At 45.1% G+C, this 65,856-nt stretch overlaps 1 protein-coding gene and 1 long non-coding RNA gene across 2 annotated transcripts; both read right to left on the bottom strand.

The window, feature by feature from the left end:
- Window positions 1-29,818: 29,818 nt before the first annotated feature.
- LOC124416117 lies at window positions 29,819-42,841 on the bottom strand. Its single transcript, XR_006930754.1, has 3 exons — window positions 42,706-42,841; window positions 37,070-37,073; window positions 29,819-29,831 (listed from the first exon to the last, which is right to left on the bottom strand). It is a non-coding gene; the product is annotated as an uncharacterized LOC124416117 (long non-coding RNA).
- Window positions 42,842-43,041: 200 nt separating this feature from the next.
- Window positions 43,042-45,694, bottom strand: LOC124416116 (segmentation protein Runt-like). The gene is made up of 4 exons (XM_046897001.1): window positions 45,252-45,694; window positions 45,038-45,151; window positions 44,196-44,303; window positions 43,042-43,789 (listed from the first exon to the last, which is right to left on the bottom strand). Exons 1-4 carry the CDS (start codon window positions 45,571-45,573, stop codon window positions 43,392-43,394), a joined length of 942 nt encoding a protein of 313 aa, XP_046752957.1. The 5' UTR covers window positions 45,574-45,694; the 3' UTR covers window positions 43,042-43,391.
- Window positions 45,695-65,856: the final 20,162 nt, after the last annotated feature.

Below are 65,856 nucleotides of genomic sequence, written 5' to 3'. Positions count from 1 at the left end.
GATGATAATACTGTCGTACCAATCATGAGACAATCGGTTTGTCGATGGGTTCGTTATAAGTACCGCGATTATAGAGCCATACGTATACCTGTAAGCTCGCTCCTTAAATTGTGGTCAGAACGAGTAAGTAGAGACCGATCGCAATGGTCAGACTAAGTAATTCAGCGACTACCGCTTGTCGATCCTGCAACTGAAGGAGTTAACAATTAGGTACCAATCACCTGTCGATGATCCAAGCAGAAGTTGGAGTCACGAATGGATGACGCGTACGACAAAATGATCGCAGTTAAGGCTCCAGGCGAAGCTGGTGGCTGACCATTTTACCCCACAGCCCTCGAAGTGGATTCAGTGGGTCTTTGTAACAGTTAAACAAAATTCCATCTGTTATCAGAGTCGTTCCCACGGTGACAATCGCTGTTGATTCCTCGTACGGCGCGCGATAGCTCGAATCGTTCCTATCTTCGTCGAGTCGAACGGGGAAAAGCGAGATGTAACAATTGTAGGCGCGTGTGGTGAAGACTACATAGAGGCTAGTTGGAAGAGCGGAAAAACAACCAAGTGCAATAAAACGTCGTATCAAAGATAATAGGGGATGGGAAAAAAAACTTTCAACCTTTATTGGACTCACAATCAGAAAACGTCACGCGTTATTAGGTAGTACGTAAACGTACTTCCTCGTGGGCGAAGGGCTCCCAGTATTCGGCGGCACGATCTAAGACACAGAGAAATAACAGAGAGAATAGAGCGATAGCGCGGTGACGAAAGAGCGAGAGGGAGAGGGAGAGGAAGAGGGAGAAAGAGAGAGAGAGAGAAAGGTCCTCTCGCTCCGCAAGCTCAGGGCAACGCGTAACAAGTGTCCGATGACGTCAGAGACTCCTGCTTACCGGAGGCGGGGCCTCCATCGGGGGAGGGCTCTCGACGCTGATGACCGCCTCGCCCCACCCCCGACGATTTCAGCGCTCGCCTCCTCTAGTCTTGTGAAAAAAACTCACCGCTACCTACTTCGACGCTTGAAAGACGCGGCCAGCAAGTAGAGACGCTGGGTTTCGCTGCTTGGGCCAAACTTACGTCGACAAGCCTTTCCATCAGCAGAGCCGAGCGCCTATTCTTCTTCCTAAACGGGTGAACAGCCTCATCCTGCAAGCTTTGACGTTGCAAGCTTTGACGTCTGGTCGAAGCTGGTGAGCTACCCTGGTCGAGAGAGGCACGAAAAAATCATTGCAAAAGTGCTCACCCAAGGAAATAGAATTAGCGTCGCCTTCCGCTGGACGTGCAATTAGCAAACGATAAGATATAATGCTGCCTCGAGAGGCGCATGCAGTATGAACATGAGTGGCAAAACGGTTTGAGGATAAACTCCGTCGTACATTTGGTACGTTGGATGGCAAAGTCGTTCGTACCTTCAAGTACAATAATAAAGATATAAAGCTTGGCGGTGCGATCAGCTGAGTTCCTTTTCGTATCGTATGTACGAGATCCAAAGTGTATAACGTGGTCTGATTCCAACGGGTATCAAATTCACTCCTCATACCACCGTCTCACTCATTGTCAGAACATTTGACAGTGAAATTCTAACTTTACTTCGCTCTTACGTATAGGTACAACGTGCTCGGATCAACAGGAATGAAATTACCTCTGCACGTATTTTATTATATATACGTACTGTAGATTTCTTTCGAATTGATTATATGGGTACTCACGTGGGACTCGCTTCCGTTGGAGATTTCAAGTGTTCTGTATAGGTACGGTTGGAAAAAAATGTCTTGGCAGATTCGTTTATATGTTGTACGACGATATGTTTAGTCAAGTTTTTCCAACAGTGCAGTCTTCGTGCGATGCTGCAGCTGATTCGAGGCAGATATTTCGTTTGTTGAAGTTATTATACATCGTGCACCTTCATCGTCAGTCATCCAACTTGGGACTGACTCACTTATGACAGAAAAACAAATACTGAACATGAAAGTCGAGGTACAATAATTCATTTATAACCATCGAATGAGAAATCAGAATTTCAAGTCTACTAGATCGGGTGCAGACGTTCGGTTTTCCGGGTAAGCGATCCACGCCTTCCGTGTAGCATCGAATCGTCAGGCTCTCCAGACTAACTTGTCGTTAGCTGGTAGGAACTGCTCTTTTCCTGGGAGTAGGTAAGCCGAGCCCGAGGGAAGCCGGGTAAGAATTGAGGTGGCCCGAAGCTTCCGCGATCGAGTCGCGAAGATGTTAAGCTTATAAGTATAAGGTATAATAGGTGAAGGATGTGGAGGTATAAGGTAAGCGGAAAGACTTCTCCGAGGTCGGGACGTTTGACTGCGGGGAAGGATCGTCGGGGATTTTTGAGGTCGACTCGGTCGCGTTTTGAGGTTTGGCCTGCAGAGTCGGAGGTGCAACGTTTTTGAGGTTTGGGTCAGGCGTCGAGGACGACTCGCGTCCGCGGCAGGGTGTCGCTGGTCTCCAGCTGCGGTAAGGAAGCTTGTCGAGTCGCCGTTTCGGTCGATCGAGGTGTACCGCCGTCGAGGGACTCGACTTGACCAACGACGCCTGTTATAATGCTCCGCATTTTGAGGTCTGCTCTGAGGTTGCTACCGTTTATTGCACTGTGGTTGGGATGGACTGCATGGGCGCAGGGAAACCTCGCGGCTTTTAGTCTGGCCACATATATTGAAGACGTCGTCGAAGCTGGCGTAGAATCTCGAGTCGCGTGTTTCCGAGCCGCAGATGTGGCGAAACTGCCGAGTGTACAAGTATGAATGAACGAACAATGGTCGATGGGCTGGACGACCGGCTCCGGAGATGGTTTGATTACGACTTCGATAAGCCATGCATCTTAGTCCCGTCTAACGACGTCTTGGCCGCCCCCGACTCACCGCAGCTGATACCTACGAGTCGTAATCTCCTTGGAAAGCCATCAATCATTTTCTATTGATGGGGCTGCAGACGTTTTGCGGTTGTTAGGGTTGCCTTGGACTTTTCGAAGCTGTTACACCGGTAATCGGCTCTGGTTTCAGCTGCATCGCTTGATGTTACGCGGTCTGTAACGGAGGAACGTGCAGTGCCATGCTTTATGCATGTATTATCGCAACGAGTAATTATGAAAACTTCCGGTCCCTCGCCTCCGGAAATGTTTCCGGATAAATGATATCGATTCTAGAATCGTTGAAATATGGTCGATGTAAGGAAATGTATACAGAACATACAACCTCAGACCGTTTTTCTGCGGTATTTTTCATCCTATGGTGTTTCCAGGGACGTGTCTATCTTGCTGGGTTTTTACTCCGGTTACACTTCCTGTGGTAACTATTTTACACGATGCTTGTGGAAACTGATTCTAGTCAGATCTTAATGACAATGAATTACAGGGTTAAATTTAGTCAATATTCTCAAATATTGGAGCATTGAACTGGGCTTGAATCTGTATAAGATAATATCCTATCTTTGCATGCTTGGAAAGTTTGACCTGCATCTCGATGAACTTCGATTAGTCTATCCATTTGAAATTTAGATGTCTTTCCCAACTACACATTTGCTCTTCAATTTCATTGCTTCACGCATCCGCAACGATATCAGAAGTATTCGATTCGACTTTTCAGTCGTTGAACTCACGCACTGCATAAATTTCTTCCATAAGGAAATTTAGGTATTCTATAAGGTATACCAACGATGGTATCAAAGTGTCATGTAAAGTAAGATGTTTGCATTTAATCCTTTACCCTTCACTGAATTTAGGGAGAAAAAGGCAATCGGATTTAAACTGTATAAGATCTCATTTAATATAATACGAATAACAGCACAACTGATGCTATGTAATACAATATATTGCAGGCTAATAATAGAAAGTAAGAAAATAAGTGTAATTGAAAATGAAAAATAATAAAGTATGAATTTTTCAAACCAAAGAAAGAACCTGAAGCTACGCGAAATAATAGAAAATTTAATCCTTCGTACATTTATGAAGTTTGCATACTTTATCAGAAGGTCGCTAGAAAGTTATGACTTGTATTGCAATATCTGAATATGTGCCAGTTACATGTATAAAGTTAATTGATAACAGCAATGATTCATGGTGTAATAATTTTTGTATATGTTTGTATATCTGGGCGAAAAAGCATTAGAATAAGAAAACCTATGTATAGCAGTGGAAGTCTATACTTTGTAACATTCACTTGTAAGAATAAACCAAATAAATTACTACTACTATGAAGTGAGAATTTTTAAAGAAATTAAGAAATCATCGTCTCAGCATGATAGTTATACGACTCGTTGCAATACTTATACTTTTTTTTACTGCACGATCACGACGTTTCGAGTCTAATAATATAATTAAATAGAGTCTCACAAGTAAGAAGCTGCTAAAGGTTATAATTGGCACGCAAGAAGCTTGAACTACGTCATAATAAATTGCTGTGAGTTTCATTTTACAGTTTCTCCGAGAACAGGCTAGTACCTACCGTAGATGAATGGTCGAGTTTTTTTGTCGCGGACGTCTCCTCCGGAAGGTCTTATCTAAAATAGGAAAATATAGCGAAGCAGAAATTTCTCGATGAAAATTCTTATCGCAAACTCCTAGGACGATTTGAACCTCATCGCAATCAGTGCGTGTCTGCCTATCGAGTTAATTGCCGGCCGCGTCGATATCTTCGAGATTCGTTTCGCCCGAGGATTAGGATTAGGCCGAAGTTTCGCAGATTCGGCGGCGGTCAGGGGTCAGTCTAATACGCGGTAGAAGCGAGCTCGTCGCGAGCTAATTGGTCGGTGATGTCCATTCCGTCGCTAAGAACGGTCTCGCAGGGCTCGCGCTTCCTTCGAGCACCGGGCAAATCCACCGTCTGAGTAAGGCTCGACTAATGAGCCATAAATAAGGGACATATACGCCGGCCAACCGATCCACGAATTCGTGAGCGCGAGCCACACTTGCGCTGACCCTTGTAATTAAAATCCCTTCCTAAATCAGGACTAGACCCCGATTAGACAGCCACCCTCGCCGGACTAAGCTCAAATCTCAACCCTTACGCGGGCCCTTTAACCTTTTGACCCTTGCTTATACTTAAACACTAGGTCGAGCGTCTCCTGCTGCAGCCAGATTTTCAGTGTCTGACCCTTCGCGTAAGGTTTTTTTCTTACCCGCTCAATTTGATGTTCAAGAGTCTCTTGCCCGGCATGCAGGATGTCTGCTGGAATTACCGCGGTAGGGGTCGAGGATGTTATTCCCTGGATACAATATTCCTGTTGCACTTTTCGTCTCAAAATTTCATGATTTTTTTCCAATTACACATTGTTACTCAAGGTTTCCTGGTTGACGGAATCAATTGTAAGATATTCGGAATGTGGTTGTATATTGTAGTATTTTTACGGTGTTTTTAGAATCTGAAACGTTGATTTTAATTGTAAATCGTCGATTTATGTTAGAGTAATAAGCTAAAGCTGCTGCTTCGTAATCGAATTATAAACATGTTTTTTCGATTTCAAACTTTCAGGTTTTGCTATTTTGCAATCAAGTACTTTTGACGAAACCGTAGTGGAATATAATTTTGATTATTCAAAAAACAAGACTGCAACAATTTGGTCGAGATAAATCATTGTTAGTAATTATCCGCGTTATACTTACATTATACTAAACTCGAAAAATCAATTTACTCTGAAACATGACACTCGCGATTAATTTATATTCAAACAAAAAAGTTTTTCTCACCGTACACGGATGTGATAAAAAGTGATACGCGTTACTAAACGACGCTGGATCAGCTGCATGCGTTGAAACGACGAACGCATTCTCGCCCTCTGATTTATTTAATAATTCGAAATTCTAATCTAATTTCGTACCGCAGCTGGGCGTCTACGACGTCCTTACAATCCCCCGAAACGTCCTCCCCAAGGGTCCTAGATCCTGCAGAGTGGTCGGTTGGCTCCGTCTGATTATTTGGTCGGTTACACCACTTTAGGACTCTCGTCAAATTTCCTCTCAAAATTTGGGATACCTTAACTGGGAAATACTCGGAAATTTAAGTAACATGTCTCCACGTATAACCTGCCACGATATTATACACACAGGCTGAAATACTCGTGATGCATATATACTGATGCCTGTTAATAAGCTTAATAAACCCTTTGTGCAACCATCCCGCCTGCCGTCCACCCCAACCTTCGCTGTAACTCGAGAGATACCAACAGGGATGGGCTCGTCCTTTCACCGCGTGTTGGTTCGGAAAATCAAACTTCAAAAACAGTTTGAATTGTTTGTAATTAATGTACAATGCTACGGATAAAATTCTCGTCAAATTTATGTCATTATTTCCGATACCCATGATCGCAATGGTCCTAGGCATGTGGGTAGAATAATAAGCTGGTCATACTTCTTCGTTGATATGAAAATACGTAATTCGTTTCGTACCTACTTACGTCTTGGTTTCGCAACGATGACGATGTGGGATCGGATTTATTTTCCAGGGAATCTTTGTCGCCGCTACTGCCTCCCTGTGGCGTTTACCAAACGGGGGATGGTAAGCTCGGAGTGAGAAGGTCCAGCTTTTGGAGGTACATCAACGGGATTACAATCTACGAATGTACATAAGCCGTCGCTTGCTTTCCCATTCCTCGATTCTCTGCCCTTTGTCCAGCGTGTTTTTCGTGCACTGTGAAATTATATGCTATTTGTACCGTTTCTAAAATAATCGGTATAACTTAGCGGAGTATAATTCTGCCCGTCTGGCTTTAATATTTTCAGAGTTAACTCTGTGCGAATGATAGTGACGAGGTAGAGAATGTAAGCGCTAATCATGCTTGATTGTCGATGGTATTTTGCAAAGTTGAAATGTAATATACGCTGTATGGATAAACAGCATTACGATACATTCGCTGTATAAAATAATATTCAAGAAACTAGTTTGGAACTTCTCGGAACATGATCGATCCTCTAATTTAATTTGTCGTGTTTCCTATCTATTGGAAATTCTCTATAAAATTATTGCAGCCTTTGGTATGTACTTTTACTATTATGCCATGGAATTAATATACTCTTGATAAAACGATTGATATGAGAATATAAAAAACGAGTTACAAACTGACTGAGAGATAGAATATGTAGGCCTTATTTATTTACTAAGTAATTGCGCAGCTTTTAAGTTTTTGAATTTTTCAAGTTCATGTGATTATGGGCCACTTGTACACTTTTGGTTTGAAAATTTTCAAAACTTTCATACGTTCCATTGGAGACCTCAGCCTGGTATAAATGGTTCGCGTAAATTATGTTTACGACGTAATACATACATATACATATTCCTGTTTAGGGACTAAACGGATATTATAATCTGACCACCGCGTGCGGTAGTTCCTGGTAGCCTGCATGCCACTACCATTAATAAATTGATAAAGTAAACTCCGAGCTTATGCGTCGTTAATTAGTGTCAACTTGGTTGATGAATGAAGGTTTTCAAATGAATCGATACATCATAGCCTGGCAACCCTTGGTCCTGGAAATGACGAATTGCACTCAAGTACGTTTTATATACTGCCTCAAAACCTTTTGACTTGACCGAACTGCGGACGAAAATGTAATCCCACGCTTTTGATTTTACCGACTGCGCGATGAGTTATCTACTGGCGGTACGCTAACCGATCAACGTTAAGTATAGATCTTACCTTATGGAAGCTGACCATCCGGTGGTAGAATGACGTGATTCCTATTTTATCGACTGCAGTGACGACTTACCCCCAACGGAACCTTTTCACCCTGGATCAGAACGATCGAGCTACCCTCCGTTCAGCTTCACGGTTTACCTGGCGGCGGTTCTGGGGGTGAAAATCTCGCACAGGGTTCAAGTAGCCTTTAACAGGGGGCGAAAAACTTCCGATCCCTTTTAGTCTTTTTCTCGTTTTCTTTTTTTCTCACCTCTGAACAATGGATGCGAATTCGATTCACGGCCTGAAATGTCAAAGATTGATTAGAAAAAGAGAAGAGAAAAAAAAAAAAATAATAGGGGTTGATCCCAAAGTGTCGATAATGACCTGAACTTCAACCTGGTGTAGCAATTAGTCGGATACACTCCGGTTCTGATGTCCTGGCGCCTAACTATCGCGCATGTACAGTTTGTCTTGCTTTGTACCCGTAGCTTCTGTCACGTTTGTGTCAAGCGACCAGATTAACGCGTCGGTAATTCGCGTCAGCAAATCGCTCATGGTGTGCTTGATGCGGTGAATTGAACAGAATTGGAAATTGGTATAATTTTGGGTGAAGAAAGTGATACCTGAATCCGGATATCGTTCTGTAAAGCTTGGTCGAAGATCTGCTGCGCAGAAATTACTTCCACTCAAAATCATGAATCAGCACATAAATTGATTAGTGCTTTTAATCCATCTGTCGAGTGTAAGACCCGGCATAAAAGTGCGCTGGTAAAACCGGATGTAGGCGTTCGAGTTTTGCACGTTATTTAGTATTTCTAGGGGAGGGGCGGCCGCGTATTATTTTTATTCTGCTGGACCGGAACGTTGAAGCTTAGCGAGGCTCGCCACTCGAGAATTAGGTAATATCTCCCATTACAGGCGACATACGCCCGAAATTACATACTGCCCGTGGCAGGCCCCATTCACGTGTACGATAAGATCTCGAAACTGTTGAAAGCTCGATAACATCTGATGGTAATGCGATCCTAAAAGTATAATGGGAAAAACCTGCCCCATTGTGTCCCGGATGGTAGGGACATTATACGAACAGGATGTGCTCCGATTTTCGGGTACAACGTGGCTTATATGGGAAAAGATGTAGAGATTTTTGCGTTTTTTTAGAAAGCGTATTATATATAAGCACCTCGACGTCGTCGTAGTTTTGGGGGTGGGAATATTTTTGAATGATATATGGTTACCGGTAGTTTACAAGCGTAATCCTGTACCTCGAAAAATACGATTGATATGGTTTTTCTGGGGTCGAAAAAGCCATATACATTTCGCGTGGCAAAAAAAAAATTTCTTTCTATTCCTACATCCGCGGGCAAGTAAGGAGACTCTTTTTTTTCGCCGTTTTTTTCGCCTCCCCTAAGCGACGAGGTATGGCAAGGATTTATACATTTTTATCTTTATTGTTGAGGTTTGATTTTTTTACGTATCAAAAAAACGCCGAACACAATAGAGACGCGCCGTCCAGCCTTGCGAAGGTTTTAATTTTTATGGTTTTTGGGGTTAAAAAGGTATCCGCGAGGGTTTGGGCAGAGCCTTTGGGTTGTTTATACTCGCCATAAACTCTTCTAGCCACTGTCGACCCTTCTGGTGTCTATCCTAATGTGCCGATGTCGGTGGTACTGGTTTCGTGCCGGCGGTCACAAGTCCCTGCCGCCTAAATACCCGGCCACGCGTTGACCGATCGAAAAAGTCATCGAAAAAATTCAAGAAAAAGTTATCGAAAAAATTGTCCTCAAAAATATCAGATAACGACTCGTAATGACCCACTAATTTACCTGCCATACCTTCGCTCATCGCACCACGGGTCTTATTTTCATTTGTAATGGACAATTGGATCCCAAACAAATTCCTGCAAGTCCTTGTTATCAGGTATTTTACGCATTGATTGATGCCAGAGTCGGTTAAATCTTTCGTCGGATGATAGAAGAAGACAAGAAAACATTAAATCACACTTTATATGCAATGAGAAAATCCAATTTCAAGGATTATTAGTAGTTTTGCACACGCATTTTTTTTTTTTGTCTTCTATTCAGTCAATTTACAGAAATGATCCTTTTGTTTGTTTTCTGCAATGCCCGCATTTTTCGATAGCTTTAGAATAATGGAAGTTCGAATAAAAAGCTGGACGCTATAGAAAGGCTCCTTGGAATGGTCCAGTTTTTGAAAAGCTGCTTCAAAACATCTGTGCTCACTTCACCTGGATACGGAATTCGATATCTTGATGTAGACCGTCACCTTAGCTCGGTGTTCTAATCCTGTACAGCAAAATATCGAAAAACCTGAAAAGTGCGAAATCGAAATGTACTCTAGTTGCTTGGCGTTTTTGCGAGGACACGGTTTAGCTATTTTTTCATCAATTTTTTTCCTTTCTTCACTGTAGTCCAAGGTTTACACCTCTCAGAAGTGCCGTATCATATTTGTCTTGCTTCCCTAAGGAGCCCTTTGTGGCTTGGCGTGGACCGTTGCGTCCTTTCTGTTCTTCTCAAGTTCGGATTCCGCTCTACTGCAAAACCGACGTCACCTCGTTCGGGAAAACCTGGGACAAAGATTTTTCTCCTGATTCTTTCTGCGTGCGAAGATTCTCACCTGAACTAGTAGACACTATATCGTTGTTTTTTTTCATTCTTCACTCTTTGAAAAGCATCCTGTACGGGGTCCAGGTCAACCGAAGAACACCCTTCGCCTAAGAGCAACTCTGTACCAAAAAACATTTAGGTACCTGCATTTTATCTCGGAGATGAAAGGATTTTTTGTTCTCTACCAGAACCGACAGTTGTTCTGTATGATTTTTTTAAATAGTTACCCAATAAAGTTGCGAATTCACTGCTTTGGTGTTCTATGAATTGCCGTTTTTTACGCACATTGCATCCTGTAAGAAAACTCTCTAAAATATAATCTATAGTAACTGTAATTAGAAAATTTCATAATTTGAAGCTGAGCCAATCTAAATGCCCAATCGAACTACCGATATAGTTTAAAACAATTTGAACGTAAAGTTTGTGTTTGCTTCAGCTTTGAAACTACTTTTTTTGCGGATTATCCCACGTGACATACGACCTAAACGGCTGACGATACACAGTTGTGTAATTTTTTTCTTCCTTATATACACATAGGAAGGTGGACCAGGTGATCCCGCGACATTAACTCTTCTTTAGAACGAATAGCTACAGGCACGTGTACATCAAACCTAGATTTACTTATGATGTACAGATACATTTGACAAAGGTTTATAATCCGGAAATCTCGTTCACGAAGGAGTCTCAAAACTGGTAATTCCTCGACCCTTTTCTGCCTTCTATAGCATTCGTCGAAACGAGAATGAAAAAATGGGTGAACCTCGACTACCTCGAAGATTCAATCCGTACACCCACGCCACCGAGAATGTTTTGAGTCCCAATCTGGACCCAATCGCAAGCTCACGTCTTAATTTCGAGAACAGATGGTCTCGAAGCGTGGTCCGTTGGTCTACTCTTTGGCGTCTATGCGGCGTCATAAATTCCCGACAGTACAGTTCAGCATTAAGTACGAACAACAGCACGTGCCGGTTCACTGTAGCGCGTGTTAGGTCGCGGTTAGGACCGGAAACCTTCTTTCAATTCTCGGGTTTCATCCCGTTGAAAAGTAGCTCGGAAACTGCAGTCTTCGAGAGAGAGTCACTCCCGGCTTTGAATCACCGGCGTATAGTCCTAAGTGCGACTTAACTCGCGTAAGGCAGCTGCTCGCTTTGCTCTCGTTAGCCTAAACGAGCTCCTAAACTGCCGTCTGCCGCCCCGGTCACGTTTGCCAGATATAAGCAAGCGCACGGGGTTGGAACCGAGTCGCAGGACACGGGGGAAGCGAATCTCAGGGTAGGTGGTGCTTTTCCTGTCGTTGATACTGCCGCTGTTGGCAGGCAACGGTGTGCGAAAAACCTCGGCGAATCAAGGTGCACGTGGGAAATAAGTGAAACCAATGTTCCTGCAGGATCAAAGGCCAGAATTTTATCGCACGGTCCATGTAGGTCAGGATTCGCGAGGACCTTCTGGCGGCCGTTTCACCATCTCAAGCGTCAAAGAGGCGACCGACTTCCGGAAGCCATTGAGATCTTTCAATTAGCGGCCACTAATCTTTGGGGATCTTCCTCGGCGAAGCTGAAATCCTCGCAGACGGTCCAACTGTCGTCGGCAGTTGCAACAACAACGGCACGCGCTTCTAGAACTCCAGCTTGCTCCAGACGATGAACCAGCGAGTCACGTTCTCCGATCCCATTCATCACCCGGACCACGGACTTTATTTTTAGTCGCATTCTGCCGGCAACAAGACGTTGTTATTTTTTACCGAATTGACCGGGGTCAGGATCTTCCTTTTTAGATCTTCGACAAATTCTATCGCAGGATTTTGATTGAACCGGAATGACTCGAGTGACATGACTTTCGTCGGTATACTTGCCTTCTTCAGTTTTGAGGATTTCGAGCTGCAGTCAGGGTGTCGATCATCCAGGTGTGTGATAGTCTGGACGAATGCAGGTTGAAATTGAAGAGGTGATCCTTTGGCGACGTAACCCGGAGCTGCAACGCTGCGGCGATGTTTCGACGGAGGAGACGTCCTTTGACGTCGGATATCTGAGTCGAGCCCCCTACCGGGCGGGGCTCGCGTCGACGGCACATAAATATGATGTCACGCTTCTCTGGGTACCAAAAGTCTCTTCTTCGAGGTCGGGAGTCGAGGAGCGAACATGTGAAAGAACTCTCATTCGAGAATTGACCCCTCTCACCCTCTGCTTGCTCTTGCAGTTGTCTCGATTCTACGAGTCGTCGAGCCTCCGGGTGCTCAAAGAGCTTGTCTTCTACTGTGGATGAGAGAAAAAGAAAGAGGGAGAAAGAGAGAGTGCAAGTGAAAGAACAATTTTTATTACCAGAATGAAAAATGAGGTTACGATGCCCAGGAGAATAGGAGAATGGGCACAATATTTTGGCACTCACTGAGGCTACGGGGGGATGCGCTTTGAATTCTTCAATCTCTTCTCACTTTCAATGGTCCCGATACATTCCTGCGAACAAAATGCTATCCGAGCCTCCATATACGAGTTTCTCAAAATTCTCAATATGTAGATACACAAACACATTTTGCGCTCTTTCTACTCTGCGTGAATCTTCACAAAAATATTTCAAAGGTCGAGTGCTCCTGATCGATGCATTTCTCAACGCCATCGAAATCACTGGATCTTGTTGAGGTGCTTTTTTCGCAACTCAAGACATCACTGTCCAAAACAGTATCCAAGCCTTCTAGAGAACGCAGTTCTTGATCAATCCGCATTTCGGTTCAATCTTCAGATTATTCGTAAGTTGAATGCTTCTATTAATTAGATAGGAATCAGCAAAATGCAGTGTACACTCAAGTACAATTCGCAAAACCTGCATACCTACGTGTGATTTTTCAAACATCGCGGCAGGAATAAGGGTCACAAGAATGATCGGAGTGAAGATAATTGGCCGGAAGCTAAAGTTGAAGCCCAATAACGACGCAGGGTCTTACGAAATCGTGCCTGTTCAATCCAATTACGATTATATCCGCCGAAAGAAAGGTGCTTATGTGCAAAGTGAGAATGCCGAAACAGGCAATAATATAACTCAATGCGGAATATCCATGGTTGCACACTTCCTGTGTACGGCTGCAGAGCAGGGCGTCATTCTATCGCGGGCACAATGACCGCCTTGACACCATTTATCTGCCCCCCACGAGGGGACCACAAACCTCGGAGACCCGGAGCGCTCAGAACTCGGCTCACAATCAGGCTGTATAATGGGCTCCAGCGTCGCGACGGCTTCATTACGTTGCGGGCGTCGGGCCCCCACCGTGGGCCTACAACGGACCGCAAGGGTGCAGCGCAGGCTGCGAGACATCTTCGCCCAGCCTGCAGACAGCGCTCTCTTCTTTGCGCGGTCCCTAAGGCCCGTACAGTGGGCCCCGCTGTGGCCACTGGGCCCCGACCGACCTGGACCAGCTACCAGCTACCTCTCTTTCGACGCGTCTGTGTGTCTGTGAAGTACATGGACCAGGGAATCTCCTACCGTTCTCTGTCGAACGATTTCAACCTCTGTACGTCTGTCAGCGATCTTTAGATTTATGCTCACGGTTACCAGCTTCGTTTTACTTCTGCTCGTACAAAAGGAGCGCTGGCTTCCTAGGAGTCAACAGGGGAGACAAGTGGCTTGTGATAGGCAGATTTTTTTAGGCTGATCGGGATGATGCAATGGTCATTATCACGAACTTCAGGGGAGCTGGTAAACTATTATTGTTATCATTGCTTGGCAGATTAGGATTCGGTCAATTGGTGTGTAAGATTGTAGAACGACTGGAAAGTACAAGGGGCATGGAACCAAATTTTTTAAGAACCTGAATATCTGTTTTGTAGAATTGAAAAATGCTGAAAGTCGAAATATATGTGTAATCGTTAAATTGAATAAATGCTGCAAGCAATAATATGAAATTTATAGAATTTTGGTAATATTATAATTTTGGCTTTCTAGTCTTCCAACCTTTCTGGATTTTGAAATTCATACAACAGATTTTCACAACTTTAAAAATTCGATACCTCGACCCTTTTACTTTCTGATCATTCTACATCCTCACCCCCACTCGATGTTTTAGATTTTCATGCTTACCGACTTCTGAATGCAACCAACAGAAGAATATCCTTAACGTTTCAGGATAATGTAAAGCTTCGATAATCCATATCGAAAATTTCCAACTTGCACAATGTACCACATAAACCTGTATTGAAAAATAAAAAAACGAAAATTGCAAAACAGTGTAAACCTTCTACAAAACATATCATACATACCCCTAAATTCAGTTTTAACTCGGCGGTAAGGAGGCCACCTCCTCGTATCAAGCCTTAAATTTCCCCCGGACGATCTCGGGGGTTGTTCAATTTCGAGAAAGTGGGAAAGGAAAAAGGAGAAAGGGGCGATCCGGCGTAAGTGTAATCGTTGGAAAATCAGAATTCCCCAGTTCTGCAGGCTGGGGTGGTCATTGCCGGTTTAAGGTGGGCCTTGGCGGCGTCGCGGTGCCTTGGTGGCCACGGGTGCGGGCGTCCCGTAACAAGGGGCGCCCTTTATGGCTCGTAAAGATACGCGGCCCGTCCACTTTGCCACTGTGCTTGTGCTTTCCTACCTTCCCCATATGGTTACGTAAACGCGGAGGTACCCACCCACCCACACATCCCTGCGCTGCGTAACCCCTTTGCCCCTTCTCTCATCCCAAGCGAATAAGGTTCCCGAAGGGGTAGTTTTATAATGCGGAGTGATTGTGTGTGATTGCCCCGGCAAACCAGCCGCCTCTGAAGTAAAGGCTGGTCGACTTTCCTTCGGCAACTCGAATCGCGGCGAGGTCATCTATTCGGAATAGATTCAATCGCAACGGTTCGGAAGTTTACTTAGCTATGCGCACTTCTGTGAGATTTTTATCCGGTTATCTCGTTATAAAATGAGACACGTTTTTTCATTTTCAGACACATGCCCAATTGACTTGCTCAACAATGACTGTACATGTATCATAATTTATAGATATGACTTGTAGAATGTAATCTGCTGATTGTATATCACCATTTCGCTGTATCTCTCTCGAGTTTTGTTGCGAAACAATTTAAACTCCAGTAACTATATTTTAATCAAGAAATTACCCATTCATTGCCCGTGGAAAAGTATAAAAAGAGAGCGATATAATATCGATCGTTGTAATCGATTCGCAAATTTGACGAGACAGGATTAACCATTTTGAAATGTGTTGATAAGCAAACAGAACAATTTTTTTTTCAAAGCAACGATTTCAATGGGGGAAAATAATCGAGTAAAAAAAAACTCTTGAAAAAAAAAACAAAAGAGTGCACAAATAAAATGAAAAACGTAGTCTCGTTTGTTTCGTCTAGTACGGGAATTACGGACTTTTAGCAATTAGTCGAGGCAAGCGAGATTCGTCTCCGTAATCCAGTGAAATCCATCGCACATCAGAGCGACGGTCCTGCAGAGCGGGAACTTATTAGATGATCCTCCGTACCCGAAGCTAGACAAAGGCCCGGTTAACTGGCTTAGGCCTCCACCACCCCCGGGGGTAGCCTGAACGTCGCGGTAGCTTCGGCCAGTGCGCTTCGTTAAGCCTGTGTGCAGATTCAGGCTCGCCGCCTACCGGGTATCATATCGGCTATCCGCCTCGAAGAAATGATCGGTAATATCTATAGATCTACATGAGAATCGCAATGGATCGATTTTATAATTTTCCCCTACCTACGTAGGTACATACAGGTTACGAGAATGGGGGGAGGGGATTAAAACTTGGAAGGGTTAATATTTTGCATGAACGAAATAACTAAAATAACTAATAATGATAAATGAAAATAATAAATTAAAGAGACTACTAATCAGTGTCTCAAGGTTTCGGACAATTCAGCTTTAGTTATTTGATTTTTTTATGTTTGAAATTTCGATGTATCGGTTATTCGAAATATTGACCCTTCCAAGTTTTGACTCCCACCCCGAGAACGATCCGTCATGAAGTAAAATGCCGGAATCCGAGGTGTAATCATCAACCGCTTCACTTTTCCGTCTCCCGTTATCGTCGCCTGGGATTAAGGGGTTGTCCTGGTTGATTTCGACGTGACGTATAAGGTATGTATCTCCGAATATACAAGTCTACGTATCAAAAACGTGAAAAAGGACTCAACAACGCGATTCTGCACGTAATTTTGAACGTAAAAATTCCGATTGATTTTGATGCCAAAACATGCCTAGAATTAAAACAATGACGTGACGTCGTTTGCGATACGTGGACTTATATATTCGGAGATACATACCTACGTCAACGTCGAAATCGACCAGAGCACCCCCTGAACGTTGGTAAAAACACGAAACACCCGGTAGGATGCAGAGAGCACAGGAGCTGGACCAGAGCTCCCGTGTGTGGGAGGATTAACGGGAGGGTGTGCGTCGGACGGGGGGCACGTGAATCAAAATTAGCTCCCTCTTGTATGGCAGAGCCGGACGGAGAGGACAGTCCGCTCAACTTTTTTGACCGCTGATTGAGGCGACGTTGATACCCTGAGCAAACAGGCGACTGCATAGATCATACGACTTGTCGGTGAACCACGACGGAGATTAAGAAAGAGACCGATCTCGCGGGATGATCGAGGGATGTATACACCCGCGTCCTATCGATCCTGAGACTCGAGGCATTCGCGTTCGTTCGGCCGGATGCTGGGTTTGGAGGCCGCTGCAGGTTTTTTGCCGAGGACTGTCCTCCGCTCACTAACACGCATCTCGCACACGCGAGCACGAAGCTTGCCGGGGGTATTGAAATTAGCCGCACGGCCAAAGGGTGGAACGAGGCTGGAGGGCGGCGGTAGGGGATTGCATATATTCACACCGAATTAAGTCACGCACACACCGAGATCCCGATGCCGTTCACACGTCGCCCTCTTTGCGTGCAGTCCTTTCACGCACGACTCGTATCGCCTCGTTGTTACTCGTCGTCGGCGACGCCGCTGCAGTCTGCGTGTATTAAACGCGGCTACACGCCCGCGTCAGCCGATCTACGATGGATCTACGTGCCGGAGATCTATACAGTGTGTATTCGTGCGCTTCGCACACCCGCCGAATAACGCCTGCAAGGCGAATCGGAAGGTGCATGCATTATACGCTGCAGGACACCCTGCAGTCTCTCGCTTAATTCCGATGCTCGATGCTCATGCTGCTCCGAGGACCGACACGGAATCTGAAATCTGTATTAAGAATGATTTATTGATGACCGATGCCACTTAATCCTCGTCCGAGAAATTTGGTTTATTCTCACCTGAGGTTTTATTACAATATTACTGCGGCTAGCTTTCTAATTTTAAATTTTCTCAATTTCATGCAAAACAGTTATTGCAAGTACCTACCGAGAGTTCGTCCTGATAGATCGTACGAATGAGTGATCAGAAATTCGTAAATAATTTCAGGAATTCAGCAATGCTGAAAATTTTTTCAAAGATGCAGATACATGTATTATTTGGTAGCCGAATATTATATTTACATGAATATTAATATCACCAGGGATTATGATTATGAGCTTCCATAGATTCGCTCACACACATTTTACCCAATATTAAATCTTCCTCAGGTACGCTATCATGGAAATCGTTGAAATTACATTGAAATTTCCGAACACAAGTAGCTTACGATAGATATAGTCATACGACGTATCGTGTATTACCAAAGCCCATAACTAACGTCGTCGTCGAAAGCTTCGATCGCGCGTTTTCTTCGCATGGATACGATGCACATGTACATGGAATAAAACATAAAAGTGATGGTAAGAGAAAAAAAAAAAAAAAAGTTATTCTCTCAACAGCGTGTTATGGTAGAACCATCATGGAGGGCGACGCCTCGTATTCGAGTATAGGAGCGGCGTCTGTCGCTCGTTTATTGAGGTTCATGTTTATTTTTCCAGATTCTCAGGGTCTGGTGTTGTGTTGATTTTTCGGCAGTGAGTTGCCTCACGGCGAACCGAAAGAGCCGGGTTCCACCGTCACCGACATTACCAACCGATCTCAACTTCATACGCGTGTGACACAACAAATTAATCTCGCGGTGCTGATCACGAACCCGGGGGAATAAATCGGGCGGCTTTGAAGCCGAATGGCCGTACGGATTTAGGCCCGCTGTGAAGCGGCATCGGCGAAAAGACCGAGGCCTCGAATAATTGGCGGCGGTATTAGGCTGGCAGGCAGCGCTATTTCGGAGTGCGACCTGATCTTATTAGAGATTTCCAGCTTTTCAAAGGCCCAGCGGGAGCCGCTGCCGACGGCGATGGTGCCCCACATAGGCCACAATAAGCGCCGCGTGGTGCCGAAACGCTGTCGCGTTTTTCGCCAGGATTGAACGCGATTTTTCCTCTTCTTCGTTGGTGTTGCTGTTGTTATTTTTGTCTTTTTGTCTTCTTTTTTTTTCCATTTCACCCTTACACCCTGGTTTCGTGTGGGCGAAGAAATTAAAACCCGTTCCCTTGTGGCTATCGGTTTGCGAGGGTGTGCAGAAGTTCGGGGCTCGCATGTTGCGCGGATTATAACGGATGTTTGTTCCCCTGTTTTCACGGTTCGCAGGTCGCATAATTGCGGCGTTGTCTACGTGTGCAGCTGAAAACGAGGAGGAGTAAACAAGAATTTTAGCCGGAAAAGACGACGGCTCAGTAAATCAAAATGTCTCCCGAAGCGTAAAAGCGCCCGGCTGAGAATTTTTACCCAATTTATATTTCTTTAGAGTGCAGGAAAGAAGAGTGAGAGAGAAAAAATTAGTTTTAAAACGTGCAATACGACCCTGGTGGTAAAAAATGCGGCCTATTTTGGTTAAAAATTAGTCCATCTTCTCCAGGCGTAAGCTGTTGGGACAGGCTTGTAAACCTTAAACGCTGCGCTGCCGAAATTCGGGTGTTACAAGCCTGCAAGCTCGGTTTGTGGAACTTCTTTTCGACCCCGTGGCGAAAAATTCAATAAAAATATACGACACCGTTATTTAAAATAGTCCGACCGTTAGGTGGAAATATTTGTAACAACCGAGTTCCGTAGCTCTGGTCCCGTTTCTCGTGATTTTTGCCGCAGTTTATTGCAGCGGGTCGGTCTCGCCATTCGTGAAGATATAAAAATTAGCAAAAATCCAATGCGCGGACGGCCTCGTTTTGGGTACCGCTATTTCGAACTGGGTCAACCCTCGAGGAACCAATTTTTACGGTACACAGGTACGAACAATCGCGCCAAAATTACGAGCTTAACGGACCTACATTTTTCACACATTATTAAATTTTTGACGGGACAATGGGACTTTTATTGGCCCGGTTTTACCGCTGAAAATTATCAAGTCAATTTAGCAGCGGCCGTGGGGTGAAGGAAGGGGGATTTTTTCGTACCGTTATAAAGGCAGTCTATAGATATAGTTGCTTTGCCGTTGCGACCGTTCCTTGGGACCAGCGAAAAACGCTTAGCTGCAGCGAGTCGAAAAAAGAAACGGTTTAGCTGCGTACGTGCATCACGTCAAATAACCCGTCGACCCATATTGAGGGATGAATAGGGAAAAAAAGAGGAAAGGAAAAAAACGGTAAAGTGCAGTACCGTATTTCCGAAAAATCGTAAAAATCGCAGTGTCGTGTAGACTGTAGTAGAACGGTGACTTCTTCTTGACCTAAAAACTCGGTAAAATATTGTAAGAGTTGACTTTATACCGCTAATCCTTTCGCGCAGTAAAGTTAATCCGTCGGGGTCGAACCTCGTGCACCCCTGTAGGCTTGGCCGAGTCGAAAAAGTATTCGGAGTCGTAAAATTGGAAGCGCAAAATAACGCTGTCCGGTTAAAAATAACCCTTAAAAGTCAACCCTATGCTTGCAGGCGTAACGGGTTATCCGCTCGACCGCGCGGGTAGCCGCTGCCAACATAAATTCATAAACCCTCCACCGGTAAGAAAACTGCGCTGCATGGAATTGGTTGTAAAAAAGGGTGGGAGTTTTCGGGGGTTAAACGGTTCGAGAAAAACGGTAAAAATATTAAAATATAACCCCTTTAAAAACCCTACCATGCACTTGGGGTCGCGTCCTGCAGGCTCACCCAGTGGCCAAAAAACGTTACTTCCAAAGGCGAGGAATTGCAGTGTACCTGCATATATATATATATATATATATATATATATATATATATATATATATATATATATATATATATATATATATATATATATATATATATATATATATACGCGTCTTTGTAAACCACGGAAAATCGTAAAATTTCAACAATGCGCAGCCGTTACTTCTTGCGCATAACCCGTTTAGCTTCGGCTGGACACATAATTCGAACAACTTGCAACGGGTTGACTCCTAATCTCGGGCACGCAATTCGCACACTTTGATTCTTGCTGTCTTGGTGATTTACAATTTACTGCAGGGAAGTGTCTGCAGACTGTAGAGCCGAGGTTCACCTTGTACTATGTTACTGTAGGCAAGGGTTGGACCTGGAGTGAATTTGGCCGGTTAGGTCAGTTTACCGGCGCCCCAAATAATATGAGAATTCCGCGAAGGCGGCGCACTCCGATTTTGCAAAATCGACCTTTATTGCACCCGTTCTACCGAATCTTCTCCACGAGCCAGAAGCCTTACATCTATTTACCCCAACAATTTTCCCAACCCTTGCCTAGTATTGCGATATTATAGAGTTGGTACAATTTTATTACTAAGAATATTTATGAAGGTCCTTCTTACACCGTTATATCCACGAGCTATATACACGCGGTTCCCGTTTCTCTCCGAACGTTCGAAAAGTGGTTTTGTTCTCTGCATGAATACTCCTGTGCTGTCTCGCCTGCCAGCAAATTACTCTAAATTACAACTCAACCCCGTTACAATTCTGACAGCTGACTTCTCCGAGAGTTTATTCGCCCTTGAATTACATGCCAAACGGTAATTCACCGTTCAGCACCGATTTCGCATTTTGAATCGGTGTAAACTCTGTTTTTTTTACTTTTCATCACCTGTGGTGGAATTATCAACGATCGAAGTAGTCGCCTCGATTGAGAACAAATTTTTTCTAATTCCTTCAAACACACGGACAGAATGAAAGAGATTTTACTCAAAATTGCAGAAAAAGAGGGACACATCAGGTTTTTTTTCGTAAAATGCAGAATTTGCTCCAAAAACAGTGAAAACTACTGTGTGCAGAATAAAATCTGCTATATTTAATTCTGCTATAGTAAAAAATATAGTTGATATGGCTACTTTTTTTTCACCAAAAACCTTGATGTGTCCTTCTTTTCCTCCAGTTGTGAGTGAAATTTACACTTTTTCTTCTCTCACATAACATAAATTTCTTACAATTATAAAATAACGAATTTCGAAATTATTACTTTTTTACTATGTAACTTTGAAAAGGATTGAATAAAATTTGAAATGCACAGCGTTTGTTACGAAATGAGGGGACTTGTTTGTACTTTCAGTAAGTGCTCAGTACGGTGTCCCGTATTCAGGGTGTTGACGAATTTTTTCTGGTTCACACCCTCGAAATCCTTCGAAATCTCTTTTTTTTATTCAGAGGAATTGCAATTCTTGTAAGGCAATGACAAGTACCAGGAAAACACAGATTTTACAACTCGTTTCCCATTCTTCAATCCGATCGTGTCCTTATAGTCGTAGCGCATATCGGCAACTCGGATTCTTCAGAATCCTTCGACCAGCACACCGATCATATCGAAAAATTGCGTAGCATGGTAGAAAATACACGGCTGTATACACCGAGCTGAAAGTAATCTCGACGGCAAATTTAATCAACTCGGAATCGGCGTCGTCGCATGTGGGGCGGTATGTGTCGACGCATGCCAACAAGGCGGAGGCTTGCTATGCGATCTATTTGCTTTAACATTTCCAGCATGTGAAAGCTGGGAGAGAAGCTCGCGACTGCCGCTAAAGAGCTCGCATTGCTATTCCCGCGGGTGCCTCGAGCTAACTGACCGATTCAACCGAAGGTAATCTTGACAATTCCGGCCTTCTCAGCCCTACGACCCTTCCCCGACCTCCGGATCTCGGTGGCGATTTGAACCGAATGCCAATCTGCCGTTAGGAATGACCGTTGAATTATCTGTAGGAACGGGGATCAAGAAATTTAACTTGTTTCTCTTTACTTTGCGCTCATCACGACGATCGCGACGAGACCCTCCTCACCGCACTCATGGTAATTATCATTAACGATCAAAGCGATCCGCTTGTAAAGAGAAGTTAGGCACAGATGTGGTATAATGCGGGGAAAGGTATTCGGCCGGTTCGGTAGCAGCAATAAACGTCCCGCGGCCTCCTGCAGCGTGCTGGATGTTAATTCCCTGTGAAATTCGAGCCCGAGTGTCAACCTCGCGTCGCACTCTCGTTTGTCAAAAGGGAGGAGGAGGAGGAGGAAGAGGAGGAGGCGCCGGACATAGCCGAGAAAAAGTGCAGGAAGAGCGAGAGGGTGGGAGAGAGAGAAAAAGAGGGGAGGAGGAGGAAATGGGTAAGAGTTTCAGATAATGACAAGGGGTGAATGCAGAGGGAGAAAAGGACAGAGAGGAATGAAGTGCGGCAGGAAGAGCTGCTGCTTCAGTTTTATTCGCTATTAACTCCACCCGACCTTTGCAGGAGCTATTCCCCCTTTGTCTTTGCTAAACCGTCTATTAAGAGCAATTTTTATCAGCCCATCCGATCAGCGTTTCGCAACTGGTTACTTCGCGCCGTCTTAATTGCGCTACAACTATACACTCCGGAGATTTTCACCTCGAGAATAAATCGAGAGGGTGAACACTGAGCAGTTAACTCGTCATGTAGCTACACAGTGTCGTGATTTCAAAACCGTGCACGACGATCGTGATTAATCCGTGATCGAAGACCGAGACGAAACGGAAGAATAAAGATATCGCGAAAGCAGAGATCGGAGTAGAAACGCGAGAAATTGTCCAAAACTTGGAGGTATCCTTACAGCAATACACGCAGGTCGTATTTCGGTAGGCGGACATCCATCCTTGACGCTAGCAAACAAGTCATACATATTTATTGCGATTTCCCTTTACGATTTATCGTTTTATTATCCGGCATATTTTCTTACCCCGAAAGCGAACGGGCCGCGATCCGTGTATTTATCAGCGATATAGGTAGAGAAAAACAACGACCTCCTTTCCGATGGATTCTTCGTCCTCGTTGGCGGATACTTGCAAAGCTGTTTTGCCATTGGCCTGCCGACTGGCTCGTGGGGTCCATAATGTGTTTATGGGGCCGGAAGCCCCCCGTGTTGCGCGGGAGGGTGCCGGATCCCCGCGTAAAATGGGGCCTTTGTCCGGCCCATTATGCTCCATAAGTAGCAGCGCGTAGTTCTCGAGTCCCCCGACTTTTTCACCATCCTGTTGCAAGAAAAATTGCACGGTCATCTTGACGTTCGTAGGACAAGCAAGGACGGAGACAAGGTTACACTGTACGAAAAATAAGAGCCTGGTTCCGGGATGATTTTTCCAAATGTAAGCTCACTTCTCGGACAAATTACCGTTGTTCGTTCTAAAAATTATGCGTTACACAGTTAGTATATTTTTAATAGTTAATTCCTGAGAGTTTAACTCGAAGTCGAAAGAACCAGAAGAACGTTCACCATCTTGAAAAATTCATCTTTGACTCCACGATAGAACTATTTGATGAGACGAAATAGAGTGAACGAAAAGAAAAAACAATTAAAACTAATCGGTTAAAGAGAAAAAAGTAGTCGAAAGAAGAAAGGATTTGCCGTTCGCGAAGCAGCACACATCGGCAAGCCCTCAGCTTGGCAAGTACACCTACTCGATTTGGTTTCTGGGAAGCCGATATCTGGCCACAGTTGAGGCTTGGGGTGCGACGGGGGGAATCGGGATGAGACGGAGTATTGGCTCCAGGGATGGAGGACGAGTACGCAGGGAGAAAAGCGGGGGCGTCGGGACGCCGAGATTCGGTTGGGAACGAGTTGTATCCTTTCCAGCGCGGCGAGGCCCTTCTTCCTGCCCCGTGTATTGTGTCCTCTCAACCCTCGCTGCTCCATATATTTAAAACAAATGCTATCTGATGCGGCGCCGCTTTGTGGAAGCAAGATGAGACCAACCCTCCGCTACGCTACGCGGTGTCTCTGTAACAGGGGTTCTTCCCTTCCGGTTCCGAACTCTCCGCCAACTCGTGTGAAGAGAAGAGAAGAGAAAACGGCAAGAACGTTGCGGGGAGAGAAAGTAACGCCAGAGTGAATACGCAGGTGAAAACCTTCCGGGCATGGAAATATTTCCATTCGAATTCAAAACCAGCAATTAAAAATTGCTTGATTTTTGTATTTACGTTACTAACGAGGGGTTGATCACTACGCTGTAATGGATTACAAAAAGATTACAGAGATTACCTGAGATTACACAGAAACTGCAAAAATGTAACAGAGGATACACGAGATTACAACGAATAAAAAAGATTACATCAGTGATTACTAATTGAATCCAAATGTTGAACTTCAAACAGGGATCAATTAACGCCGTGCGAAGCTTGTCGCTTTTTGCAGAGCGAAAAGTAAATGGCGAACTGGGCCGAGGATCGGTAGGTCGAGATTTGAGGACCGCTGGGAGACGCGGAGCCTGTAAGACCAATGGAGGTTCCCGGAGATTCTGGGGTTCGCGGTTCTATCAGCGAAGGAGAGGCGCGAGTGGCCGCCTATCTGGTGCAGTAAATCCGGTCGTAAGTTAAACTATTGGGGAATCGAGGGAGATCCAGTAGCTGGTACCGGCACCCTTGACGCGGTGGGAGTGAGGTTCTCTCGCCGAGCCAGAATCAACTTTATGTATATCTCGTTGCCTATCATCTCCATCACCATAGATTGCCCATAAAGAACTCCGCCAATCCGTGGTTATACGCCACTGCGCGACGCCATCGCCTCGTCGGCTCGAAGCCCGAAGCCCGAAGCTCGAAGCTCGCCCGGGACTCTTGGGATCTCAGATCGGGAATCGGGAATTCAGAATTGCCTCTATTCAATCGGAGTTTTGGTTTCGTTTGTACTCTCGTCTCGCCGGCTGATACATGCACACACATACACACACACATACACATCTCAGCTCATTTCTATGTTCAGTTTCACCCTCGTCGCTCGACTTTAAACCCTTCGTGACCAGCGTATATCTGCAGTTACGATTATTATGAATCGACCTTTCGGAAGCATGACTTCACCTTTACTTTCACTTTTACATTCATGGTTTCTCCTGAAGTTGCTGAGGAATTACCGAAAAAATTCCGATATTTTGATCAATAGTACCTCCTCCCCTCTTCCGAATTTAGAAAACACTTTCTGGTAGTCTGCAAAAGCGCGGCGAAGGGAGTCCCGTGAAGACGCGCTGCGGGTTCAGCGGTGGCTGTGGCCACGTGTCCTCAAACAAAACCCAAGATCTTCGTCAACAAGTGACCTCATCTCTCGCAACAGCGGCGTTTCTTTCTTAGAGAGGAAGGGCGGAAAGAACGTGCGAGAGGGAGAGTGCGCTGGACAAAACAGACTCTTTAACGAGGCTGAGGGTGCAGAGAGAGAGAGAGAGAGAGAAAGGAGAGAGTGGGAGAGTATGGAAAATGAAGCGTGACTGACTCGTCCGTCGAGGAGTCGACCCGGCTGACCCGGACCGAACCGGGTGATTCAGGGTGCGGAACGCGGCGGCCATAAACGCATTACTGCCGGAACGAATCGTCCTCTGAACGAAATAAGCGAAACTTGAGCGGTCGCGCGCGCTTCATCCCTCACAAGCACCGAGGTGGTACAATGCCGGAGGGCAGCGAGAGATAAATACCCGAAATACGAAGTACCGAGAAGTAGAATGAAGCCTAGATATATGGGGAAGAGCCCGCCACGCGGGGGGTTTCTTCGTCTTCGTCTTTTCCTTTTTTTTTTCTTCTCCTCATTCTCTCCCAGATGCCTTTTATTATGGCCTTTTAGACAGGTGATTTGTACAGGGCTGTAGTCACCCTTCATTAGCACTTCCTCAAATTTCACATCTTTCCTATCGATCAACACACCCGGAACATGATCATCGACGCATATCGAAACAGTGAATAGGATAATTATCAGAATCTATTCAAATTCGCAACTCTCTGGCTTTTCTCCTGTCATATACGACAAAGCCATAAGAGTTTCCGATTCTTTTCTGTAACGACAAAACTCACAATTGGTACTTTCATAATTTTCTCATCTAGCTGTGAAGATATGTATAAAAAATGAAATGAAACAGAACAGCAAATATGGAAGAAATCCAAACCAATGCACAATTTCATCCAACCATAAAAGCTCTCCCAACAGTTTTGATTGATTATTCCATACGATCTCACCCTATAATCGGTAATGTCTGACTGTGTTCTTGGATTCACGAGGACACAAAAAATACTCGCAGGGTTTGTCTCAATACACCGTTTCGAAACACAGGGACTGCTAAGACTGATGGTCAGTGTTCAGGCTGTCCAGGTGAGAAAAATAACCTGCAAATTTTCAGGTCTATGTGTGATTGCAGGTAAACTGACAAAAAAAAAAAAAAAAAAAAAAAAAAAAAAATAGGATAGAGAGGAGAAAAAAGCAAAAGTTTGTAGAACACGAGAATGGTTTTGCCGGGGATATACCTGATCTCCCGGTTATTCCGACGCGTCCCCGAGATGCGGGTGTTTCATGAAACGTCCTGGAATATCCTGGGTCTTGGTCTTGGAGCCGGAGGGCAGGGTATGGGCGTACTGTTGGCTTCATAAACACCCGCAAACCCAACCTCTACGGCCACCTTCGGGAACCTCTTGCGGATGGGAACAGAAGTCGAGCGGGATGAGCGATGGTCCAGACATCTCGGGTGATCTTTTGGCCCGTTCCTGACCCTTCGGTAATATGTTAATCCCCACGTCTTCCCGGCGCCGACAATGTTTCTGCTACTATAAATCTTCCCGTAGTCTTGGGGAATGATTCGCGGTCGGTGGTGCATCCTGTAAAAAAAAATAAAAATTTTTGATGACTGCGAAGACATGCAAGAAAGAAGGTTCTTTGGTTCGTCCTCCAGATTTTTTCATCTAGAGCATGAAAAATCCGATTTGCTTTTGCTTCACGGTCTTTGATTTTATGAAGCATGAGATATGAATTTCTCGGAGACATTCATTAGCGCGGAAGAGCTACTTTTCCACGATATTTCAAATTTCTACGGGATAGGAAACACATGGCGTTGGATTTTCGAGCTCGTAGAATTCTTTGGGGAAACAAAGGCGGTCAATAATGGGTGAGTTTCGAGTATTTACCGGAACTGCGGAGACCGACGAGACGCTTCTGCAGATTCCATGGGACACTAACGGGGCCCCCCGCGATCTTCGAGGTCAGCCTGCAGGGGGTTGGCACCCATAATGAGCCAGCATTTGTCAAGCATCCCCGTCTCGTCGAAGAGAAATATTTCGGCTTCTTCGCCTTTTGCGTTTCCTCTTCTTCTTTCTCTTGTATCTGCATCTTTTTTCTTCTCCAGTTCTGGTTTCCAGAGAGAATACGGAGACAAAGCCTGATTCCTGGGGAGACTGGTCTAGTCTAGAAGAACCGCTGCGACCGCTGCGGAGTTGGCGTGTGGCTTTTACTGGCCGCATAACGCCACCAGGGTTCACCGAAAGAGCTGCAAATTTGCAAACCGCCGATTATAAAAAGCCGATCAAAACGCGAGTTGGCACATTGATTCGCGTGATCGGTGAATGAGAGAAAAGGTAGAGACGCGTTATACATGGCTGTGCAAACGATCTGCGAATTATTTGCGATTCCTTACTCAGTCGTTGTAATTTTCATTTTCTTTATTTACACGGCACTTATTTCTTGCTCGATGTGTATAATTCAGAAAAAGAGATTTGCCTAATAGAGAATCGAGGCGAGGGTGGTTGAAAGAGTCTCGGCTTTTTTCAGTGGGTGAAGAAAGATGAGCTGCAGGTTTACGGAGCCGGTAATTATCGCTTTGAAAAAAAGTCTCCCCTCCGCGTGTATTTGGTGAGGCGTTACGTGACGATTGTCGCCAATGCGGTTGTCGCTTCGTTACTACCATATGTATATCGTATATACCTACCCTACCCACCTACCGCGGGGCGCGACTACCGCTAAAAATACGTAAAACGAAAATAGCTAGAATTGTGGCTCGGGTGTGGGATTCTGGTGGGTAAAGTTGAAAACGAAAATACACCGCCAAGACAAAATAAAAATAAATGATAACGCCGAGGTGCAAGAGGAAGCCGAGATGCAGGCCGAATGACACCAGCGTTTCCTGCAGTGCATCTTGTAAAACGAAATCCTGAATTTCGAAAATAATACTGCTGGTCGCAGGGATATTACGATGGCCAAAGTTTTTCTTCGACTCCGTTTGCGTTTTTGACTCCGTGAAAAATTGGAGGACCGATCGGAAGCGTGGATTCAGCTCAAGTTTGTAGCCACGAGAAGTGAATTTCGAAGTGAAGATATCAACGGCAGGTTGGTTCTGCCCATGAGTCCATGTTTCGAGTGATTCTGTCGTATTCAAAGTTGGTAATAATTTATCGGACAATGGAGTGCAGTAGCCAGGCCTCCGTTGCAGTCGGACAGCATTGAATGAAATCTCGGAGTAATTTGTTCAGGATTTTCGAAAAGCATAGAAAGGTCGATCCTTCAGACGCTGCCGACTCCGCCCCGCGCCTTACAATATTTTGGAACTTGGTGGCAGGCTACGAAAATAGCTTTTGGTACTGAATGCCTGGCTGCTAGATGAAGCTGTGCCTACCCACCTTCTTTCATAGGATTTCCTTTCCCATGACGGAGTTTTCTGAATACGCTATCGTCGTTGATTCCCCATTTTTTTGGATCAGACTCAAACATGAGAGACAGTGGTCATCTTCGACCGAGATTCAAAATTTTACGAGCCCCGTTCCATTGGCGGAAACACGGATAGGCGGGCACTCGGGATTCTTGGAAAGTCCATAAAATCATTCGTCTGAATTAAGGCTGATTCAACGATTTCGTGGGCCTGTAATTCGCCCGCACACTTCATTGAACCGCAATATTAGTACGATTTATTGAACTCTGATACCTTAAGTCTGACGTACTCAAGCTGCGTCAAAATTGTTTGGAGATGATAGGATCAAAATTCCAAATTCAAAAAATCCCAGCCTCGACTACCGGCATTTATCACGGAATTCCGTCGATACTATAAATTAACTTTTCAACAAGTTACAACAATTACTAGACAAACATGTAGCTCTTTTCCATCGCACCATCGCCGGCACCGCCCTTTCAGTTAACCGTCGTCGCTTTTGGAAGGGCTTGAATAATTTCTCACCGGTATTTGCACTGCATTTGGTTACAGATTGACACAGCCGAAGGCGTGTTCCCCGGTTTGTGGACACTCGTCAGAGTCCCCGACTTGTTCAAATTTCTTTTCAATGTGAAAAACCTGTTTATTTTTCCGTCCGTTAATGCGTGCAACACCCACACGGAAGCACAATGCACGTGGTGCAAGGGAGCCTCAATGCGTTTCCGCTTTTTCTATTTCACCTTTGTCTCTATTATTTGCACATACGGAGATTTTTTCGCCCGTCGTGCACGAGCATTGAGTCAAAATGTATCGCGAATTAATCTGTTTACGGATTTCTCATTTTCTTTTCTATCCCCCTCCCTCCCCCCCTCCCATTTGGGTCAACATTCTCATACGACGAGGATACGGATATTATTCGTGTGGCGTGGCAGTTTACATTGTAGTTTTTCGGGATGCTGCTGTATCAGGGTCCGGAGAGGTTGGACGGCGGGAGGCGGGTCAGCCACTGTTTGCCGTCTCTATGCCGCTGCTTCCACGTGATTTATGTCAAGTCACCAAATACTACAGCGAGCTCTGGATGCCTTTGGCTAGAATCCATTCACAAACGCGGTTTGTAGGCCCCCTCGTTTCATTCATGGCTGAGGCTGGGAAAAATCTTGGCAAAGAAGAAAAAGAGAAAAGTGAAAAAGAAGTGTAGAGAGAAGAGAAAACTCCAAGAATATCCCGCACCATCCACAATAACCACCTTCAATGCATGATTATGCCCGGATAATCCGACTGATTACACTTGCATCGTGCAGCCTTTATAATAATTCTTTCATCTCGATATATTTATCACAGCCGGAATACCGTTTAACACGTGCCCCGTCGCTAATCAATGCCAATGCTCTCCGAAAGCCGGAAACAACTAACGTCTCTCTGTTTCCGGCTTTCGCATTTTGTTCGAAATCTCTTGCGGAATAAAGCCACAAGGTCTTATTCACAGCCGTTTCATCGCGGGTCACAGTTGAACGAATGTCTAAATCGCTCGCGCCCCGCTGCGTCGTTTGATACAGAAAAGTCAAGACATCTCGTGGGATCCAGAAGTTCACACTTACGAGCGGTGAAAGACATCCTGAGGATCCGAAGGACCTGCCGCTGTTTCTCTTCTCGCCTCTTTCCCGCGAAGGTTGCGTCCAAGACGTCCGAGGATTTCCTTTTCAGGATCTCATTGTCGTCGACATTGTTGAGATCTGACCGTCAGGCTTTGGATTGTGCAACATATGGAGTAATGGATGCCTGCGCTGCAGCAAAAATGTCTCAATTACATCGGAGAACCCTGGGAACATTTGGAATAATTTTTTCGCCTTTCGTGAGACGTGAACTTCTGAAGGGACGCCTGGCTGCCTCTTCGGGGGCAAAAATAAAGCTGGTATAATCCAGAGAAAGGGGAAGTGACGCGAGAAAAGCTGGCACGCTTGGGCGTGCTGCCGCCACCATAACTCCAAAATGTCGTAAACTTGCTTACGCCGTAACTAGAAAGGCTCTGTCGAGCCGCATGGTGACGTTAAATCCGACTCGTGCTCTCCTCTCGTCATAAATGCAGCTCAAACTTTCACTTTTATGGTATTTCAAAATTGTTGCCAAAATTCTTAAACACGCGTATAATTGGCAACGTCCGTTCTCCTGTCCTGACTCTCCTCTCGCAGCCATCCTCTCTCGCAAACAGACGCACGACCATGCACTTGAGAAGGGTCGAGACCGAAGCATTTCACTTGCACTTACCATTCTATGGACCTGGCAAATTTTCGCTTTCGGAGGAGTAATTGGTCGGCTAAATGCATCTGGCCTCGAGATCGTTTCGTACATTGTCTTAACTTCCTGTCGTCCGCAAAAGCGATTTTGGAAAAGAAGGATTTCCTGTAACCGTAAATTTCGATTCAAACGATATGCAAATATAACGTTTATAGAATTTACGTAGAAAATACCATTTTCGTCCAAAGGCTAGATAAGGGTTGTTTCCAACCCTTGAATCACACCTGCAACTTTTCGCCGAATGTTGATGTTCATTTACTGGCAAGTTTTCATGCATTTTGAGCCGTTTTACGAGAGACACGAACGGTTTTGAATGTTGTGAAATTGGCAGACGTCCCTCCCACAAAGCTTGAAGCACGCTTACGATATTTTCGTAAATATAATTGAGAGCCCGTGTTAAAGAGACGAGGCTGCCCCCACCCAAGCTTAAGGAACAAGCCGCCACGCGCCATAGAATTTTTGGAACCGAAAATAAAGCCAGTTATAAGGGCAGTCAAGCCAATAAAGTTTACAAGAGACCCACTGGCCGGGATTCGTTCGGTGCAACTGCAACTGCAACGCTCTGGCGTACGACTGCTCATAAATTCACTCCGGAGGGCGGTTGTAAAGTTTTGGAAAAATTTTTCCTTCAATTTCTAGTTTCTCCTTTATGGGCGGGAAAGCGGTGGCTCGGGATAACCGAGTTTTATAAGACCTGATATAAAATCGTAAAATTACCCGGTGAAATAATGCATCCAACTTGAGCATAAATTTCCTACTTTCCCTCGTCTTCTAACTCCATCCACATACCTAGGACATACAGGGTACCAACTACCGCCCAACCTCCGCCAATTTACTTTTACCCCACTGACCTAAAACCCGAAAACCCGACGTCGGCTAAAATTTTGGCCACCACCGATCGTAAAGTGGGTGAAAAACGCCACTGGATTCGAATCCCCGAAACAGTATATTGCTCGGGTGAAAGAGAAAGACTGTAACAAGTCCTCCACGATACTTCGCAAATGTGAGACATTTCATAAAGGATTTTGAAAAAATTATCCAACAGTTTTCCAGTGAACTTTGATACCTACTTTCCTTCGCGACAAGATGTGACATTTTACTTTGAAGAACGGTGAAACTGAGCAACACTTCCGAAGCATATCTCATTCCGGAAGGTCGTTCTAAAATTGAAAAGTAACTCATTAGAGCCACTGAATCTATTCACGGCACTACCAAAGTCCGTTAAAATCGGGTCGACAACTGACGACGAGCTGAGTGAGCAGTGCAGTATTGAAAATCCCTTTCCCTTTCAGACTCAAGGTCAACCAACCCCTTCACGTTAATGAATGCAGAACGTCTCGTCCGCCGTTCCATTGTCGAAGTGATACAGCCCTGTAGTAACTTTCGAATTTCTAATCTCCAGTTTTTCCGGCGGAAAGAAAGACGTCTTATTTCTCAGCACTTAGCAGCGTCCCATTCGCTGCTTGTATTCACCCAACCATTCCAATGTGTGTACCCATAAGTCTGGGTCGTACGGAGGGCAACAAAAGTGACGATTCAATCGGACCCCGCGCAGGTAAGGCATTCGCCACACGCGGAAAATATTTCACCCCAATTCGACTTGGTCTTTGGCGAGCTTTCCAACCTTCCTCTGAGCCTGGCGAACAGAAGCCGATCCGGCGGGCTGCCGGTGCAACGGCGTGAACAACAGCTGAATTTAGGTCAACAAAACGTGTCACGGGGTCCAGCCGCGATTGGTTACGGGCCTTATTTTTCGCCCATTACCTTTACTCCGGTATTTTAAACGTGCACCGCGTATTTTGGTCGACTTGTTTCGCTACGAGGATCCTGCAGGAATTCAGGCACCGAGCTTATTTTTAACAAACTTTCTAAAAACCTTCAGCGTTCCTACAACCCTCGAGGTCTTCTAGTCAACGCGTGATAACTTCACTCCGAATACTGTATGCAGGTTGTACTTATTTCGGTGTATTCATCCCCCCTCGGTATGGTTTACCCAAAGTTTGAAACACAGCTAATTAATTGAGGTAGGTATACTCATTTGCCATACCTGAAAAAAGTTCGGCCATTTTATGGCTCACGGTGCAATCCGCTTACAAAAACATTAAATTTCTGCCGCCAAGGTAATTCTAGCACCGCCATACTGTCTGCGTATCATTTCTTTCTTCACTCCTCCACTCCTCCAGATAATTATTCGTATCAATCTCAACGCATAAAAAAATGGTAAAATTTCAGTTTCAACTATTTCAGTGCACATCGATTCAAACTACTAACGTTCCCCTTTTTTTCTAGCTGTTTCAGTGTCAGGGACGACGAGGTCAGCACCGATACCCGACTCGATAATCGAATTTAAGCGAACGTCATCGCGCCATAAGTCGACCTATACGTATTGGCTTGGATCGGAGCCTTTAATTCTTTTCACATTCAAAGAGAACCTATTACAGTCGGCGGTCAAAGGGATCGCCTCGGTGACATCGTACTTGTCTAAATGTTTGGACACTTGAGCGGATTAATTTTGCGGCATATTGATGTCCGACGTTGACAATTACCAAGCTCCAAACCAGGGTTCATCAGCACGTAGCTCACCCAAGCCTTTTGTTCTCCCCGCAGCCTTTCAAAACGCAAGGGTATTTCCAGAGAATTTTGGCTTACCGTTTACCGTCTTTACTCATATTTCGAGGGAGTGACTGCCCGAGGATTAATTTGTCGCTAAGTGTTTAACTGCGTTGGATATTATACCTACTTGTGATTCACCTTATTCTCGAACCACGGTATCCCGCTGCAAATGGGCTCCGTTATTACACCCTGTGGGAATTCCCGCCCCCCCTACTTCATTGCTGAAGCTCAACGAAACGCGTACTGCAATGATAAGTCGTGGCTCGTGAATGCAGGGGAATTTCCAGCTTTCACTTGACACAGGAAAACTTGCAGCTCATTTTCTACGATCATCCTAACTCTTCCAGATCCACTCGCTGGGCCCAGGATCAAATGGACAATACTTGTTCGCCCTCGAGTTCGCACAGAAGCGCGATGCCCCCCTCTGCAGTGGGCTATAGCTGGGGCACCGCATATGGAGACCGTAGAGTATTAGATAATGGTGTTAGCCCGCCCCCCGGACAAAGAACCCCATGTCGCACACATGCGTGTCGCATACATTATGTCGTGTAGCGCGCGGACAGACGCGTCCCCATATATTCGACCTGGTATGGACATAATTGTGTTTCAAACTTTAGTAAGCACAGGCAAAGCGGAGAGGGTGGGCTTTAGGGCTTTTGATACGTTTGTATGCGCTCCTGTTAAATGCTTAGCTTCCTCCCCCTCGCCGTTCCCAATCGCATCAACTATACGAACCCCACTACTTTACGTCACGAGGTGAAGAAGGATGTCACGTCACGTCACATCCAGGAAGGATTGTTAGGTCAATATTTGGCTTGTTGTAAAGCGAGACAGAATAAATAACGCGTCGAACAATTTTTGAACCGATCTACATATTAGACCTTTTCTCAATTCACTGGATATCTATGTGTGAATGTTGTATTCTAAATTTGTGCTCTACAAAGATTTTTTTTTATGATTCACGCATTGACTTTCAGACAATTATTATAATTATTTTTTTTTTTGCACAGCATCACACCATGCCTAAATCACTCAATTTTTAGTAAATGTACTGAGAAGAAAAGTTGTTTCATCATGTTTGAAACATACTCTATACTCGATAGTTGGCATCATTCGGAGAGGGAAATTCAATTTTCTTGAAAATCAAATACCCTATCTTAATCGTCGACATTGGCATTGGGTTAAACTGACGAAACTGTGTCCGGATAAAATATTCGAGGTATGCTCACGTGCTGCCAAATGATAGAACCCTTAACCCCGAAGTCCCGTGGCGCGAAGGAAGAGAGCTCAAAGCATTTGACGTCCTCGGAAGACCCACGGGGGATAGGTCGAAAGGCGCTGACAGGTAGAGGAGTCCCTCAGAGATTTGGGATGTCGGGGTGAGCAGCGAGCTAACGTGCAAACCTCGGTGAGATTGGACAATAGTTGATCGGGCATCGTGACTCAGAGAAGGAAACTCTTGGGCTGGAGGCACCCCATGCTAATACCGCATACAGAATAGCATAAGGGAAGGGGCGGTTGATTTTGAGGGGTCGGTCGGGGTTACCCAGGGGGTTGTCGTGGCGTACCCCTTGCGGGCCCGGAGAATCTGGAGGATGTGGAGGCCGGGGTGGTTACCCCCAAATGGCGAGGGGCATCGAACACTGCGCCACTTTTGTCCCTCCGCGTATGTAAGGGTGCACAAGCCGAGGGGACGAGGGGATGAAGGTACGAGGGGACCTGGACCGCTGCTTGCCGCACGCTGCACCGAACACTATGTGCGAATAATCGATAATACGATGAGAACTGTATCACATTTCGTTTATTGGGCCAATAGACCGTCACTCTTGTACAACGCTGAATGAATGAATAAATAAATAAATAAACACCGTATACTGTACCTTTCGTGATTTTCATCCTCGAATTTTGGTTCTACTTCGAGACGTTTTCTCATTCTCCGTATCACAATGCCTAATTTTTTTTCCTCATTCATAGGGTTAAGGTCATCCTCGATGTTTTTCGAAGTGCTTCAGTCAATCCTGAAACAAACAAGAATAACAAATTAGCGGATACTGTCTGACCGCTTGCAGTAATGATTTTCGACGAGTGGTTAACCCCAGTATAAATTCTGCAAATGTCCCGATTCGTCGATAAATAAATGAAATAAATTGATTTAGACACCGCGTTGCCAAAGTGAAGCATTTTATTTTCTTTTTTAAAAACGAATCACGAGCTCAGCATCGCGATTGTAAAGTCTGCAGGGTGTTTGGACAGCAAAGGGTGCGCAAGGATGGAGAAATCTCTGCCTGGATCTACATGAGAACCTCTGTTCCCATGTAGAACCCTTAGATCAGACTCACCCCACCCAGTCACGTGTGACGGACCTAAATGGATGAGACATTCTCCCGGAGTGCCATGCAGGACCTATCGTCTATCCATAATTTTTGCAACATCTATTGTGTAAGATGATATCGATTTTCGTACACCATACGTATGGATATCCACACGTTTTACACACGCATTTCTGTATGGAATCTGCAAAAAGGAGAAGAAAAGAGGCTGAGAATAGCTGCGCACTATGTAACAGCTAAATTAAACCCAGGATCAGATTTTCAGTTTAGGGATAAATGTGTACATACTAATCATATAGATCACGAAGTGCGATCACGAAATCGTTGCATATTATACTCGATCCTTGCATGAATTTTACGGCGCTTTCCCGCCGTAAACTGTTCGGCAAAGTCAGAAATTCGTAGCTTGGGGAAGAGGGAAAAAGTCTTCTGGGAAACGTGCTTGGGGATAGGCTAAGTGAGGGTTTACACTCCCGGTTGGCACGGTTTTATTGGCTTTATTACAACCGCAGGCTTCGCAGCTTTCTCGGAAGATGTTTTACTATTCGCCAATTAAGCTGGGCTCTGTTTGACTGGTTAATTTACCTCCTTACGAGCGTCGGAGACACCGACGATGGTCCGAAAAAGAAAATCCCTTTTACTTTTACGACCCAACCTTAAGTCCTTGATTTCGGTTTTCGATATTCATTATACCTCGGACCCTTTACGGCGATCTAGACACTATTCTGTGGTTTTTGCATACCCAGTACCTGTGCATCTATTTATATCATATACAGCTAGTCACCGGTTTGTTCCTGGAATATTTTTTATTCGGTCAAAAAACGGCACAGCCCGTATACTTCTATGTACTTTTCTTCTTGCCCTGTTTTTTTGCACTAAAAACAGTTACAGCGGTTCACGTTTTTGCTTTCCTTTTTTTCGCGACGGAATTCAGTATCCTTACGGTCTGTATAAAAGAAAACGAGTAATTTACCGTTCTCGGGCCTTAAACGCTGTCAACGTTCCAGCTCGCGTGTGTAGCTCAAGATTCAATGAAAACTTCCGTACGTTCGTCAGAGCAATCAACACTGGCAGAAAAAAAAAAAGTATCGAAAAATAAACCTCGCTGCCGACCAATCAAAAACCGTAACTTACAATTCCTCGTTTCCATTTTCCCAGCAGGCGAAATCACATCTTCGCTTCAAAGCCGATCGATCGATTGGATAAATTGGTCAATCGCTGAGGGGGCAGAGCAGTTCGCATTTCGATATTGGGCTGCATTGGCCAGCCGTCACCCGGGACAGACGATGGTGACGGTGTAAGGAAATTATTCCGACTTGTCCACTTCCTCTTGGGTGATGAGTTCTGCAGCACTGCCCTCGGTCAGATCGCTCGGCCGCTATTAGCCAATCGAAGCAATATATAGAACGAGGAATAGGGACAGAGTGAAAGAAAATACGAGCCTGCATTGCACGGTGACATTTACTGTTCTCATAATTTTCGCACGTTTATATGTACCCTGAATATTTTAATATTTTTCATTTTTCATTTCCTTTTCAAGCAAAGTTGAAGGTTCCTTGATCTCGCAGATATATATCACATCGTTCTTTGTGGATGAAAAATCAATGGACTAAATTCCGGGGCAAGATGGAGGGCAAAAGTAAGCGTTAATCGAGAGGACGGGTTTTGAGAGCCGGAACTTCTGGGTGGTGAACTGGACCGGTCGAGGTGGCCGGTTGACCGCTAAGAACCCGCAGATCGCAACCGCGAGCTAGGCCGCAGAATCAAAACTGAGCTGGGTGATCTCAGTTCCCGTTTCGACCTGGCATCCGGTTTTGCACGAGGCTTCGGACTCGACTCGTTCGGTCAAAGCCCGGAGAAAATTGAAATTGGTACCTCTATACCTGGCGAGCAGAAGCTCGGGCCTAAAACACTCGGTTCCCGGGATTACGGAATGATAAAATTTTATTTCACTTTCCATGCAACGACCGCAACTTTTACCTCAAATAAAACCGGTCGAAGAATGGTCGAGTGGCTTTCGCAGGGGATGCAAAACCCTATCGTAAAATCAATGCCTAAAATCAAATTGTCCTCGTAAAGCGGGGGTCTGGCCGGTTGGTTCTAGCCGCCGCCTCGTCGACCCCATAACCATATCTGCTTACTGCGAAACCGTAGAGCCCAACTTCCATCAGGTCGTGCCTGTTTAGCTATACGAACGACGACAAACGCCGTATACCTACTGCTGTGTGGTTTTATAAACATGGAACAGGATTTTTGCGGTTTATTAGCTTTTACGGCGTTGAATAAAATTGGGGCTCATGGTTATTATCTGGTTGCAGCTGAACGTAGGTAGAAGGTATACGTTCCGAAGGTAGCCGCAGTTCACCCAGAATTCCACACTTGACGATGCACCTGCAATTTTCATTCTCACACAGAAATGAGAAAGATAAGATACACAGAGCGGTGAGTAGCTCGATGATTTGCGGCCACCGCGAAACTCGAGACAGGAATAATAATTCCAGTCAAATTAACACTCTTGTAGGTATAAATACAAGTGCTCAGAAGCTGCGCGGAGGAAGGAAGTCCGCAGCTGCTGGTCGGAATTGGCGTCGGCGGCGGCGGCTTTCGGAATAATTACATTGAAAAAATGTTCATACAGAAATACCGTGGAGAGCTTAAGCGTAATAACAAGCCCTCGCGCGAACGTAGGGATGAAATTTGCCGTAGAAAGGCGAGAGCTTACTGCAGGAGCCGTAACGCAATAACAGCAAGTCCAGCCGAGTCCTTAAGATTCGCGTCGCAGGCAGAGCGGCAGCATCCAGCCGACCGAACAGACTTAACGAGCATCTTTGCATCCCAATGCGAGGTATTCAGCCGGCTCGTTACCATTCATCGATTCTCAGTGTATTTATTTAAATCTATCTCGACTTTGCTCGGGTACGACTCGAGCGATTACCGAGCTCCGGGTGCAGAAAGGGAGGGCCGGTTCTCCTCTCGCCTCCTCGGAGACGATCTCACGGCAAATGAGAGGCCTCACGGCCCTCGATTTCTTACAGGCGTCGCCCTGAGCCCAATCAGAAGTTGGCCCTCCGCGGCGACACACTTCGCCGACGAAGTGCCTCTAACGTTTGTTAAATACGAGTGGGTACAGGCATACGGACACACGCGTGCTGCCCTCGGCCCTCCGGTTCCCGGTTCCCGGTTCCCGTCCTCATCCCTGACGCAGCCTTCCTCCTCTCCTCTCCTCTCCTCTCATCCGACGGCTCAGGGCCGCTTACTAATTGTCCGAGCACCAGTTCCCCACCCCGTTCACCCCTCATCAACGCTGATTGCCTAACTCTAGGACCCTCCAGCTACCGCCGACTCCCTCCCTCTCCCACCCTTTCGCCATTCGCGTTGTACTGCCGAGATATGTGGTCCCCTGTACCTACGAATCTGCGCTTACACTGCGAGCATTAGTGTGTGTCCGCACACCTATGGAGAATTGTTTGCATCCTTAGGCCCCTGTGCGTCATGCCACATCCAAGCTAAGACCAGGGCACACAGGTGTACGTCCCTGACTCAACGATTTTCTTGATTCCCTGCACTAGTAACTTATTCGTCGAACAATTTCAACGTCTCGTCGATGTTGTGAAATCAATGTCCGTTAAAAATCGCGCCTTTTTTTTTAACCCTACGGGCACTTGATGCAGATTTACCGTAATGTCTGACTCGTCATGTTACAGTTCTTGTAAAAGGATTTTGAAAAGAAAAAGTTCCCGAATCAAATTAGAGCTTCAATTTTTTTTTTAAGTTTCAAAAATCGAAATTAGACCCGTAAATGAGTTTAAAAAATTTTCCACAACGCAGAGATATTTGATTCTCGATAATTCGTTTCTCTTAACAAAAAAAAAAAGAAAACATGTTTCGAGAAATGATTCGTATTGTTACGCTGGAATAAAAATCATCCACGCGCTGACAGATATAGCGTTTGTATGTATGTATGTACATACATATGGCTGCATAATACATCGTTTCGTTCAGTTCTCGCATCGTGCATTGTTACGGGGCGAGGTGAAATAGGCATGCGAAATATAACGCGACAACAGTTCACGAGTCCTGGTAACAAAGTTATGGGTTGATTTTTTGAGCAAACATTAGTTAGCCGGGTAGTTCACAGTTGAACGGACCTCGTACGCTCGAATTTATAGTATATAACACGTCCGTATGTGCTCGTCTGTTCTACGTCCTATATGCACGCGCACGCTACAGAAATTTCGGGATTTTCCCTTTCTTGCACACGTTCCATCGACGGCCAGGCATCCCGCGATTCCGGTTCATGGCTGCTTGATTCCCTTATCTATTCAACGTCAGTAGAATGCGATGGAACGCGGTTCATACGCCGCCATTTTTACACCAGAGGTATATTTATCTTTATTATAAATTATTCTCGAATAAATGATTTCAAGAAAATCTTATTAGGTATAGAATTTGGAAACTGATTATCAAGTTGACGATAAATTTCTCTTTGATTTAAGTCAGGTATTTTTTGGTCTAGTTGGCGAGAGTTGAGAGAAGACTTTGCTGGAATAGAATAGAGAATAGAACAAAACTAGCGAAATTCACAAATACCCGTTTGATCGCAAAGTTAACATTTTCACGGTATAAAATATCTGTACTATATTGTATAACTGAAATCGTAAACGAATCAGGTTGACGTGGGTTATTATATATTTATGCCAATATATTCGTGCAGTGTAGAGTGCACTTAGGTATTCTCATAATTTGAGAGGATCTCGCTCAAGACGGTACTCAAATCTATAGCTTTCCTCCCTCGAAAGCGGGCGTCTCGGCAAGATGTAGTCAGAAATTGTACCCACTCGATTGGAATTCCCTCTGCATAAAGTTCCTCTCTTCCTCTGCTTTGACTCAGTTTTGCGGATCGAGAGGAATAATTGTTTCTTTTCTTGGCAATTGATATTGTTCCCTCGAATTGCAAGTGTTGTAACGATTGTTCAGTTTTTCTCATATTAAGAGAAGAGAGGAATTCGTTCCGAATCGAAATCAGCGTTTCCTCGATACTTTGCGAAAGACTGCTGGCTCAAGGAACCCATAAATTTAACTATTGGAAATGAAATTCAAAATAACAAGGATTCAATCGAGATAATTAAATTTAATGAAAATAATTGCGAATATTATAAACGACGTGTTCGGGATTACGTAAATATTTGTAAGTTTTCTGAGATAAACGTCGAATGATATTAATTCGTTGGCACGGACTTCCGTCTCATCATGTGCTCTAATTGATTTCCACTTCATCAAGTGATTCGTACGAAATTAATTTCCAATAATTCTAAATATCGCCCTCAAAGTTAGGAAACCATTGAGAATCACTCGGTGCCCTGAAAGTCAAATAAAATCCGATCACGAGGTAAAAAATCGACAGAAATAAAGGTTAGTAAATTGAAATGAGTAATTTGATTTCAGGTCGAATGGTCCCCAACATTTCCAGATTTCGCGTTCGGTTTCAGTTCGAAGATGATCGGTGAAAAATTTTGTCAGACTATAAAAACCGGGGGTTGGGGGTTAATTTGTGAAAGGGGTATGGATTCTGATCCATGCGACACGTATAAGCACAGTATCGTAAAAAATGTGTATCAAGTTGAGTTAGAGAGTAAAGCCGCCGCGTCGCGTCGCGTTGAAAGTTTGTTTAAGTTTGCGCTCCCGGCACGAGAATTCGGCGTCAGTGGGTGCAGCAGCATCCGATGCAATGCGTCTGATGAATCGAGGAATATTTCTATACTGCCAACTGTTAGAAAGTGGAATAGAATTTTGTATTTGAGAACCCTCGGGCTGCGTGCCGCGCAGCGTATATACTAATATAGATCTCACGCACTCCCCTTATTGCCCCATGCCAGACCGAGCCCTTCCTCTATGGGAACCCATACTCCGGTCTCGAACCTACCATACCGTACCTACCGTACACCCATTCAGATTTAAATCACAACGACGGCGAGAGAGAGAGAAACGAAAAAAATATATACACATACAATATACATACATACACGCATGTATGCCAGCGTAAAAATCCCCCTGCAGCTTGTCCTATATGACGAATGGTCCTTCTCTGCGTGATCTTTCACGGCCGATCCAGCATCCCAACGCGGTGCCACGGAGTAATGGCCACGCGAAAGCTCCGCCGGTCGAATCGCGTCTGCGGATCGAGGATTTTCAGAAAAACGTTGAATAAACTGTTTACTTGTTACGGAATATCGGGTTGGGATCGGGTGATTACGGATTTCATTGAATGAATGGCAAAAAATGACACGAGTGATATGTAATTTTTTTTTAAAGAATTTGTTTTATATTTAATTTTCAACTTTTACCTCCCATTTCACGAACTGCGTCACTATATATAATATTTATACCTACTATTTACATTAATAAATATGTTCATCTCTGTTTAATTTTTTCCTTTTTTTTTAATTTTCTGTTTTCCTTTCTTATCTACTTCTTTCACCTTTTACCTTGTCTCTACGTCATCGTCTTATTGTCCAATTTTATACAGTTTGTATTTACAGTAGTTCTATATTATCGCGCATTACGTATTTCCTGCTTGTCATAGAATTATTTTACGCGACTACGCGTAGAAAAATTTTTTTCTTCTTTTCTTTTATCATTCCACCGAAGTACAATATTAACGGTACGTCGAATTTTTGTTTTGCTTTATACATATATAATCTTTGCACACTGCCTCCTTTCTTCTTCTTTTTCTTCCGACCGGACTCTTGATTCTTTCAATACTATTTACAATTGTATATATATATATATATATATATATATATATATATATACACATATATATTTATATATATTTGTATAATTAGGCGTTTAAGGTAGGTTAATTTACAAGAGACTTCACGTTTAACTTTGTCAAATCCGTTGATCCTATGACCACAGTTTTCTCCCCTTCATAAAACTGAAGGGAAATAAGAACTTTTACGACGGATTTATTGTTGACCGACCGACTTGCCTCGGTTTCGAGTACTTATAATCCAATAACCGGGAAGCAGGCAAGCTACGCGAACGTTCCTCGAATCCGAATCCGCGAGCTTCCAGCTGCCATCGTCACCGGTTAAATTCAATCTTTTACTCTCGAAGTTCATCTTCTTCTGATCCATGTAATACTCTCCCAATGATAATCATCCGGCATTTAATACGGCCTCCAGACCGGTTTCGCTGGTGCCGGCGAGGAGATTTTCGTCTGGGAGGGACTTTTCGGAGATCTCTGGGCTATCAGGGTCTTCGGGGCCTTCAATTCGTTCCTGGCTCCCTCCGCTGGTTTCTTCGGCACTGCAGGCGTCGTCGCAGGAACAACCGGCGGTGACTGGTTCAGGGTGCTAAGACGAATCGGTACGAAAGCGCTTCGCACCTCTTCCGATTCGCTGCCGCTCTCGCTGGGACTTCTCGGCGATGTCGAGGGCGCCTTGATCTTCGGGAGCGTCGCATATTCCGGGTACTTCATTGGTTCCGGAAACGGATACGTGGACGTTGGCACCGAGGGCGCGAAGGCCGGAAGGAACATATCCGGAGTCGGCAACGGCAGAGATCCTGAAAGGTAAATCGGTCGGATATTTAGCCGTGAGAGGGTTGAAAATCCTGCATATCGATGCATAGTTGACAGCTATCGATGCGAAGAGTGCGAGAATCTTTCACACGAGGACGAATTTTGATCCTGAACGTGCAAAGAGAAAGTGCAGCGAGGATAGAGGCTGAAGACGATATACGAGGGGGCCAAGTTGCATTATTATTCCGAGGGCTGAGAGGGGGTGGGAAACTAGAGGGTTGCACGCAGACTCCCCCTAGGTCCTGTGCCTGGCATGTATACCGGAGAATGAATCATCCCGTGACGTCACACGATCGATATATCGAAACAATGCAACGACCGTTCGTTCTTCGCGTCTGCCGCAGATTTCGCTGCGCGTTACGTGCTATGTGGATAAAAAACTCTTCTCACCTTTGACGAGCGCCGGATGCGGCATGTGCCAAGCGTGTCCCAGATACGCGGCGTCCAGCCAAGGATTCAAGAGTCCAAGTCCCGAGAATCCGGGTCCGTATTGGTAATCTGTAAGCAGAAAAGAGGATTCTTGGGTAAGTTTTTTGCGCCGTAAATGATCGGTAAATTTATCGATTGTTTAGGTAGGCGTTACGTAAACGTTGGTCGACGAGGAAGAAGATCGGGGTCTATAAATAGGGCGGACGAGCTGGAGGAGCGATCGACGCGAGCAGTAACGGCTTCAAAGGAGATGCGGCGCGTGTTATCGGTTCGGTATCGGTAGAAGTCGCGATTCGAATAAAAATTCGTGAGCCCCGCGGGAACGCGATTAATGGAATAATAAGTCTCGGTGTCGACGGGAGGATCATTTATCGTTCGACTCGACTCGACTCTGCTTGGCAATGTTTACGCGATGAGTATCTCGAGGAAGCGACGCATATGTGCCGCGGGGATGAACCATATGCAGCCGAATAAACAAACAACTCCGACGGCGAAACGCGGCGGTCTCTTTGACGCCGCTTCGTTTTCCGGCGCCCCCGCGTCCCGGGCGACCAATAAACACGCGGGATTAGTGGGCCCCGGCCAATCCCGTTATCCGGCTTGAAAAAACAGCCGCGTCGCCTCGACGGCGAAACTTGAACGGCTGCCAACTCGACTTGGGCCACCGCGGCGACCACGGCGCGGTTTTGAGGTCTCGAGAAGCCAGGAACCGCGTATAGCAACTCCCGGTGTCCCGGAGCTTCAGCAATTGCCCCGAGGATCCGGACGATCCGATTGTCGCCTAATTTCTGCCTCATACTTACTCGACTTTGATCTCGGTTCCCGAGGTCCGTCGACGGTGACCTTGATCGCCTTGGTGTACGTCGCGACTTGGAAGGGTACCGTGTTGATCTGGATCGTTAGGGAGAACAACTTTCCTGTAAGCAAAAAAGGAGCGTGATTCCGTTAGCAGGATTCAAAAATAATTTAGAAAAGAGGGAGAAAACAAAGAATCAGTGGACCGGATGGGGAACGCACCTCTTCCGCTGCGACCGACGAATCTAAGGTCGTTGAACTTGGCTACTTGGTTCTTCATCTCCGCCGTGTAATTCCTCAGTTCTCCGGTGCAGTTCTCATCGTTTCCGGCACGGATTGTGACCAGCGTACCATCGACGACATCGTCGAGAGCAACCACCTTGAACGCAACTGGAAGAGACTTGTTCGACCTCCAATGAGTCGGCAGAGCGCTGCAGAGTATCGCCGGACTTCCGGTCTGCACTAAGTCCCCGTGGCAAGCCCTGAGGGTGTCGTGAATGGCGCCGAAGTTATCCATCCCGATGGGACCGTCTGGCAGATGCATTTTTCCTTAAAAACTTTCAGGCGATGTCGCGGTAACGCAGCAATCCAAAGCCTTGTCGCCGCTCTCGTCGCTACGTGTATCCTCCAATATCTGCGTTTGTTTATAACCAGTGCAGTTTAGCGACGATCACTTCACCAACAATTTTATTCTCACACTTCTCAGGTTGTAAGACCGTTTTTTCACTAACGTACTCGAAACTCCGAAGACACACAGGAATCGCAAATAATTCTACTTGTAAAAACGCAACGCGGATGGATTGGAACGGTGCGAAGACGTCGCCGACGCGTTCTCGATGCCGGTTCAGCGGATTCTAGTTTTTCACCGCTTGACGGGGAGCTATTTAGAGGGGATTTTTCTCCCCTCCAATTTTTCCCGAGCCCCTCCCAGACGCGCGCGTCGACCAATGAGGACGGCGGTCGTGTTGTGGCGGCCGCGGCTCGCCGCCTTCGCCCCTAACCAGGCTTAGGGGCTGCTGCCTGCCTGGCTGCCTGCCTGCCTGCTCGGGGGCGCCGTCGACACGAACGCGGCGCTCCTTACACCCGAGCCTACCTTATTCTGCCCTCAACGCTCGCGCACCAACACTCGACCGCGACACCCACACGGAAGCCGCGATCCCGCCACCCTCGAGGAGGAAGACGTGGTGCTGCTGCTGCACGCGTATCGCCTCCACACCTACACACCTATACACACTTCCATCCATCCATCCATCCATCCATCCATCCATCCATCCATCCGTCAGTCCGTCCACGCGACACCCGGCCAGGTATAATATTTACTCGTTAAGGGCACCGACGTTTATCCGTTCCTGCATGTGTACCCGTGCGTGTAAATACCTCGTGACTGATATACCAACACTCGTCGATACAGCGACGCTTGGAATACGGGTATAAGCCGCTATTCCGACGCCCGCGGAACCGACGACGTTTCCACGGATTTTCTTCGTCTAGTTTAAACCGGATTTAACTCACGTATCGCTCAACCCATCGTACGAGTCTGTACACTTTTTTACTGGTGGATTTATACACTCCACGGTCTATACCGATCTGATGTTTTTGACATCAAATTAAGGAAAAAAGAAACGACATTTTACACATTTTTTAGTCTTTTGAATTACACAAAATTCAATTCAATTTCGCTCAACTTTTGTCGCATTGTGGCTTCTCGTTATCGTATCAGTTAATCCTGCATGGGATACAAATCTAAAGTATTTTCATCTGTATGGAATTGAATAAATTATTTTCCTCTTTAAAATCGTGCAATTATGCGCTTTAACTGGTTATTATTTGTCCGGCCAGCAATTATTCAATAAAATTTTAGCAAACTGATATGTCAAACAAAGAATTCCTGATAGTTATATCTATCCTTGAATTTTTCAAGCCAAACACCAAACCACTTCTAAATATTTCACATTCAAAGTGAACTCGAAAGCTGCAACGTTTTTTTTATTCTATTTTTTTTTTTTATTTCAGCGACCATCGAAAACGAATACAAATTCATTGTTCTACCGGATGAAGCGTTAAAATTTTTTGATGATAGAAGAAATATTTACCAGGTTTGTAAGCAAATACGGAGCCCGAAATAACTCACCCTAAAATACGCAAATACATGTGGACGTCAGTCAAACGAAGCTAGCTTACGAGTTCGGTGATGCAGAATCGATAAACCGACGATGTGCAAATTGATGTATGCATGTATTTTACGGTGATCAAAAATATTTGTTTTTTTTTGCACTTTAGTCCCCAAAAATGTTAGTGATCGAGAGTTAAAAGATCCTCACAAAAGATGAACTGTTTAGCTCAGGTCTAACAAGTCGGTTTTTCAATTTGTACTTCCCGTTCATTTAACATGGGAAAATTTCACTTTATTTATGCAATATTCTTTAACTTCGTCTATAGATTCTTGAGCTGATTCTTCAAATTTTTACACCTCTACGAATAATCTTAAACCACGCCATACAGTCATCTGAAAAGTACTAATTTTTAATTACTGTAATGTCAAATGTGTGTTCTAATGATGATAAATATGCTTTATTGTAAAGGTTTGAAAAGCTCGAAGAATCAGTTTCAACGATCTATACAAGAATTCAAAGAATATTGAATAGTTCGTAAATATTCCAAGTTTTAAAGAAAAGTGAAATTTTCCTATGTCAAATGAATGGGAAATAAAAATTAACAAAGCGACCTATTAGACTTGAGCAAGAGACCTTATCTTTTGAAATGACCTTTTTCCACTTTTTGAACCACCCTAATGTACACAATAAACATAGATAAATACGAATGAGCGCAGCAATAGTATTCCGGCATTAAACACGAAGCGTTTGCAATTTTGGTATCACTTTAACGATTGATCATTTGCACAGCCCTTGTTGTTTCATCCCTCGGCTACGGCGGATAGAATTTCGATTTTCGTTTAATTTTTAATCAGGCTGTCGCGAGTTCCACGTTTGCTGTCATTAGCGATTTTCGGACAGGGTATATATATACATATACATATATTTGACTGAATCGATGCGTTTTCTCACTCTCTCCGCGGGTAGAGAAGAGCTGGGCGGCACCACAGACGTCGGGTTTACATTTCGGTGTCTTTTACCATCGTATGCCGCTCATTAATTCGTGGGACTGTTGATGGATTCTTGAACGGAATATAAAGCCTCACTGCATGCACAACTGATCCGTGTGTTGGTTGCACCTACACAGTCGACGTCTTTCTACGTCAAAGTTTTACTGCCTCGTCTTACGAACGCGGCAACAGCTGTGTTTTGTTTGCTATCAAATGCAATTCGGATGCCGAGGATATATGTCTCGATTGGTTCTCGCCGTTAGTCGCTTCGAGCTATTCTCAGATCTGCTTGATCATTATTCCAAGTTTCAGAGTACGAGCAAGCAATGCTTGCCGGTTTTAAAACCAGATAAGCGTGATTCCATCGCACATTCGATAGAACCGGTAATTAAACACGCTTCATTAATTTCCGATTTCTCGTCTTCTCGCGAATTTTTAAACTGCGCAGTTGCTTCCGGAGCTCAAACAAATCTCAAGTTCTTTTTGAACCCCTCTGAACCGGTAGGCAGAAAACCGTGCGAGCGGGAATAATAATCCGATATTTACATTAAAATATAGACGCGAAGGTATCCGCGAGTTGGCAAAACATTTGGACAGCCAGTCAGAGGGATGGTCGACACGGGCGGCTGCAGCCGGTACCTGTAGGCCATATTACAGATTATACATATGCACACGTTGCCTCGGCGAAGACTTGAACACCGATGTTCCATGGTTGAATGGTGATTTATTGGACTGCCAGTGGTCTGGTTTTGCCGATTTCCGCGTAGAAGAATCGCTGCAATTCACCGTAATTCAACCCTTTGGCTCTCGGATTGCAAAGGGAGATTTCTGCCGACGCTTCGACCCCAAGTCGGTATTGTACGTGGACAGAGTGGACAGTCAATAAATTTAAATCGATATTGGGATCTGGTGCAAGCCGACCAACCGTCCAACCGACCGACCGCTTTTCAGCCTGTCCATCGGTTCGTCCGTCTCTCAACCCTTTATAGGTCACCGTGTCGCGTTTACACAGTGAAACGAATTTATGGTTAAATTCCACAAATCGGTTGCCTTCAACGGGTGAAAACCTTACGAACTGTGGCAGCCTTATCCTCTCCTTGCAATGCAATGGGACAAAATAAATGTTCTCGTTTTCTCTTAGGTGGATTTCTTCGGAAATATTGGAAAAATAAAAATAAAAATCGTTTAGCTTGTATAAAATTTCTACCCCACTCCAACTGTAATATGATTTATTCCGGAGCTCTTTGCGTTAGCATCGACGGTATAATTGTATCACGGATATTCTTGAAGGCCGAGAATGTAGGCCACAAGCCGCCCCCGCCGATTCCAGGTCCGCCTTTTACTGGCCTGCCTGGTGCAGGACATTGTAAGGACCGCACGGGTTTATTTCTTAGAAAGTTCTCTGGCATTGTCTCGAGGCTAGGTAGGCCTGCAAAATTTCACTATTACAACGTCCCTTGTGCCGAGGCTCGTACCTCCCGAGGGAGCGAGGGACCACGCGACCTCAAGGTCGGAAAAAGTTCAGGACAACTCTAGTGTCCATAATTTCCCTACTTTCACGCACTTAGCCAACCCTAAGAGGATGTTTTCACAACTTTTGGAGATTAACACCGGATTAACCCCGTTTTTTTTTTTTGTCACCCTCTGTATCTTCTTCTCTTCCCCTCTTCGCGCTCACAAGAAATCGTACATCTGCAACCATCGAGAAAGAAAGTTGAGGAGAAATCGAATCGAATATATAAGGATTGAAAAAACGGGGATGCACAGGTTCCTTTCGATTTGAACATTTCAATCTTTCAACTTTCATTATTCAAATTTGTGTTATATTGTAAACCACTCCCGTCATTGTACGAGAATACTCGAAGACACAGGGAAAGAGGGTCTCGAATGATCTATCGACGCTGTTTACACAGGTCGACGACGTATGCGCAGAAGGGGTTGGAATAGATTCGGCAATTAACGCCGGTTCTATATTATTGTCGTCGGCGCGTGCTGTTGTACCGATGTTAATATTTTCGCACCCTTTATCTCTCCCCTTTCACTCCCTCAGGAACTTTAAGCCCCAAACTCGGTCGACAGGATCCTCGACAACGGGGCCGCCCCTCGTCGAACATGACCCGAGGTATGCGGCGTGGGGGTGTGACGAAGCGAATATTTCGGATAAATTTCCTAGGCTGATCATTGTAGAGAACGAACGAAAAACAAACAAAAAATAAAAAAAAAATAAAAAACAACAGAAAGGAGAGAAAAACGCAATCAGCCCCCGTCAGAGCTGCGTTACATCGTCGCAGGAGAATGGAGATCCACCCTCGCCTAGACGAGCCTGCAGCCTTCATTCTGTTTTCCCAATAACCACGTCCCGCGTGTCCTTAATCCGAGTCAAGATTACAAATTGATTTCGTAGCAGTCTGTATATGAATCAGGCGTCACATGTGCTCGACGCACCCTACTCGCGTATATTCCCCCACCCCGAACCCCCCTCTTCACGCGGGCGTACAGTATCCCTCGAAAATCTGCCCCCTGGAGTTCCCGAGCGATATAGGAAAATTTTTACCGCGGCTGGACGAATTTTTCCCATCGATATCTCGCGTCGGCGTGGCGTACGTCACCGGGGCCTTAAGATTTCCCGTGAATACGGGCCCTTCTTCAGACCCACTTCGAAATCCTTACACGCCACACTTTCGAGCCACACTGTACCTCGGTATATACCGGGTAGGAACGTAGCGGCTGCATGATCGATGCCTCGAGGCATTATTATACTTGCAGCCCCTTAGCATTGTCAGCTAGGCGTTGGGCACCGCCGCCCCCCTCGGTGGCTGCAATGTCCACGTACTCTAGCTGTAAGGCTAACCGACTGCAGCGTTGTTGCGATCGGAATCGCGGGGTGCCCTCCCCCCTCCCCCCTGCATGTGTGGAAAATCGACCCTTCGTGACGAATCTTAATTGAACATTTTAGCCGCACGAATGTCGCCAGCACCGAGTTGCCAACCCTCTCCTCCCCTCTGCAGGCCTCCAGAGCCGCGGGGACCTCGGGGCATCGTTAGCAACGACACAGTTTTTAGGTCTGACGACGACGACGACGACTACGACGATGACAACGACGTCGACGCCCGTGTCAACCGAACCCCGACGCTCGTCTCCGTCAAATGGCTCCTACGCACGTTTTGGCTCAATGCTAATTGATCTACGCGAGAGAATTGTAACAGCGGTAATTTAGGTTGTTGTCTTTTAATTTTTTCTTTTTTACATCACTGTAGTGTACGTAATTAGTGTGTAAAAACGATACCCTGTACGCTTCGGAGTATTATTATTTTTCAAATAATTACTCACATACAATTTGCAGCATATATTATGCAAAGACGAATTTCAAAATTGCGCAAAAATATACCTACGTGGCAGCCAAAGTTTTTCGAATACCGATAGCATAAAGTCTCATATCATAGAACGTATAAAGTAAACGGGTGTGAAACGGTCGAAGCCTGAGCTAGAAACGGTTACTTCCGTTTATCAAGTCGGGTATCCGTATAATTATACCTGAGGTCTCGGCGGTCGTCGGTGGCGACCGGCGCAGGAAGTTGGAACTCATCAGCGCTAACAGGTCCCTCTCACCTAAGTCGGGATACAGGGTTGCGTGCGGAAAGGGAACCGCGCGAGATGAGACAAAGAAGTCGGGGGCGTGAAGGGGGGCTAGAGGAAAGCGGAAACAAAAGCGAAGCGGGGACTGCCTACGGAATATGGCGTAGCTTCCGGTTCGCTCACCGCACACAATGCGCCCGCTGTGTTCACCTCTGTGCAGTTCGTCTTCTCTTTTCGCCTCACTCCTCCATCTCGCGTATTTTGTACTTCTGAGCACATACTCGACGACAGCTGGGCGATCGTCCTCCTCCTCCTCCTCCTCCTCATCCTTCTCCTTTGGGAAACGTCGCGTGCAAACAGCATCACCGCTGCACCATCAAGCTCGTCGCGACCACCTGCAGGGTGAGGTAGCTCCAGTAAAAGCACCACGCGTGTATGGTGTCGTTGTCGAAGGCACTAGGGATATTAAAAACAAACCTTGGAATCACTGGGTGGAAGGAAAGGCGGGGCGAGTCTTTTGAAAAATTAGTCCTGCAGCGATAGCGCAACTTTGTTCTTCGAGTCTCCGGATGGTGTAAGCTATCTTCTTCTTCCGTGTTAATAAAACACGTGTCGCGACGAAAGAGTCGCGGAGGAACAATCACCTCGTTGTCTTTGAGTAGGTACTTCATTCAGCCTTGCTCCGAGGACCTGATCCAGTCTCGGACCTGCCGAGACGACGGCTCTGCAGAAGTCGAAGAGCCAGCTAGTCCTTCGTATCGAGCACTCGGATTTACGATCAAATGGTATTTCGGCGTTATCCAGCGGCTCGAACGGCCTCCTCTGAAACCCCCTCACAGAGCCGAGTCATCAGCAAGACAATGTAATTCGGAACGGCTCATCAAACCAAGATAGGGCCTGGACTATTACCTCATTAATGCCCCCGTCGTCCCGAGATGGGCGAGACGACGACGACGACGTCGAGGAGGAGAAGGAGGAGGAAGCCGTCCCCGCGGACAAAGTACCTGCACCCAGTATACGCTTCGCCCAAGTAAGGTCACCCAGCAATTTCCGGTAGCCATCTTGGCCATCTCGGATGTATTTCCTACCAGTGGCGTGAATTCGTATGGGGGAATAATTGACCTTAAGGGAGATATTCAAACGAGATATCAGGACGCCCGAAGCTGGAAAAGGGGTTCTCAAGTCCACCGCATCTGCATGGAGCAGACAAGGAACGTCTCACTCCGCGTTTCCGACGCATCTGCAAAATTCACACCTTTGACAAGAGAAAGGTACGATCATAATTCGCGAATGCTTTCAGGCCGCACTCCGGCTACACCCTACATTACGGGGAAATGTTGTTCTCCGTATACCTACGAAGATGACGGCGGGTGCGAGGCGTGACAGGCAGGCAGACAGACACACGCGTGCATGCATGCATACGTGTTATAGTCGAGGCGGTGGGCTGAGTGGTGGCCTGGCTGGATAGATCCGGTCCAATGATGATCACACGAGGTGTAAGGGCGCTTTCAAAGTGGGAAAGCGCGGGGGCGGTGTGGGGTGTTAATTCCATTTTAACCCCTAGATCGGAACTACCCCTAAGACTGCTGCATATTTGATGTCCCCGGTGTGCCAGAAGTAGCCGGGATAGCAGCCAAGTCCTACGGGGTAGGTACTTGTCCGTTATATAATTCAACGCTTCTCAAACTATTGATTGCATGCCCCGGTCTAAGGTACAAACTTTAATGAACCTCCAGATTTCGCCGGAAACTAGTCTAAGATATTATGACTCCCAATGTGTTTAATGCTTGTCGAATTATACATGTATATACGCGTGTATATATATATATATTCCTACGCATAGAGAGAAGACAAGTATAATCCGCACTTTCAGACCAGACTCATTCGCTCGTATCATATTATTGTAATGGAAGCCTGAGCCCAGAAGCAGGCCGCGAAAGCGTACCAATTTACTTTTATTTTATGGTGTCCCGTAGATAAACGGTTGTGTGTGTAAACATAACCAGAGGGGGTTCCCTGCCCAAGGGGTTCCCGACAAAACGCAACGAGAGACCAGAAAAAAAAAGGAGACGAAAAAAAGCAGTGGAGAAGAGAATGAAATAAAAAATGATTCCCATGGGTTTTGCCACGGCTCAGTGAACACTTTGTAATTTTGACGTGTTAATCGTATGGGTCGCGTTCGGGGTAACCAGTCGGGATAAATTCGCAAAAACAGAGCAGATGCGAGCGGAGACCAACCGAATCGTCCGAATCTTAGCCCTAAACGACCTCCCAGATTCTCAGCTCGATTTCAACGAACGCGGTGGGCAAAGCAGAGTTTTTTAGCTGGGTCCAATTGATAGACATTGCATTATTTCTTCCCCAGCGTCTGCTCAAAGTTAAGGTGCTTAAGGAAGGAAGAGTCGGAGTTTGCAAATATTTCCTCCGCGTCTTAGACCTGTTGAACAGAAATTTGTTTTCAGGTTTAACTAAACGGATACATGTCCATTCACCATTATCCTCCCTCTTACGAAGTACGTGTGTTGAATGGCGAGCTTTGAGTGCTCCTAGTCGTTTTTCCAAACAGTTTAAAGTTTCGAATTTGTGAAGGCTGCAGTTGCAGTCAAACAGCGATGTAAACATATGCCTTTTGGAATGTTTGTGATCGGGGTAATAATACCGGCTAGAGTTGAAAGGTGAAGGGGTCCGTTTGGTCCCCGAGATACGGTGTAAGCTCTGTTTTCTTAGGACGCGCTCCGCGGCGGAATCGGATTTCGAGTGGCGCAGAAACTGATACTTTGGCCAAACCTAAGGAGTCTGTTATTCCGTTTGGTAATCTTTTACACAAAGGGATGCATTCGACATCCCCACCGCCACACACCAACATCATGCTCTCGAACAGGATACGTCCAAACGGGTTCTATTCGGCAACAGCGTGCACAGAAGCAGCGGCTAAATGTTTTCGAGGGGATGATGTTGGAACCCCGGAGGTCAGAAACCGGAATCTAGCCACGCTGGGCCATCTCTCGTTGCGGCGTTCAACTAGTCCTGACAATTGCCACGACCCTTCGTAAGCCTCGCGGTATCAGGATGGCAGGATTAGCCTGCAGGAAAGCCTCTCGGTCAGTGGATACCGCGTTTGAAATTCTACAATACTTTCGTAGTTTCATCGTGACTCGAGGTTGTCATTGGTTACCCGGTACTTACTCACAGTCGGTGCAGTATCGAGGTCGTGACAAACGGTTCAGAACCGTGCACCCCTTGCTACCAAAGCACTTTTCATGACTGGAGAATAAATTGAAACGAGTCATTGGTAAGTTATAGTTGCAATATACCCTGCTTGATGACTCTAACGAGGAACGAGTTCCCGGCTTAACGTTGTCGGCGTATCTGGAAGTACTAGGTTAATGGCGATGCCACAATGGGAGAGCTGCTTAGCGTCCTCAAGTAGGCAAACAAACGCTGAACGAGGATTTCCCTGGAAATACAGAAGAAGAAGAAGAGGAGGAATAGAAATACGTCAACTTGAGCGGAAGGCGCGGCACGGGGCAGAAAAAAAGGCAAAAAAGAGGCATATGCAGGATTGGCAAGAGGACCAACCGACGGACCCGACCAGCTACGGTCTTCCTCTCTCCTTATCCACACGGGTAACTTAATCCATTGTTGCCAACCGGCGAGCAAAAATTGAGCACTGCTTTGTCGGGTTTGTTCACCTGATTTAACGCGCACACTGGCTCGAGAGGGAGTGATACTCGACAGATGTTACCGCGTTTCCACTATTTTCATTTCCCTACTGCCGCCACGCCGCCGTCGCCGACCAGCCATAAGCTCAACGAAACTGCCCCCGGCCTAGCCGGATTTACGATCGGATACTTTGAACTTTCGAGCAATGAATGGCCGGGCATTCATCGCATTTCGAAACGGCTGTCGGATTATGATTTTCACTCATGATTCCGCGAGTTTCCGATGCATGCCAACGCGCTACTTATGGCTAACCGAGCGGTGGCCAAAATCTGTCAATTAATGTTACAGAGGAGAAGGGGATTTGAGGAAATCATTTCACTCCGGCTAGCCAAGAAGCCGAATTCGCTAGGGGAAAAATCATGTCACCACCGTGTAATTTTCGAGTTAGGGTTATTACAGGTATGGGTTTCATTCGTCGCGCCACGATTCTTTAAGATATCTTAAACGCCGCCGAATTTACTAACTGGAAATACTGCATATGCGTGCAGCCGGATGTAATATTTATATGCGGACGAGGGAGCAGGTATCAACAGTTAATTCAGTACGAAATGAAATACCTATCCTGCTATTGTATGGGCATTGGTAATCAGCCGTATTGTTTTACGATTCGATGAACCCCGAATGCAGGATAATTGGATGCTGATTTCATATCGTATACAGGTAGCCGGGACAGCGTGCACGGTGTTGATTGCTTTTCGAACAAATTCCCCGTTACGTTCATACCGTATAGTCAGGTTATAAAAAATTCATCGACCGCATGACCATCTTATTATTATAACTACTGTGCAATCCAAACATCCAATTATTCATCCTGTGCGGAATTACCGGTGACGGTTGATAGCTGAATCCTGTACCGAATTATCTTACAGTTGCGTGTATTATGTCGAATACAAGGCACGTGTGCATAAGTAAATTGAGCAAACAGAACATAAAGAGAAAACGAATTTTTCTCTTGAACGTAGAAAAAAAAGAAGATGTTTATTAATACTTTTTGGAAAACGATAACGCGTGGGTGTGCAAGTAAATACGTGTTAGTGTTCGCGTGTAGGGTTCGTGCATAAGCGTTACAGATTTTTCGTTTCCAGTGATATTTGAAGAGAATAAAGAAAAAAGAAAAACAAACGTTAAAATGAACCGAATAACGGTTAAATATGAAATATTCCGCACGCTAACCTCACAGGTCAAAAGAGCATGGGTAACGAAAAAAGAATGAATGTAAAATGAAACGAAGAGAGCATAAAAAATTATATATTTTCACCAAACGAGATACGTTAACTGCAATGACAGTGGTGAATTAACTCGCATAAGATAATACAGGTCTTCGATGATCAATCTTGTTCAATTTGAATTATGGCTAAATAACAAGAATGGCAAATACAAAAAGTTTGAAAGTACAATTGTTGTAATTTCTGGTGTCATTTAAACAAGGAGATCAAAGTAATGAAATTGACAAAAATTCGATAGTAGGTACATTAATTTCACGAATAATATTATCACATTTTGTTAAGAATGAATCAAAGCCTCCACAATACGATATCAAAATCGCAAAGCGACTTTAACCGTTACACTGCACACCGGGGTCAGAAAGACCCCACGGCATCTGCGGCGTAAATTCTATATAAAAAACATGCAAAATATTGTGATTTAATCCGTGATAAGTAACGAAATATCGTAGAATCGTTAATTTATTCGATTTAAAAAACATTTAAATTCACTCACTAAAATGAATACCTTTTTTCATCGCGCAGCATCTCGATAATTTTTTTTCTTTTTTCTCAAGTATTAATGTCTTGAGAGTAACTCAGTAAATTTTCAGCTAGAAATATTAAAAATTCAATAAGTTATATGATTTTTTGAGTAGAATTGTTTTTTCATATTCAAAATTTAGTTTTGCCAAAGATAACTAATTCCTCCTAAAACACTCAGTTAAAGACTATTGAAAAATTTTTTCAACTTATTTCAATCGACATATATCAATTTCTACGCAATGATTTTTGATTTGGGATCTTCAGCGACCCTGTGCGCCCCAGTGTTATAGACAGGAGTTGTGCAGCGCAAGGGTTAAAAGAGTCGAAAAAACGGTGCCCAGAGGTATAATCGCGCAGCGTAACCTACCTTATAATCACCCTGTACATGTTCGCCTATATAACCGCGGCATGGGTCGGAATACGAGGTCAAAGTGCGAGGGGCGGGGGTGGGGAAAGGGTCGCGAGGGTGTGAGGTGTAGCGGTGGCCGAGGTTGGAGTGGGAGGCACATATAGGTACTCGTGTTAGCAACCTCATTGATCTGGCAGTGGACGTGGCAAAAACTACCCCCCGAATAGGGGTTGAAATTTTGCGGAGTGGCGAGCAGCCGCGTCGTTCCATCCTCTGCCCCGTTTTCCTCGGACCTCGGCTTCCGTCCATCCTTTTATCCTTCCATCCGTCCATCCATCCATCCATCCATCCATCCATCCGCTCGCACGTCCGGCGGTCCGTTGGACGCGCAACGCATGGAACCAGCTGCATGATCTCCGTTTTGGGAAGCACCGTTTCAGCTAGTTGATACAGCAGGTATAACTGATCCGTTCTCAGCTACGTTGCCGAATGCATCAATAGGTTTGGGTCACGCTGACCTAGGCGAAGGTTCAGACTATCGACACACGTCGTCCTTACGAAGCTCGCACCATAAACGTATCCACCTACGCGATTCGGACTGAATTCCATTACGGGATTCGCGATGTTCTGTTCCCCAGTCATACGCGCCTTGTAATTATGTGTTTGGGAAATAGGTTGAAGGTTCGCAGTTTGTGACCATTGTACCATATTTTGACGCACACGTTTGTCAAATTTTTCACTTATTTCTGATGCTATAGATTTATTGAATTGTGAAAGAAAAACTTAAAGTCTTTCGATTTAAGTCATCACATAAGGCCGCGCCATTTCAGTAGGATCGTACTTTAACACTTTGTATCGTAGAAAGAAAATCGAGAAACTGTAACCGTGAAACTGGCCTATAGCAATTATAAAGCAGGTGAAATAAATTGCGCGAAGGTGACCGAATTTAGTTCCGAAAAATTAAAATTTTGGAATGGAATAACGGATTTCTAAACTTGATGTCGGCGGGCTGCGGTAACTTTCCAGGGAAGCCTTCGACGTACGTGCATGAATATATTTCATGGAAGAAAGAAAATCGAAAGGTAATATATTTAATTACACGTATGTTTTCAGAAGAAGACACGTGCGTGTAGGTATGTAAGCCAGTCGAAGGTGCAAATACATGTCCATACCTAGAGAGAGAGAGAGAGAGAGAGAAAGAGAGACGAGGAGAAAAACCCGCGTGACACGCGCGCAAATCCGAGGATGCACGCTGGTAGAAGAGAGATATAGGCGGTATACTCGTGCGGAAAAATCCACAAAATAACGAAAAGCCCCGCAGCCCGGGCATTAGCGATGCTCTTTTAACCCTTGGCATTCAACTTTGAGCTGGATACGTGTAAATTTTGCATCAGCGGTCGGTCGGGCGGTGCCTCCGGTAAAATTTTTCGTTGAGTGGCACTGTGCCGGCACCCCAACGGCCGGGAATCGCCCGATTCCACCCCCTCGGTAATCCGACTGGCTAGCCACTCGCGCCAACAAATACCCCGCGACCTCACCGAGCCGCGGTGGTACTCTCTGGTGAACCACCCCCGACACCACGCACACGCGACCGACGAGCCCCTCACGCACACGGGGAAGGGCTGGAAGCGGGGCCGGGGGTGGATGCACATTGATAAAGAGAGCTGGTCGTATCGGGAGTCTATACGCAAACATACACACATACACACATACACATATTTATATATATATATATATATATATACTCGGCGAAACTCTCGGCGTAACCTTTGCCCGACGTGTTTCGCTGCGTGTATTCCAGTAAAGCCTTGTGTTTTCCTGCACCGCGTATGTACTGCATAGCTGGTCCGCGCATACGCCGTACATCCTGTCGTTCTTGCTGGAAGGGTTCCGGTTCCACCTGGGAGAGCGATACTCTGCGCGATATACCGTGATTCGCGGTTTTACTTCGAGAGAAAATTCAGTACAGAGTTTCGTTTTACATTGATACGCGTGGTTCGTGTATTATTTTTTTTTTTTCATACCAACAATTGTGCTCTGTTTTCGCTTTAGGATGGTCTTTTTACCGCTTGCAAAGTGTTAACGCGGGTTTGACCATGTGCAGACCTTCTGCTAGGGCTCTGTTCGCTACCTATAGCGATGGCTGCTAACGATAAGCTGAAAATAATCGATGCGTCGATTAATCGAGTTTGAAAAATAATCGATTACAATTTTTGCTCATTCTTATTCGGCACTTAACGAACGGTCATATCGGCGTGTTATACAATAATCATTGAGCTTGACAAAGCTTTTCCGAGAACATCAAGGATTACTACTGCCGGTGATTGCTTTTTCATCAGGAACGGACAACCCGCGGTATACTCGCCACGTGAATCGATGACCCTGAATATTTCATCGCAATAGTTTCACACTTCATGTAACGATAAATACTGAGACAGTTTTGTTTCGGTATTTTTTAAAAGTATGATACTAGTTCGCACGATTGAACCCCCTCCCCCCCCCCTGCTCCACTTTGCTCCTGTTTTTCTTTTTTTCGTTTGTATAATCAACACTGATTCCTCAGAGCCATTTTCAGTCCACTCGAATACCAAAAACAATACACACAAGATCGTTTACAGTTTCTTCCTCAACTCTTCGCGTACTTTAACATCTTTCTGCAGCGTTTACCCAATTTTCAACCATTCATGTTGGTTCAGCCCACAGTCCCCAGCCAACTTTCATAGTCTTCACACTTTTAGACTGATCCAAACGACGCGAGAATCCGCTTTATTTATAACTCGTACTTTGCTTGTTATTTGGTCGATCCTACACCGCCGTTTGTAGCCCACCCCTGCAGCGTCTCAGCATGTAACGTATCTCCAACTGCCACTGCTTGAATTGATTTTCATCCGCATATAAAATACTTTCAGACACGAAATCAGACTCCCGCAAGATCCGATCGCAGTAAATCTACAGAATAATAATGCCGATGCAATAATTATATTGATCTACGCTATTTTGTAGGTTCAGATTTTCAAATACAGAGATAGTTTCAGGCTTGGTACGACGGGAAAGTGTTATGAGAAAAGTTAATCGAAATATCTCACCTACAAATAGTCAATTTTTTATTTAATCAATCGTGGAAGAGAGTGGGTGATGCATGCGTCAGGTGGAATGTGAGGGTATCCTCGTCTCTTCCGGAATTCCGAAGCCCCAGCAATTGATCAAAATATCCAACACCGACTCACACTCGAACGTATAACCAGTAATCAAATCTGATTTCTCACCTTCAATATCCATGACATACACTCGGGCAAGTATAACGTTAAGGCACAGCATCACGTGTGGGTGTAGAGGATGTCAAAAGGTCAGCCTGTACAGCTCGCTTAGTGGTTATAGCGACGTGGTGATCCGTCGATCCGTTGATCCGTCCATCGATGCGTTAGCCAGGTTCCCCGTTAACTGGGCGAATACATTTTAGGACACTTTGTAGAGGCCGGGAGAGTTGATACAAGCGCGATATTGGCCAGCCGCTGATGACGCTGACGCCGCCATATTTTATTCCACGTCCCCAAAACCGCTCCCAAACACACCCTGATGGATCGTCGGCTCTGTGTACCCGAAGCACCGAGCCCAAAGCCCTCAGGGATGACAGTATTGAGATTTTCCCGTCGGCGTTTCGACGCCGATTAGCAGCGAGTTCGGTGGCTATCCAATCGCTGGGTATACTTTCTCTGAAATTCCACATTACTCTACAATTTTTCGATCTAGACTAGAAAAAATTTCGCAATAAACAAACTAGTGAGTGATTTAAGAAATGATCGAGTCGAGTTGCGTTTTGTTTAATTTTAATAATTGTCAACTGGGGTAGCTAACTGTCCGGAAAATGACTCAGTCACAAGTGTAATGTGAGCTAATGTGTTAATTGCATACATGCGTCAAAGTTACAGGAGCAATTCCCCTCGACATCTCTTGATCTTTGAACAATAACTCTCTGCCCCGATTGTTTACAGAGATAATCCGAACGAGGGGAAAACAAGAGGCAAAGCTCAAGTTTACGATCAGCTCGTATTCTCACGGGTAACAGTTGCGACGCGGTATATTCGGAGTGCGGAGCCAGCCAACCGGTTAACCGGCAATTAGCCGATCTCGGTTGTAAATGTAAATTACCGAAACCGAAAAAGTAAATTATAAAACGTCGAGCGGCGGGCAGGTGAGCGGATGCGTAGGAGGCGCGGCAGGATCTGACCGTTTACGATACGCATGGTGCGTGTGGTCAAGTCTCTAATTATGGGCGAAACAAGGCCCCTGTCATTTCGGTGGAACCATTCGTAGTTTCCAACAGTCCCTCGAGCGGTGGATCCCTTTTTCATATCGCAACAGTAGCCTTTCCTCGCATAAAAATGCTACGCGTTTGCAAATTTTCCCGCATCAGCGTTCACCTGCATCGTGAAAAAGTAATATCAATAAACTAGTTCTGCTTCTACGAACTGGTGCTGACAATTTTCGAAAGCCATTGCATTTTTGCTTACTACGTTTTTCATCAAAGTTTCATTGGCGGTCGGACCTTTCGCCGGTGCATATTTCCAGGAATAAACAATTACAATTCTTTGTTACATTGATGCAAGTAGTTGATAAAAACTAATTGCAGAGACGCAGGCAGGCGGAATGCAGGGCATGAAAAAGTGAGGGAAGTATTTGAAAGATAATTGATATAGTCTTTCAAACTTCAACCAATAAACTGTTTGAAAGTTGAAAGATAATTAATATAGTCTTTCAAACTTCAACCAATAAACTGTTTGAAAGTTGAAAGACTCGGGTTTTTGACACGAATATTTTCCATGAGTTGCTGAAGACCAGTATTGATGGATTGGCAACGTGTTGACTAATTTGATGATCCATTGATCCACTAGGTAATTGATTTAGCAGGAAAACTGGACTTGAATCGGTTAAAAATTTCGATGCATTTAATAAAAGTCTTTCATCAATTTATCATCCTGAATTATAAATTGAAGTTTTGTAGATTGGATGAACATGCATGTTCAAATCATTCTCCAAATCAATCATCGATTGTTTGTAAAACTTATAATTGCAGTTTGTATTGCAGTACGATGTAAGATTTTTCTTAAGAACCACCAGCACTGGTCTTCAGGAAATGTTTCAAGCATTCACCCCGCGCAAAGAATACTTACACTAGAATTGCGTTCAGAGCCGGGTGCGTCCGTATTTTCGAATGGAGAGATGGAGTGGTATTATTCGAAGATAAGAGCATGCCGCGGTTATTGGTAACCTAAGACTGTAATTACGATACACCGCGATCTCCATTATTCGGAGCCTTTCGGTTCGCCCGATGTCAATGGTATTCTTTTCTGGCAACGCTATCTCGGATCTCGGATAAAAAGATCTAATCGCGAGATGATCCTATTATGCAAGGATCGAGCCGCACAGTTTCGAGGAGCGCCGGAGCTCTCAGTGAGAGCTGAGAAGATTGTCTCTCTGTATCTCATCGATCCTTTGAACCGAACCGTATAGACATAACTTTGCCAATTTGAGAAATCATAAATATCTGTGTAGGTATCCGTATGAACATATAAACGTCGAGATATGGATAATCGAACATACGAATGAATCTGATACGAGAAATCCTTTACATACGTAGCACAGTTTGCAAAAATGATCGAATGATGCGAGCCGCGTATAATTTACACTCGATCGCATCGGTGGCGCTGAGGTTTCGATTTTTGGTTCATCATTTATCTCCGTACCTTTTTCCTCAACTTTTCTTTTTCAAACCATCGATAAATCAGTAATCTCAGAAAACATCCCTCTTGTCTCAACGAGCCCCTTATCCCGAAACTAAATCGCCATCAAACTCAATTGCGTGTGAGAATAGATGCCTTTATACGGCTTGACTGGCCCGTAGATACCGTCGATTGTATATACATATATACATACATATACATACATGCCCACATCTTTTCATGTAAAATTCAAGTAGATAGAATTAACTAAAAGCTATATAAAACATATAAGGCGTCATCCGGGAATTTCAAGGTAACATCGACCGAGTCAAAATCATAACGTCACTGCTGAGTGTTGCTCGCTGCACCCTTTAATCAATGTATAATTGTGCGCAGATCACACGGGAACCCATATAATGTATGTATAACTCTTACCAGCAGCGTTTCACTTTTTTCTCGCCACCCCCGACACGCGGGGGTTCGTCGCTGACGGGGCAGATCTTCGGGTGCCGATAAGAGTTTGCGAGGAAAGACCGTCTAGCGCTGACCCGAGACTCGCTTCTGGAGATCCATGAGCCAATTTAGTTTCTTGGGGGTGGACGGGGTGGATTTTGATCTCACGGAGGATGATCGTTAGCGTTATTATCAAAAAAGGTCCCAACTATTACTTAATTCTCAACCCCATCGCCTGGGACGCGTCCGCCTTATGCCGTCGTCCTCTTCGAATACGTTGAGACGACCATCTGTGCCGCGTGGCACGAGGATCAGGGTCTTAATTAGTCAGCATGCAGAGCCGTAACCTTTGCTTTCCGCAGTTCAGGCAGTTGCAGGTGGTCAGTGCTACGCACGCGTGTCCACAGAGTGGCTCGAGCCTCGACGAAGGCTATTAAAATGCATCTTTAATTACGACTCCTCGAGTTCACCGCGAAACGTTGCCTTTGTTCTCCAGTGAATTACGACCGCACCAATTCTTCTTCGGACACGGTGGTTGGCTCGTTGAATCGAAGATACGCTCATCCGATGTTATGCCGCGGCGCGTATCTAATTTGTTTGTCTTGCAATTAAGCAATGGAAAAGAGAATGAAAATAGGTCGTTACAGAAACAGGAATTAGCGTGTCTTTAGGGCAGGGATGAAGAGAGATAATATTACACATGGGAATAAATACTTTCCAATTGTCAACAGCTGCCTTTAAATGATTTCGATAATCTGGATAACGTAAATATATTTAAAAATGCTAAGTGCAAATACCGAGACTAATTTTGAATATTTTCATCGGTAGGCCAGATCAAACCATCCGTAACTAAACAATTGTATCGGGTGAAAGGACTAAAAAGAGAGAAAACTGATGAGCTGTTTTTACATGAAAGAAAACATGCAATCCGACGAATGGTCCGATCAGTGCTCTTTACCCGCTGAACAATCTATTCGCCCAAATCGCTCGACTACATATCCACTAATATTCGCATATAATATACTATATATACGTATAACATATGTAAAACCGATGGGAAAACCGAGCGTTGAACGATCACGAAAGCACGTCCTTTTTGCTCTAGTGACGGGCAGGCGAGCACAGCGGGTTTATACATTCAAGCGGAGGAACAAAAGCCAGCGATAAACCAAAAAATCAACTCACGTCAAAATCGTAACGGCGCTTTATCGAGCTCTCATTACCCGCCGTGGTACGAGCAAACGTGTTTTTCGGGCTCGTGTGGTCGGCCGGTGGCCGCCCCCACCCCCACTCCCAACGTGATCCGAACCCTTTCAACCCCCCGACACCCTCAACGCCCCTCGACGCAATAATAAACAACCGCCGGTCTCCATGGCAACGCGTTCGCCGCGCGCGCGAACAAAACAGAGTCTCTGTGTCGGTGTGCAAAGAGATGGTCAGCGGGGGTGTGAGGGGGTGTGAGGGGTGGCAGTGGCTGATGCTGACGAACTGCCTCTGAACCAACTAAACTGTACCCAGTCCGACCTGCCGGACGAGAATCGGCTGCATCGAGTGAGCGTTTGGAAAACAGAGGCCGTGATCATCACTGCGCAAACTCTTCGTTACATCTAGTATATTCTATATATACATATACCATATATATGTATACATGAACGTTAATACGTACACCTACACATGCATGTAACATTTGCAGAAAATTCGAGTGCATCGTTGGTTCGCACACTTTAACGTCGTGTAGGTATTGCAGGTGCAACTATGCGGCGCACCGTAGAGTTTTGTTCTGTGGAACACAAAGGGAATTTATACGAATAACTTTGCCAGGTTGGTTATACGAGTGTGTGGGAATATGTATGTGGTAAGAGATCAGGGCTTAACGTTTTAGGCGATATAACGGTATCCGTGTTCTTTACAGATCGATAAACGACGCCGCGAACAGAGTATACGGAACTGATTACTGCGGTTTGAAGTGACGCTGGTGATTATTTAATTACCCCATCAATGATCTGCAGAATCATACGATATACGAACTTCGGTCAAAGGTGTTAATTATTCACTGGATACACTTGTCTTGCTTCCAATTAGTTGGATTGATTAGGGGTGAGGATCGCCGTTTGGAGGATCAATTTTTGACCGCGTTTCAACGATCGCCTAATTT

This window comes from Diprion similis, chromosome 2 (assembly GCF_021155765.1).
Source record: "Diprion similis isolate iyDipSimi1 chromosome 2, iyDipSimi1.1, whole genome shotgun sequence".
Taxonomy (NCBI): Eukaryota; Metazoa; Arthropoda; class Insecta; order Hymenoptera; family Diprionidae; genus Diprion; species Diprion similis.
Note: the sequence above shows the minus strand (reverse complement) of the source record. Positions and strands in the feature narration are given on the sequence as shown.

Coding starts and splice junctions, on each gene's coding strand:
- LOC124416116 (XM_046897001.1), bottom strand. CDS start 45,573: ATGCATCTGCCAGACGGTCCCATCGGGATGGATAACTTCGGCGCCATT. Junction 45,152..45,251: donor CGTCGGTCGCAGCGGAAGAG/GTGCGTTCCCCA, acceptor TTTTGCTTACAG/GAAAGTTGTTCTCCCTAACG. Junction 44,304..45,037: donor GGAACCGAGATCAAAGTCGA/GTAAGTATGAGG, acceptor TTCTGCTTACAG/ATTACCAATACGGACCCGGA.